At 31.5% G+C, this 72089-nt stretch overlaps 4 protein-coding genes, 1 long non-coding RNA gene and 1 pseudogene across 9 annotated transcripts; all 6 read left to right on the top strand.

Moving 5' to 3' along the window:
* The first annotated feature begins 3426 nt into the window (after positions 1-3426).
* Positions 3427-6767, top strand: LOC114416491 (protein EDS1L-like). Its single transcript, XM_028381373.1, has 3 exons — positions 3427-3896; positions 4213-4995; positions 5675-6767. The coding sequence occupies exons 1-3, from the start codon at positions 3561-3563 to the stop codon at positions 6401-6403; spliced, it is 1848 nt and encodes a 615-aa protein (XP_028237174.1). The 5' UTR covers positions 3427-3560; the 3' UTR covers positions 6404-6767.
* A 3284-nt stretch (positions 6768-10051) lies between these two features.
* LOC114416492 (protein EDS1L-like) lies at positions 10052-13322 on the top strand. The gene is made up of 4 exons (XM_028381374.1): positions 10052-10140; positions 10451-10799; positions 11013-11795; positions 12351-13322. The coding sequence occupies exons 1-4, from the start codon at positions 10127-10129 to the stop codon at positions 13056-13058; spliced, it is 1854 nt and encodes a 617-aa protein (XP_028237175.1). The 5' UTR covers positions 10052-10126; the 3' UTR covers positions 13059-13322.
* Positions 13323-22707: 9385 nt separating this feature from the next.
* On the top strand, positions 22708-27538 carry LOC114416493. Of its 3 annotated transcripts, XR_003667477.1 has the most exons (5): positions 22708-23058; positions 23288-23549; positions 24272-24579; positions 24662-24889; positions 27297-27538. It is a non-coding gene; the product is annotated as an uncharacterized LOC114416493 (long non-coding RNA). The 3 variants fall into 3 exon arrangements; XR_003667478.1 differs by lacking the exon at positions 27297-27538 and having other exon boundaries at positions 24650-25124; XR_003667476.1 differs by lacking the exon at positions 27297-27538 and having other exon boundaries at positions 22709-23058; positions 24662-25124.
* Positions 27539-29418: 1880 nt separating this feature from the next.
* On the top strand, positions 29419-34247 carry LOC114416494 (TORTIFOLIA1-like protein 3). 3 transcript variants are annotated; one of them, XR_003667479.1, is made up of 6 exons: positions 29419-30489; positions 30802-30910; positions 31146-31696; positions 31921-32338; positions 32706-32978; positions 33584-34247. XR_003667479.1 is itself a non-coding variant. In XM_028381377.1 (5 exons), exons 1-4 carry the CDS (start codon positions 29689-29691, stop codon positions 32329-32331), a joined length of 1872 nt encoding a protein of 623 aa, XP_028237178.1. In that variant the 5' UTR covers positions 29419-29688; the 3' UTR covers positions 32332-32338; positions 33581-34247. The 3 variants fall into 3 exon arrangements, 2 of the variants coding, with proteins under 2 accessions (XP_028237178.1, XP_028237177.1); XM_028381377.1 differs by lacking the exon at positions 32706-32978 and having other exon boundaries at positions 33581-34247; XM_028381376.1 differs by lacking the exon at positions 32706-32978 and having other exon boundaries at positions 29420-30489.
* An 18461-nt stretch (positions 34248-52708) lies between these two features.
* Positions 52709-55558, top strand: LOC114416495 (transcription factor MYB1R1-like). Its single transcript, XM_028381378.1, has 3 exons — positions 52709-53090; positions 53756-53964; positions 54777-55558. Exons 1-3 carry the CDS (start codon positions 52856-52858, stop codon positions 55215-55217), a joined length of 885 nt encoding a protein of 294 aa, XP_028237179.1. The 5' UTR covers positions 52709-52855; the 3' UTR covers positions 55218-55558.
* A 15419-nt stretch (positions 55559-70977) lies between these two features.
* The window catches only part of LOC114414160, a 1804-nt pseudogene continuing 692 nt past the window's right edge, over positions 70978-72089 (top strand).

Raw genomic sequence — 72089 nt, forward strand, 5'->3', positions numbered from 1 at the left:
TTTGTTAGATAACATCATAAGGTTCATGCATAGAAGAGTATGTTGGAGATTGGATCAACTTTTGGTCGTCCTCTTGGTCTTGATTGTATGTAGTTCTAGGTATACTAGAGGTTGTATCTAATCCTTGGTGGTTTATACTAGTAAACTGGTTTTGTGACGCAGATCTAGTTAATCCTACTGGGATTGATCAGGTTCTTACCGAAAAAGACCTTCTTGTCGATTCGTATTCGGACCTTGAGGCTTCTATTCTGGATGAAAAAGAATTCCTCCTATTGAAGGTTATTTCTACCTTATCAGAGTTATCTTGCTTAATTTGTTCTATGGTTGGAGCAGGTCTGGGGACTGACAATGTGGCCTTGTCCATGATCCATTTTTCAGGAAGAGTTACCTCATCCCATTTTATGGTTCTTGGGAGAGAAACATTGGCCTTTGTCATATCGGTGACAAACAAAGTTGTCTGTCCTCTTTGTGGCTTTAAAAGGACTCTTGACGCACAAGTATTCATGACCTTGTACTGAATCTTGTATATTAATGCTACTGGGATTGATCCTTCTTTCATGTCAAGACCATGAAAGTGGATGTTTAAGAACAGAGAATCAAGAATGTTTCTATCCATCAGACTCACCGTTTTGTTTGGGTAACGGTTGAAATAGACTGGTCCTTATCCTATACTTGTTTCCACTGTCCCCATTAAGGAATCTTCAAATTTGTTGTGCCTAATATCTCTAAGACACATTAATACAACGACATCTATACCCATGTCTATGAAAGGTTTGATGGTTACCTGGACACATCCTATGTGTAGGTATTTGTATTTTCCACTGTGTTCATTAATTGAATTTTTTGAAAGTAAATGGAATTCTTTCCCTATATCTTGTCCTAGAGGAATATTATTTTCTACAGTTTTAATTATGTAATAAAAATTGTGTTTGTCTTTGATTGTCTTAGAAACATAAAGTGTGTCTTGAGGGATTTCTGGAATATTCTAGTCATCCATATTTTGATTTATTTCTTCGAATTGGACCTCCTCATTGAAGAGATTATGTTTTAGGACGACCTCGTGGGTCTGGTTTTCTTGCTAATTGAGTATATTTAAGTTTCTTGAAGAACTGTTTGAGGATGATGAAGATGAGTTGGAACGAAAAGAGATGTGGGAAAAAGAACGTAATAAACACGCCATAATAAATTCATCCTCTAGTATCTTCGCCTTTATGTGGTTCCATAGAAATGCTTCCATAAAGTTATATGTTACTAGGTTTCTTGGATTTGAAAAAATAAAATTTTTAACTCTTTTTTTTTAATAACAATATAGTTTGAACATTACTCTTATAACCACCAGTATATTATGTCTTGATATTTTATTTGAACAATATACTTTAATCTTATTATCATTTCTCATCCATGAGATTTACTGCTACAATACTATTTAACTAAAATATCAGAGACTGCTGTACTTTTAGAAGTACTGTTCAAACATATATTGTATAAATTAAAAGTACTATACATCCCATGAAAACATTTACGGCCTTATACTTGAGTTTGATTCTTATTAATAAAAAATAATAATTCATCATATTAATTTGATTAACATGGTAACATGTAACCAAAAATGGTCCGTTCAAGTAGTTCGGACTTGAACATCTTAAGCACATGGTCAATCTAAAAAAGTTCAAGAAGGCTGGCAATCAACCAGGATACTCTTTTGTAATCATATGTGCAGAAAAAAAGCTAATAATAATTTAATATAATAACAAAAACACTATAAGGAGACATCTAATAGGGGAAGTTTTGAGTTTTCTAAAAATCTTAGGTGAAAAATGTGAAGGTGATGCTTGGTTTTAGTGTTTTCTATTTTTTATTTTCAAAGAAGTCAGAAATTAAGGATAAAAATATGTTTGTTTAAAATTTAGAAAACATTTTCTCCAAAAGTATTTTAAAAAATTAGTCCAAAACTAAAAACAACAAATAAATGTTTTTATCATTTTCTAAAATAGTGAAAATTTGATGCCATTTTAAAATATTTTATTTTCAATATATGTTTTCCAAATCTTAAAATTTTGAAAATAAAAATTACTAAAAAATAAATATTCAAACCATGTATCACCTTAATTTCCTATATTTGGTATCCGTTCTAAAAAATAAGATTCTCGAGGAAAAAAAACAATATTTCACATGAATATTTTTTAACAAGTTTCTCACAAAATTTTTTTATGGAATGAGGATATTATTTTGCTGAGTTCATTTTTTTATTATAATAAAAATACCATATTATTTTTATTAATGTAATAAATAATTAAAATAACTATTAAAAAATATAACATAATTATTCGATTCTTAAAAAAAATTATTTAAATATTTCCGACGAACATCCAAATAAACTCAGATTCCCCAAAATATGATTTCATGATTCATGATTTCCTGACATTTTTCCTACCAAATACCCCGTAAAACTTTAGGATACCAAAATTCTTTTTGTCCTTAACATCCAACGGGACCAACCAAAAAGTGCTTACTTTTGGCAGTAAAACACAAGTTATGGTTGGTAAGTCTGGGAAAGAAGACCAATTCTAGGTGGGAAACACTGAGAAAGTGTTTTTTGCACAGTTAGATTTCACTACTTCTATATCTACTGTTCAAATTATTTTTTTTCTCTCAGTTTTCCTATTTTTCCCTTCTACAATCCCTTTCTCTTTGTCATGAACCTTTATCCTCTTCCTCTCCACCTCCTTTCCCGACAACGAATTGTAATGAAAGGATCTTATTCATGAATATGTATTTACTTAATTTAACATATCAGATTGAGTTGTCTTGAAACATATGATTGGTAATACTTCATAAAAATGAGGGTTTGGCATGTGAATCAAGGAGCAAGGGAGAGTTGCAGCGAAGTTGTGGGTGAGAGAAAGAGGCAGGGACAGATCGGGAAAGACACAAAAAGAAAAAGAAAAAATCTGAACCCTTAACTTAAAATCTATCAGATCTAACGGTGCAAGAAACCTTTCACAAGGTGGGAACTTATTAGCTTTCCCACCCTAGAATTCCTCGGCAAATAGAGTGCATAGTCATCCCGTTACTTCGTGAGACTTGCTTCACATTGATTGGATTGGTGCTAGTGCTACGGATGAAGTAAAGTAAACTTCTGGGCCCCACTTTAGCGTGTAATCTATAGTCAATTAGTAATTTAGGTTGTATTTAATTTATATTTTCATAAAATTTAAATTTACTTAAAATTACTTTCATCATATATTTTTAATAAAAATAAAAATAAAAATTCAATCAAATACATTTTTATCATTATTTTTTATTTTTAATAAAAATAAAAACAAAAAACAACCTAACCAAATCCTGTCAGTATTCTCATTTCCATAAACCAATAATAAAAGAAGAGCAAAACTTCGTGGAACTGAACTCAGAGTCTTCGTCAATATAGTAATGGTAATTTAAAACCATGTCCATGTTCACAAGCTTTACATAAAGGGATGCTTCAGCAGTTTTGAAACACAAAGCAACCAAGCAAACATAAAACTTTCCGAAACTGCAGGGTATTGTAAGAAACAAACATGGCTGTTGGGTCGCTTGGAGACAACATAGGATTGAAAGAAGAGTTCATCACCAATGTGTGTGGTTTGGCCTTCCAAGCTAACATGTCACCGGAGAATCTCTACCATTTCCATGAGATTGAGATTTTTTCCGAAATTTATCATGTTTTCAGCTTTTCAGGGTCTTGGAACCCCCATGAATGGCTTGTTAATAACAAACCTTTTGGGGAAACAAAGATAGATCATGCCCTGTTTCCTTCACTTAGAAGTATTGGCAATGATGAAGCTGCTTTGGTGAATGAAGGCTTCGCAAAGAGATTCGACCTCATATTGAAAACTAGCTCCATTAAATCTGAGGTATGCAACAGTCTTAACAAACAAAAAACTATTAGTTGGTCTTAGACTATCAACTAGTAGATTAGTCGAGACCACAGATAAATGGTGTCTAAGATCATTTAATAATTTTTCCTAATGGGCAACCTTTAATTGATGTTAACTAATGTTGTTTGTTGTATTTTTTATCCCACATGTTGCAATTTTAAGTTTTTAACACCCTGTAACTAATATAAGACAATTGTTCAGTTTTTTTGGTAGTTACTTCAGTTACCGTGATACTTTCTATTTTTGATTAATTATATTGACTTAAGCAAATAAACCGTCAAAATATGTATAGGTGAATAAGGCTATGGTTGATGGAAAGCAAGTAGTGTTTACAGGGCACTCTTCTGGTGCTGCAATAGCAATTCTTGCTACCTTTTGGGCCTTGGAAGAGTACCTTAACCCAACCAAACCCCAAAACCTCAAGCATCCCTTTTGTGTTACTTTTGGGTCTCCCTTAATTGGCAATCATATATTCTCTCACTCTTCAAGGAGAGAAAATTGGTCTCACTATTTCATACACTTTGTTTTGAGGTATGACATAGTGCCAAGGATTTTGCTTGCTCCCTTCTCTTCTGTTGGCCAAACTTTTAGCTCTATTCTTCAAATCTTGGACCCCAACTTCGAAACTTCCACCCAAGACCCAACAAGGAATTGTGTAATCTCTCAATTTTACTCAACTGTGATGACAAACGCAGCAACTGTTACAAGCCATGCTGCTGGCATTCTCATGGGCAGCACAAACATGTTATTGGAGACAGTGACGAATTTTGTTGACTTAAGCCCTTATAGGCCCTTTGGAACATATGTTTTCTGCAATGGAAATGGACAGCTGATTGTGGTGAAAAACTCAGATGCTGTTTTGCAACTCTTGTTCCACACTGCTCAGTTAAGCAATTTTGCAGAACTAGAAGAAGTTGCCAATAATAGCATATTGCAACACCTGAACTATGTGGCTGAGTTGCAGGAAAGCTTGGGAATGCAGAATGTAGTGTACTTGGAGCAACTTGAGCAACTTCCCTTGTCAGCTGATGGTTCAAATAGCGATGTTGCAACAGCCTTGGATGGCCTTGGACTGGTAAATCATTCATTGTTTCTTTTGCTATATATGTGCGACATAGAATCAGATGATTCAGCTGTTTACCAATTTGGAAAAAAATAACGTCTTTATTAAGGTTTTTACAAAAGTTAAATTTTATCAATCTAATCATTAAATCATGTTATGTTATTTTCATGGTTATGTATATTGAGTTTTAAATAGTTCAAAAAAATTAGACGTATAATCTTAATATTTTAAATATCGAATGTCATAGTTTTCTAATTGCATAGAATTTTGTATATAATAGTATTTGCGATGAAATGTCATTTAGGTTTTTAATTGTATAAAATTTTGTAGACTTAGATCTATTTTATAAGATTTTTCAATGCAATAGCTAAATTGGTAAAATTTAGTTTATGGAGAATAATATTATTAAAGGTGTCATTCGATCAAATTTGACATTAAAAAAATATTATATATTGATTGTGTAAAATAATTTTACATCATCATTAATCATAAATTACTATACATATATATAATAAATTTGTTGACTTTTATCATAATTATCTTAAAAGTGATATAAAACTATTTTATATTATTATTAAACTATTTTGACTGTTAACATCTTTTGATTTTATTGCTATTATATTTCAAGCATAAATTATACAACAAGATTTAACTAATAAGTGATGATTTCTTGGCTTGGCTTAAACTTCAGAGCCCAAGAGCAAGACTTTGCCTTCGAGCAGCAGCAAATTTGGCGACAAGAAAACTTGACAACGAAGATAAAATCAAACAAAAGAAAGTTTTTATTGAGCAAAAAATGAAAGACCTTAAAAAATACAGAGAAATGTGGGAGCATCAAAACGTTGGTTTCTACGATGGCTTCAGGGAGCACAAGAAAAAAGAGGACTTCAAGGCAAATGTGACAAGGCTAGAGTTGGCAAGTGTGTGGGACGAGATCATGGAAAAGCTAAGAAGTTACCAACTCCCAGATGAGTTTGAAGGCAACAAAGAATGGGTAGATCTTGGATCAAGGTTTCGACAACTAATGGAGCCTCTAGATATTGCCAATTATTACCGTCATGCAAGGCATTACGAGGATGGTTCTTCTTCTTACATGCTTAGGGGAAGGCCTAAACGATATAGGTACACCCAAAAATGGTTGGAACATGCTGAGAGAAGGCCACAGGAACCTAGCTCCACATCTTGTTTCTGGGCTGAGGTGGAGGATCTTCGCTACAAAACCAGTTATAGTAATAGCTCATCATTTGAAGATGTTAAGGAAAGGGTTGAGCAATTGGAGGCTCAATTACAAGCATGGAGCGAAAAGGGGGAGTTGGCTAATGATGTCTTCTTGGAGGGTTCTACCTTGGTCAAGTGGTGGAAAACTCTACCTCTACAACACAAGCAACAATCATGCATTAGAAATCTAATAAATGAGTGACAGATCAAGACAAACATGCATTAGGCTGTGTTTTTTTTTTTTTTTTTCACATTCAATCATGTCGAACATCAAAGCTCTCTCACAAAAACTACGTTCAACATACTTCGGAATGTGTGATATGTGTAAAACAAACACACACTTAAATGTCTTCTTGGAGGGTTCTACCTTGGTGAAGTGTGTTGGCTGAGTGAACTTTTCTTATTTCTCTTATTTATTGTATTTTATTTTCATGCTTCTTTCTATTGTGTGTTATGTAATAAACATGTAGTTTCTTCTACGTTCTCTATCTATCTGAAAACAAATGGGTATTGAATATGTACTATCGATGACAGGTGAACGAAATGGCTTTGTAATTATTATTGTATAGTTCTGTTTTGGTTTCAAGAATCTACATGTGTTTTTAATTTAATTTTGGAGCATAATTGAACAAAAACTGAAAAAGATTTTCAATACATAATTTTACCTTGAAAGCATGCATGTATATAATCTATATCTATCTATAATCTAATATGAGAATAAAAAAAAGTTAGAAGAAAAAAGTTTAATATTCCTAGCACAATGTAATTTCGATTGTGACCTTAAGTGTTATGGGCTCTTGTGTTTATGAGTCAATGTGTTCACATTTCTTAATTGCCCATTAAATACCCATGAATTTGGAATATAATCGTATAGTTGATGATTTTATGATAGTTTAAGTTACCATCATCATGTCTCATAATTTTAATAGAAGGTTAAGATAAAAAAAATCTTAATGGAATCATTATTTTATATAATACATTTTCTTTAAAGTGGATTATGAATAGATGTTTTTCTAAAAATGCTTGAAATGATCAACATAACAATCAAATATAAGTCAGAAGACAAAAGTTTACTATTCCTAGCCAATAGCAATTTCAATTTTGACTTTAAGTATTTTTTAATTTTTTAAAAATTGACCTTGAGTATTATGGGCTATATTTTTTTTGGTGAATTGTCATGGGCTCTCATGTTCATGAGTCCATGTATTCACATTTCTTACTCGACCTATTAAATATCCCTGAATTTGGGATGTGACTATTAGTTGATAATTGGTAAAATTATATTTTTGATTTTCCAGTTTATCTCTAATTTTGGATTTGGTCTCCCTATAATTTAATTCACAAATTTGGTCCCCCAGTTTTATAAATTCCTGCAAAATTGGACGTTGACCGTTAACCTCAGACGTTGTTTGTCACGTGTCAATGCCACGTGTGACTGTCACGTGTCAATGTCACATATCAATGCCACGTGTCAACGTCTGAGTGATTTCTTATAAAGACTTCATTTTTTGTAGGTAAAATTGCACTTTTGGTCCCCCAGTTTTACTCCAATTTTGATTTTTGTCCCCTTATAATTTAATTCACACATTTGGTCTTCAATTTTATAAATCCCTTTATAAATTCAACCAAATTTCATTACTGGAGAAGTTGTATTTCAAATTTCAAACAAAAATACCATTGTCATACATAGGTCACTTAAGCAATCGTATACACATAGTATCGCATGGGAGAGCAAAAAAAGAAAAAAAAGAGGGAGTTATTACAGAACCTGTTAAAGTAAGAGATATGAAAATTTCAGACCCAGATTGGGATTCATGCGTCACTTTCCCAAGTTGAACAATCCCGGAAGTGGGAGAGAGACAAAGAGTGATGTTTCTCTGGGTTCCAAGTGAGTGAAGAACTTGCAATAAAAAAAAATACGAGATTTATCAAGACTTACCATATCTCTAGCACCAGTGACTAAACCATTCAAAAAACCAATTTTCCAGGAACAATTTATAAAGAGATTTATAAAATTGGGAGACCAAATGTGTGAATTAAACTATAGGGGGACCAAAATCGAAATTGGAGTAAAACTGAGGGACCAAAAGTGCAATTTTACCTACAAAAAATGAAGCATTTACGGGGAATCACTCAGACGTTGACACGTGGCATTGACATGTGGCAGTCACACGTGGCATTGACACGTGATAGTAACGTCTGGGGTTAACGATCAATGTCCAAATCGGACTTCTAGGATCAATTTTACAGAAATTTATAAAACTGAGGGACCAAATTTATGAATTAAATTATAGAATGATCAAATCCGTAATTGGAGATAAAGTGGGGGACCAATTTTATAATTTTGCCTTGATAATTTTAGGATAGTTTAAGTTACCATCGTCATGTCTCATACCCTTAATGAAGTCATTATTTTATATAATGCTACATTTAAAAAAATGTGAATTATGAATAGAAGATTTTCTAAAATGATTAAAAAAAACCGTGTAGTCAATTTTGTACAGTAAATTCCAGAATATAAGTTTTTTTGGTGAAAGTACTTTGAATATTTTCTAAAAATATTATAATATCATCAATACTTTCATTTAAAATTTTATTTGCATTCCTTAGATAGAATATTATTAAGATATTCGTTTGTAAAATATACAAAAGATGTTCATCTTCGAAAACAAAATGTTGAAAGATTGAGTTAATATTGATTAGGTTTAAGTAAATTTATACGTTTTCTTTCTATTAATTGATGTTTTTAATAAGTTTAACCCATTATAATTTTTTTAATAAGTTTGATACTTTCATTTTTTTTATTACCCTTCTAAGGATCTCTTAATTTAAGTATTTACTCTGGTTTTAATTTAAAAATGGTTATAAAAAAAAAGAAGTAATTATATTAACATTTTTATAATGGTCCTATCCATGAACAAGATTGTCTCCAATAATAAACACTTGTGGTCTAAAACCAAAATATTATCATTTTTGAATGAAAATATTTAAGTATTATCAAATTATTGTTACTATATTTTTTAAATATATGAATTTGTGGTAATTGCAACTTATGGGAGTGACTCTTAATTGTCTTTTATATACATGTATCTTTTATGAATAAAATAGTCAATTATTTGATAATTTATTTATATTTAGTATATGGAAAGAAATTTTTTACTCAAGAATTTATAAATTAATTATAATGAAAAATAAAAAAAATAAATAATATTTTTATATTTAAATATAAATTATCTTTTAAAATAATAGAAAATATGTGTCCCGTTCAAAATTTAACGTTGCATCACATTAGATAAATTTTAACTTAAATGAATGTGATATTTAATATAAATTAACATAAAAAATATAGAATAGAAAAAGTTGTCCAATATATTGTATTTTAGCTTGAATATAAATCAAATTACATGAGAGATAACTAAACAAAGTTGCCAAATGTCTTAGACATTACTCATTAATATTTGTAAATAATTCTATTGGACTCTGTTTTTTATTTTCATCTGATAATTTTTATAGATTTTTTTTAATTTATACATATAATTTTAAATATTTTCATTTCATTAATAATAGTTTTTGTCTCTTTTTGTTTTATTTTTTCTCGTCCTGTCCTTCTCTCCGTACATTCTAATGTTCAACTTTTTTTTTTTTTTTTTTGTAGTCTGACCAAAACGCGCTTAATTTTGAGAGTAAAATATAGGCTTTGCTTAGCAAGTTCCACGAAAGAGAGGAAAGTCATCCGTAGCTTCGTGACGCTTGCTTCACTCTGATTGATGGTACAAATGAAAGAAGTAAAATTCATTTTTGGACCCACTTTAAACAAATTTAGCATAGACTTTTATGGTCAATCAGATAATATAGTTTCATTCCCATTCATAAAAGAGGAACCAACAATGCTACGTGAAACTACAAGGTCTTCGTCAATTCACTAATGAAGAATTATAGGTATATTTTGATTTTCTTAAAAAGATTTCATTTCTTTCACTATTCTTTTTATATCTTTATTCTGATTATAAACTAAAAAAAAATACTTTTCTATTAAGAATCATATTAATAATTGTTAACTCCTTTTATAATAATTACTTGAATTTAATACTTAATACTTAATTATTAATTTATTAGTCCTGCATAATTCCAACGTGTCACACATTAATTCTAACAAGTAATAGAATGAATGTCCTAGCTCCCCTACAGAAGTTCTGAAAATTAACACGGCAAGGAAACCAAACTCAAAAAATTTCCAAAACTGTTGTAGAATTAGGGACAACATGGCTGGAGGATCACTTGGAGACAACATTGGATTGAAGGAAGATGCTATCAAGAGGGTGTGTGGTTTGGCCTGCAAAGCTAACAATCACAAGTCAACGGATAAGCTCTACTTTTACGACAAGGTTCAGATTTCTTCGGAAACTTACCATGTTTTCAGCTTCCCGGGATCTTGGGATCCCGCTGAATGGTTTGTTAACAAACCCTTTGGGGTATCGAAGATAAATTCTACCCAGTTCCCTTCTCTCAGAAGTATTGGTAACGATGAACTTGCTTGGGTGAACGAAGGCTTCGCAAAGAGATTCGATCGCCTATTGGAAACTAACTTTGAAGATGTGGTATGTAACTAAACTAACCGACAACCTTAAATTGATGTTAGATGTTCTGTTTGTTACTTTCTTTGGATTAATTCCACGTGTTGCAATTTGATGTTTTGAACTCACCGTGACCAATAAGACAGTTGCTTAGTTTTTTTTCTGGCAGTTTCTTCAGTTACCGTGATTGTTTCTATTTTTGGTTAATTAACCAAATAAACCGTAAAAAATGTGTAGGTGAAGAAGGCTATACTAGATGGGAAGCAAGTAGTGTTTACAGGGCACTCCTCTGGTGCTGCAATGGCAACTCAAACTACCTTTTGGGTCTTGGAAAAGTACTTTAACCCAACAAAAATCCAAAAACCCAAGCTACCCTTTTGTGTCACTTTTGGGTCTCCCTTAATTGGCAATCATATATTCTCTCACGCTTCAAAGAGAGAAAATTGGTCACGCTATTTCGTACACTTTGTTTTGAGATATGACATAGTGCCAAGGATTTTGCTTGCTCCCTTGGCTTCTATTGAGGAAAATTTTGGTTCTGTTCTCCAATTCTTGAATCCCAAGTCCAAAACTTCCACCCAAGATCCAACAAGGGCTATTTTGATTTCTGAAGTTTATAAAACTGTGATGAGAAACGCCGCGAGTGTTACAAGCCATGCTGCTTGTATTCTCATGGGCAGCACAAATTTGTTACTTGAGACAGTGGCAAATTTTGTTGAGTTGAGCCCTTATAGGCCCTTTGGAACATATGTTTTCTGCAACGGAAATGGACAGCTGATTGTGGTGGAAAACTCAGATGCTGTTTTGCAACTCTTGTTCCACACTGCCCTGTTAAGCGATTTGGCAGAACTTGAAGAAGTTGCCGACAAAAGCATATCGCAACACCTGAACTATGTGGCTGAGTTGCAGGAAAGCTTGGGAATGCAGAATGTAGTGTACTTGGAGCAACTTGAGCAACTTCCCTTGTCTGCTGACGGTTCAAATAGTGATGTTGCAACAGCCTTGGATGGCCTTGGACTGGTAATCATTCTTTGTTTTTCTTTTATATATGCATGTGACAGGATGAAATATAGCAGGTGAAAACTTGGTAATATAATGTCTTTAATATTTTTTAATGGAAATTAAATTATATCAATCTAAACATTAAAATCATGTTATATTATGTTAATGATCATGTATACCAAAGGCAAGTAGTGTCACTTTAAATAAAGTAGTATGATGAAATATTAATTCTTTTTTGGAAATATTTTTGACGCTTAGTTGGATTGATAAAAGTGTCACACTTAGTGAGGTTTTCTGATTCATTATGGTATTTGGTGCGGAGTATCCAAAAGTTTTGATAATGATTAGTTTCAGTCAGGTAATCTATCTAGTCATGGTTAGTGAGATCTTTTTTTTCAATCATACTTTTTTATCCACAAGACTTAAATGATCTCAAGATCTTGCTTAAGAGATATGAACCTAGTTGCACTTGAACTAATGACATGTTAATACACTTGGTGTGGTTTGATCCTATACATAAATTAGATTGTAAGACTTAGCTAATAAATGATGATTTCTTGGCCTACATTTCAGAACACAAGAGCAAGGCTGTGTCTACGAGCAGCTGGTGAGTTGGAGAAGCAGAAACGCAAAAACGAGGACAAAATCATGAAGGAGATTCAGGATAAAGCCTTGACAAGCATGAAAGAGCTTCAAAATTACAAAACAACATGTGAGATGCACAAGGGGAAGGGCTATTACGATGCCTTCAAGGTGCAAAAGGAGTCGAACGACTTCCAAGCAAACGTGAAGAGGCTTGTGCTAGCAGGGGTATGGGATGAAGTCATTGAGATGCTAAAGAGGTATGAACTCCCTGATGAGTTCGAAGGGGACAAAGAATGGATAAAGCGTGGAACCGAATATCGCCGCCTTGTGGAGCCTCTAGACATTGCAAACTATTACCGCCACTTGAAGAATGAGGACACAGGACCTTACATGATCAGGGCCAGGCCAAAACGGTATAGGTACACTCAAAGATGGTTGGAACATGCTAAAAGGATGCCACCTGCTCCTATCACTGAATCAACCTTTTGGGCTGAAGTGGAGGAACTTTATAGCTGGATTAACAGCAAGAAGCCTCTTGATGATCATGTCGAGCAAAGGGTTAAGCAGCTTCAAAAAGACCTTAAAAATTGGACTGATGATGAGAAAGTACTAGCCAAGGATACGTTCTTGAAGGATCCTAACTTTATTAGGTGGAAGGATATTCTACCTCAGGAACTCAAGGACACTTCTTCCTAGCTAGTCTAGTTACTGCTGTGAAAGGATATTCTGTATTAGTCTTTTTTCCACTCAATGAGGAAGCTATAAGCTTCTGATGTTTTTGATGTGTATTTGTCATGCAGGTGTAGTGTTGGTTACTTCAGTGTTGTAACTTTGTATTTGTATTCCTAATGTTTTTGATTCCCAAGTTATGTATTACTTGTGAGAACCAAAAATCATTCAGACTGCTGGACTAAATAAATTTGTTTAATAGTAGGGTCTGAACTAGAGCGGTACTCAGTATGTGTGTTTTAAGCCAACTCAATACAGTACATGGTTAACATCTTAGTTTTTAAATAAAAAATAATAGTAATAAAATGTCAAAAAGTAAAAAAAAAAATAATTATAATTTTAAATTAAAATTTGATTATACATTTAAATTTATTTTAGTGGTATTTAAAATATGCTCTATTTAGATATTTGGTTGGGGTATTACTTAAACTGATAGCATGTTTAGAGCTTCTTCAGGGAGAGTTGTTCATGAGGTTCTTAAAAAGTTAAGCAATTTGAAATTGTTATTGAGCAAATCGGTTTTTATAGGATTCTTGTAGAATTAAGCAACTACAAGCAAGGTTGTTTAACCATTAAATAAGAATTTGACTATGAGTGGAAAGATAAATACGACCCACTAAAAAAAAATTAAGAATCCAAATTGGATTTCATCTTTAGAGTAAAAATTATTTAGTGTTTTTAAATCTTACGTAGCAACAAAGGACTAACTAAAAAATAGTTAAGAACTCAAGTTGCATTGAAGATGTTGTTAGAGAGTTGAAATTAATAATAAAGTCAATCTAAGATGAGACAATTTTTTACCTTCAACAATATTAGAAAGTATGTATTTCAAATTGTGTTGTATATAAACCAAACACACAGTTTTTTTTTCATGATTTATTTCAATATAATGTCCTTATAAAAATTATTTGGTTCAAGCCATTTTTGAATTACTCATCTAATGTTTCCTAATATTTAGAACAATAACTGATCAAGGCCTCATAATAAGTTAAGTTACAATATTTAGAAAGTGAAAATTTCTCAAAGGATATCTAAATATATTAAGAATATAACTATTGAATTAGTTTTTTTTATCATTCTTTTATTATGGTAACTATCATGATTATAATTAGTCTTTTTTTGTCACATAACATTCATGTGAATAATGACTTTATCAATGACTAATCTTAATTGAAAACCTAATTATCTAACTTTAGTTTTCTTTTAAAACATGTAATACACATTAGTAAAAGAGAACAAAATACTTTTGTAAGTCATAAATATAATTTTAAAAGTGCATTAATATCAATATAGTCGTTTTCATTTATTTTACTTTTTTCAAAAGAAATGGAAGAGGATTAGGGAGCTAAAGAGGTTGACATTCTAATTATGTTGACACCCCAATCCCTATAACACCAGAGAAATCCACTGCTAGAACTATAAATACAAGAACAGAGAGAAACAAAATAATTGGAAAGGCCACATCATATCCAATAAGAGGCTAAGAAAATCTACAAAAAGGGAGTCATTGTCTGTAGGGTGACAATGAACCAAACCAATTCAAAAATAGTTTGAAGTTCAATTTGATAATTAGTTCGTTGAATTTAATTCATGAGCCAAATGTTTCATATGATGCAAAATGTTTTGGGTGTGTTTAGTGGAATTCTCCATCAACTTTTTGTTTATCAATAACTCCTTAGATACAAATAAGTAGGATCAGAAATTACTCAAGTTTGGTTCAGTTCGACTTAACTCATTAATATTTAACTCAGCTTGAAACTTGATTTGAGTTTTATATGAACATTTTTCTTCAGCTTGAACTTGACTCAGTTCAAGCTTGCAAACAGTTCAATTCAACTTTTTAGCTCGAATCATATGAATCGAAAGTCAAATTTTTTAAAATGGATTTTTTAATTATTTTATATATGCATGATGGGATAGTTTTTATTTATGCAAACTTTAGTTGTAATTATGTTTTTCTTTGTCATACCTTATGATCCCATAAAACTAATAGAATAAATTCAGTTTTGCCTTTAAAAAAATAAACAATCATTTTATCTAAAATCTACAAATAAATTGAAATATATAGGATTTAAAAATTTTGACTTTTGGTTCATATGATTCAACCTAAAGAGTTGAATTGAACTGTTGATGAGTTTGAACTGAGTCAAGTTCGAGCTGAAAAAAAGTTCATACAAAATTCAAATTGAGCTTCAAATTGAATTAAATATTAACGAGTCAAATTGAAACAAATTAAATTTATTTTGGATCCTACTTATTTGTATCTAAGGAGTTATTGATCAACAAAAAGTTGATGGAGAATTCCACCAAAAACACCTAAAATATTTTGCATTATATGAAACATTTTCATGATGAAAGAATAATAATCGATTATTAAAAACTAAAATTTAAGCATTTAACCCTTTATTGAATCAATGAAAGTCATTGATTTTAAAATAAATCTATAGAAATTTCGTCCTTTATTGTGATTGAGTGTTTTTAAGAGATTATTTTTTATGACTATCATTACAATATATGTTTGAATGAATTTAATTATTTTATTTACTTTTGTAAATCAGTTCTCTCTCTTTCTCATATTTTCAACTAAAAGGATGCGAAAAGTATCTCGTTTAAGCTCCCTTATTTAAACTAATATGGTGCATGCATGTATTATTTAAAGTAAAGATTTATTTCTGCATGAAAAGAAAAGAAGTAAAGATTTCTTTTTTGATAGCTATTTAAAGTAAAGCTTATAATTCTTAAATTGCATATATGTTAGTTACTCAAAAGGTATTACAGACGAGAGTAATGTTCTATTTTCCTATGAAACACATTTCAATGATTTAATAACTATTATATAAAGGAAGTAGAAGAAAGTAGTAGGATGGTTTAAAATTATTAGGAAAAAAAATGGTCTATATGAAGACAAAATTAAAACTTAAAATTTGCCTATCAATGTATCACCAAATTGCACATATGTTTCTGTGATCCAAAAGGATGCCTAAGATATCGTGCAATGAGAATCCGGTAATATTCCAGAGCATATTTTAATACTTGTATTGTCAAATTTATTATCACATGTTTTTAAATAAGCAAAATATAATTTATTAAAAGAGACATTATATTTGTATAATAAATTGTATATCGAAATATACAATTAAGAGAGAAAAAAAGAAAAAATAAAGATAAATTTAAATTTAAAATGTAATTGTTGTACTCAAAAATACAAATTGCATAAATTGTTGTACAAAATGGTAAGATAAAAGAGAGTTAGATACAAAATATAAATTATTGTATAAATTGTTGTTCATGTATTATGATTGTGATCAAAATCATGGTGATGGTGAAGTAACTCATGAGAGTGTTGTTTCTTTTTACAACATATTTGTTTTCGAGTTGAAAATGCAGTCACACGAATTCTAATGAACAAAACGCAGAAGTAACAAACTTTGAGTTTTGACTTTTTATGTCTCGGAGTGGAGTGACTTTGTTAAGAAACAGCTACACAAACATACAATTAGTCATTCACCACGATTTTGGATGCCCAACACAATTCCACAGCTTATCCAAACATGCCATAAAACAATTCTGATCCCCATTTGGTGGCCTATTGTCCTTAGTGGATGAATTCCCCTGCTACGCTCCTGCACTGTAAAACTTATCTACAATAACTCATTGATCAAGACAAAACTAACATCGAGGCTTGGTGCGTGTGATCCACAATAACTCATTCATATTGTTTTTAATATGTCATTTCTGCAGAAACAGATTGCAACCTCAGAAAAAAGCCATTTAACATTTTACCAAAGCTTCAGTTTACTGTCGATACCGAAAGCAAGTTGTACCACGATGAGCTGCTAATTAATAATGCCCTAGTAGGCAGCAGGATTGGATAATCAACATGGATTAAATCTTATTATAACGTGAAGATAAAAATTGACAAAACCACATTCACCAACATCTATATTTTTGAATGCATCCATATGGATATAATAAACTACATTAATAAATTTTTCCAAACTTTTTTACACTAAATTAAACTTGTTGTTACAAACCATTTCAATATTCTATTTCAACTAACTCATCAAAAAAAATATTCAATTTCAACTTCCCACCAAAGTTAAAAAAACCAACTCCAATTACATATGCAATAAATCCAAATTCAAAGAATAGAAAATAGGGAAATACAAGTATGACAGTGCCTAACTTTCAAGTTTCTACTAGTATAATATACTATAGGAAAAAAATATACTTTTTTCTTTTATCTTTCTAAAATAGTCAAAATTTGATTTTTATCCCTCTGATTTTTTTTATCTTGTTTTGGTTCCTCAAAATATAAAATGTGTTGATTTCCATCCACTTAACTCCATTAACTTGGTGCTGTTGTGAGTAACAAAGTTTCACATTAAACTTTGGATTTTATAGGTATTAAATTCAAATTTTATGTTTTATAAAGATTAAAATCATATTATAAAAGTTTTCTGGAAAAGAAAAAAAATCTTGTGACGTATAGCCATGTAAATGTCACATCATTCAAAAATGTTCACATGTATAGTATTTTCTATTAGTGATGTCAAAACCAAATTTACAAATGAAATTAGATATTTGGTATAAAAAAAACACATTTTTATATTTTATGAATTGGGTTAAAATCCAACAAAAAAAAAAATAGAGAAAAAACTCAAATCCTAACTATTTTTAAACGTATCAAAAATATATTTTTAACATAAGCTAGCAATCCGGACCGTATTGAAAAGGTTAATCTATTATATATGCATACCTTCAAGGTCCACTACTAGAAATAAAGTTTTTTACGACGCTAGAATAATGACGGTTGTAGCAAAATCGTCATTAAAAAATGGCCGGTGGCAATTTTATAAATTATTGAACGTGTTAATAACATTTTTGGGTAAAACCGTCACAAATACATTGAATACAACGATGGTTTTGGTGAAAACCGTCATAGATAAGTGGACTTTAAAGACAAATTTGGAGAACTATCTTCGTATTCAATCTAAATATTAAAAATGGTAAGGGTCGACTCCACATGTGATCTCGTGCCCTAGTCTCTAACACTATTGTGTCTTGCACTTACCTCTCTTGCTCTCGTCGTCCTAGAGAAGGAAAAGGTTGTTGTTGACTAACATGGTGTGCTGGTGACAATTGACGTAAGCGGTGGAGGAGATGCTTGGAACGATGGTCTTTAGGGTTTTTTGTTGTCACTGTTTCTCTACTCTCGCGGTGTTTTTGGGTTAACGTTTTAAGAACCGCATCAAAGCGTTATCATGGTTTCCAGATTGTAACCACAACACCAATAACCTATTAATGGTTTTTGTTCTTATTTCGTTTCTTTTTGTTGTTTTCTTGTTGTCGATGTCTATAATAAATGTTTAAATATTTCTTTGGGTTTTGGGGTTTTAAGATTTGTTTGGATAATAAATTTTGGGTTTTTATGTTTTCATTTCTGAAAATCCCATTTTTGTGGTTTAGTTGGTGAGGTTAAGCAGAAGAACATAGGTGGTGAAGGAAGAAACAGAAAAGTGCTTCAGGATATTGGGAATCTCGTGCATAAACAAGGTCATGGAAATGGAATTAACCTGTTAATTTAACTCCATGTAGAGCTTGTAGGCCTTGGATCTTCTTCATCAATAGAGTCTTTTGCTTCTTGAAGATCAATGACGGTAAAATGGAGAAGGAGGAAAGGTGATTGGAGATGATACTTCAAGGAGAAGATGAGTCAAAAACAAGCTCACCATCATAGGAAGTCATGGATAAGAGCTTTAAGGTAGGAGAAGATGAGTGGAGGGAGAGGGAGAAAGGGGAACGAAATTTTGAGGGAGAGAAGAGGGAGAATGATGTCTGAACTTTGAAGTCTAATTTCTCAAATCATCAAAGTTGAAAAAATGAACACACAATGCCTCTATTTATAGCCTAAGTGTCACAAAATTGAAGGAAAATTTGAATTTTTATTCAAATTTCACTTGAATTTGAATTTGAATTTGTGGAGTCAAATTTGGAGCCTAAATTTCACTAATTATGATTAGTGAATTTCAGCTATGGCTTAGCCCACTAATCCAAGATCAAATCCAAGATTCTCCACTAAGTGTGCTTAGATGTCATGAGGCATATAAAACATGAAGAACATGCACAAAGTGTGACTATATAATGTGTCAATAGGGTGTAGCTAGCAAATGCTCTCCTCCCCCTTAGGCTGATCCAAAATTTAATTGGATTGGACTTCTCCCAATTTAATTAAATTTCTCTTCCAACACACACATCAAATAGTGCACTTAATGCATGTGAAATTACAAAATTACTCTTAATACAAAAACTAGTCTAGGTATCTTAAAATACAAGAGCTGAAAAATCCTACATTACTAGGGTATCCTCCCTACACTATAGAGCCCTAAATACAAGGCTAAAAAATAATGAAACTCTAATATAATATGTACAAAGATAAGTGAGCTCATATTTAGCCTATAAGTCCAAAATCTATCCTATGGCTCATGAGAATCCTAGAGTCTTCTCCCGCATCTCTTGTCCAATCTTCTTAGAGTATTCTACACTATGCCCTTGAGGGATAGGATTGCATTACCTATCTAAGCCTATCATAAGGTTTTTTATTTTTTTCTTTTGAATTTTTTTATCTTTTTAGATAATTTTCTTTTGCCTAATTCTGCTCTTTTCTTTTTTAATAGGAACCTTCGTGCTAGTGTTGGGAATTTTGTTCTTGCTAGAAAGGTGGAAGCAGCTAAGAAGCCAAAGAAAAACTTGAAGTAATTGTGATTAGCTTTGATGATGAATCAGAAGAAAAGCCAACTGTGAAGGGAAAAAAGGAAAGGGAAAAATCTACTAGGAAGAATGCCAAAGCCTTCAGTTCAATCCTCTCTGCTAGAAGCAAGGTTGTTCCTTTTTTTTCTTCATTTTTTGGAATATGGTTTGGGACTTGGGGTTGGGGTGCCTTTTTCTGGTGTAACAACTTGTTAACCTCAGGTTGATTGTGGACTTCCAAGTTAGTATAAAATTTGTGTATTTGTTAATCATGTGCGCAGTTCAAGCAATAAGATGTAAAGCTTAGTTAATTTTTCCCCATTGAAGTGAAGTGCAATTAGGTGTAACAAATATCCATGCAAGAAATTGTAGTGAGGGGTGAAAACCAATGTATATTTCTCATATGATTATTAATGTGTACTCTCCTAAACTAATACAACTAGGATAAGTACCAACTGGGTTATTGTAAATATATTATTTGGTTATTTTATGGAGCACTTAATATTATATTATATCTATTGGAAGGAAAGTTCAAGAAGCTAAACCCTTTCTCGTTGTTTTTATGAGTATTAATGGTATCTTGTATCTCAGAATTTGTAAAGATTGGCTCCCACTTCCTTCTCACTTAATATTATTATGTTAGAGGTATATATATTGACATATGATTAGATGATGGTGGGTAGAAATAATCTGCAATAATAATGAATCAAAATCAAGCTCATTATTTTGTGGTGTTTTTATATGTAAATGCATATTATTGAAAAAAATATTACTTATGTTCCTGTATTGACAAATTTATTAGCATGAGCTTGTATTCTAATGAGACATAACATGGATTTGAGCACACTTTAAGTTGGTTGAACTAGTAGGCTTGCTCGCGATCATTTGGTCTTAGGACGAGCAATTCCTGGTTGAGTCTTTATCGAATTCCATCATTTACATGGTTATTACATTATTGCGCACCATTTGCAGAATGGTGGCATGTATGGATCAAGTGAGGTTGTCGCCACCTAACCTCAACAACTAATTGATGATGTTTGGGATTATGTTTTTTGTGGTGGGCCATATCCCAATTCAACTGACATTTCATCGTCCATTTTAGAAAAAAAAAATGAAGTAGGAGTTTGAATATTGGTATCTGAGTTTTTGGTAAGGATCTCATCCAAAATCATCTTACCTTCTCTATTTACAACTATACTGCAATTATGGCCAAGCATCACTGGCCTCGTGGGTTTAGATGCAATGGCCACATTATGCATAATTTATTTGGAAAGAGCTTTCGAAGAATGACAGTTTTGTGGTGAATGCAGGCTGGCTGACAGTTGATGCTGCTTGATAACTTCTATGTATAGGTATAATTTGGGATTAAATCATATAGAAATTGTTCATTTTCCTTTCTTATTTTTTCCTTTTTATGTGAATAATTGAATTTTAATATTATTTAAAGTAAATTGAAGATTTGAAGATGCTCGCTCAGCGTGTCTTAGGCGCTCAGTGCGACGTAGTCGCTCAGTAGGCAGAACATGCTTAGTGCCAGGAAGTATGGAGAAGTATGATACGTGAGAGCGCGCTTAGCGTAAGTCATGCATTAAGCACGAGATTATCGCCATACTTGCTAAGCGCGGCAATCGCGCTTAGCGCGAAGGTTATGTGAAATCCAAGTTGAACTCCACCTATAAAAAGAGGAAGAAGAGAAGGAGTAAAAACACATAGCTGCACACAGAATATTCAAGAGAATACAATTCCTTATAGAAGGCAAAGGCTAGAAGCAAGAGAATCAATCATTAGGAACCATTCAATCCCTCCATTCCTTTTCTTACTTACCCTCTTCACTACTCATTACCCTCTTGCAATTGTAAAGTCTTTCATAACAATTAGAGGCTAAAACCCCTTTATTGGGAGCTTAACAACCATCTGTTTTTAATGTAATTAATCTTCCTATCTATTTAATGTTATTTTAATTTCATTGTCTCTTTTGTGTGCTTAATTGTATTGATTGTGGCTTGATCACCCATATACATGGTAAGTTTTAGGGATATCGTTGAAAAATGTTTATCTCTAAAAGAACAGAAAAAGGCATCTAAATAATTCATCTCTAGGGATATAATGATTTTATTTAGCTTGTTATGCATCTCTATTCTTAATGCAATTTAACTGTTTTATCTCTTAAAGGGATTTGGGAGAAAAAATAAGTAAATTAAGCTTTTTCACTTGAGAGATCATGGTTAAAGTATATGAGTAGATGCAAGTGATAATTGGAATAACCTTAAATAGATAAAAAATCCTTAACATTTCATCAAAAGTAACTCTGGTAGGCTAAGCCCCCAACATTCTCATATTCTGAATCAACCTTTGCTTCTAATATTGGCTTCTCTCATCTTGTCTGCTTGAATTAATTAATTTAATTTAATGTTTGTTTTTCTCTCCTTTTTATTTTATTTTATTTTAATTTTATGCCAATTTATGTTATTGTTCTTTTCACAACCTTCTAAATCAATTTATCTATTGTTTAAGAATTATATATTCACCTACTTATGTACAAATAAAATTCCTGTAGACTTGACACTTGGACTTCCATTTTATTTACTACTTATACAAATTGATGCACTTGTCAATCGATTAACAAGTTTTTAGTATTGTTGTCAAGAACTTTGTTCTTTGTACTTGGTAATTTGGATATTCCAATTTTAAACCAATTAATTTTTATTCTTTAACTTTTTATTTTTATTTTTATTTAATTTTTCAAAAAAAATATTTCTTTAATCATTCTTTATTTTATTTTTTATTTTAATTTCTATTTTATAATTAATTCTTTAATCTTGATAACATGCATTGTAGTTGTTTGCTTTCCAGTATGTGAGGTATAATTTCAGGAAAAAATCTTAGTCCATCGGATCTAGAGATTGAAGCAACTTGCAAAAGAAACAATAACAAGAAGGAGAGAACAACAAAAGGTATAGACTAATCAAAGAGAGAAAACCATCATCTTCTGTATCATCTTCTCCTTTAATCAACTCACATCCCAATTTTAAACAACACATTATGGCACAAGACAGCCCCAGAGAGTAACTCTGGAGGACTATTCTAGTTTCTCTACATCTCAGTACTTCACCAGCATAGTTCGGACAACACTGCTCCAGACCTCAAACTGAAGGCTCTAACTTTGCTCCAGACTTAGATATTGGAGGCTCCAACTTTGCTCCAAATATTGTTCTCGGTAAAGTTTGTCATGCTCTTGCACCTAATTAATAAAAGAGTGTGAGCTAGATATATATAGGTAGAAGGAAGAGAGGTGTAAAAGGAAAAGGTATTGAAAAAAAATTCAATTATTTCCTTAGCTAATTAATGATGAGAAGAATGTAATTTGACTGCCTTATGAATTTTTCACACTATTTCAAAAAAATTGGTTAGGATGTTTAGTTTTATGCATAATAATTTGGATACAGGGTAGATGTGGATCGTGCTGGGCTTTAACCACAGGATCTATAGAAGGAGCCAATTTTCTTGCCACCGGAAAGGTCGTAAGTCTCAGTGAACAACAACTCCTTGACTGACAACAACGCGTATTAGATATCACTATCCTTATTCCAATCCAATAGCAAGGAGTCACCAAAATAGTGTGATTCATGACTTCAACAAATGCGTCAATCTTTGCATCTTCCACGCAACCATGCTTGCCTGTGTCTCCTACCATTTCAAACAAGCTTGGTCAGTCTCTCTTATTATCTAATACGCGTTTATTTAACAATTATTGCATCTTTGTCTACAATAATATGCTATGTTATATGAAACTTTAGGATTTGCTGCAAAGAACCATGTCATATAAATATGGATAGTTTTTTTATTATTATTATGGGTCCTTTTATATAATTATATCTTTCTTGGTTGCGGCTATTGTTCTATTAAGAGTCCTAGAAGAAAGTTCCTCCACCAAAGTGGGAATCAGAATAAATTATCATTATATTGACATTGCATCAGAACTTTAATAAAGCTAAAACATGTTATGTTCTCACTTATAAGTTCTAACAAATACTCGCCAACACCTTATTATCTGATCTGACTTTTTAACATTCTTTCCTTAAATTATTTCTCAATTATTGGATAACAAGTAGCTACTGGATTGCTATAATCATTCATTTAAATTTGATAATACAGAATCCTTTAATAATTTATAGTCTCTGAGAAAATATTTATATTTTTCTTCGATTAGGTTTCTGCATAAGCATTTCCCTAGATCTTAATCTGAATGTGAATGTCGATTTTCCATATTAACAATATCAGTTTGGTATAGTATCATCCAATTAAATCTTATAAGTAACTACAAAGGACCAATAATGATTAGAGAAAATGAGTGCGAACTATCTTGCATATCAAAAGAGTTAGATTAGTATATGCTCTTTCAAAAGTAACACTTATCATTTCTCATGCAGCTAGTCCTTGTCTCAATGTTTCGTCACCAAGAAGTTACCTTGTGAAGAAAAAGCATGTGAAATGGGAAAAAAGAGCATGGAAATTAAATAATGAATAGGTAGGTGGTGGGGATGATATTCAAGTTGGAGTGTTTGTGCTTTAAAAAAATTTTGTTTCTCCAGAATAAAAGTTAATTTTGGATAACATTATTACAATACCATTATCTACAATCATTGTTTACAAGTTCAAGCTTCCATCATGGGCTAAGTTTGAAATAGGGAGGGTTGCTGTCTATTGGTAAACCATGAATGGCCTCCCTCCTACCTCAGTAAGTATAAAAGTATTGAGCTAACTCATTGCTAGTTACTTTATCAATTACCTTTTAGTAAAAAAAATAGAAATTTTGGCAGGAAGAAAAGCCCTGGATTTGAGATTTTCATTTGGTGAAATTGAGGTTCTTAACGAAAACTTGGACTTGATCAAGAGACAGATAAGTCTAGAAGGTGTGGAAATTTTATCTGCAGCAGATGTCGATTCCTTGGCCAGAGCTGGACCATTACCTTCTTTACTAAATCAAAATCCTCCTTCACCTGGAAAGCTAACTGTCAACTTTTTAACTCGGTAGCTACTGGGTCTAGGTGAGTATCTGGCATTTTCCCCTTTCTTAAAACTAGTTCATAGTTCGTACTTTTTTTGGGGTCATCTAAACACAAGTATAATTTATTTTTACTCGATATATCTGTAGACAAAGATGAGTTACCAAACCTTTAGTGTTATAAATTTTTTTATTGGCTTGATTTGAGGTATAAATCCAGATATTGGGGCTCAAACAAATATTACCCACATTAATGGATATGATTTTTCTGCTTCCAACTCTGCTTGTATATATTTTTTGTATCGCCATCTATCTCATTGATTCCTAAGTGAAGAATTTGTGCTTAGAAGCCAAAATCTTCTGAACTAGCCACATCACTTTCACACAAAGCCAACCCTTGTTGGTAACCGAGGCAACCTAAGTTAACAAATACAAGGGATTATTTATTTTTATAAAATGTTTTGTGGTTTCACTTGTTTTCACATCTAAGCACAAAAATACTACATTTTTAATTTATTTTTTATTATAAAAAATTTGTATAAAAAACAATGAATTTTAAAAGTGAAACAAAAAAACTGAAAACATTTTTTCAAACCAATCTTAAGTACGTATCTAAAAGTTATGGACATACAAAAGGTATCAAAGGGTATTCTTATAAATGTTAAAAGAACAAAATGAAAGTTGAAGCATTTTATTCTAGATTTATATCTTTTTGTTTACTTCATTTAGTTATTTTGGTTGCAGCCACTCCAACTTTTGGTATAAATGCTTTTTCACTTTGTCAATGAAGTTAAGACTACAGAAATTTAGGGCCTTTAAACCTTAAACTCAAGGAATGATCATTCTCGTTTAGTTGAGAGTAGTTTTATGAGATAATATGTCAATCACTTTGTTCCTTTTAATCTACCAATTTTTACCTGATTATAGCAAAGAATGTACCTTTCTATACAACATTAAACATTTCTACGTTATTTATAATAGTATTGTACAGTGAAATTAAAAGTGATTCTATCTATTCATCCATTTATACATTTTGAAAAATAATACTTTTTAAGATGATTTTAAAAAAAATCATTTTAGAAAATCTACTTTCTAAAATAGTTTTTTAAAAAATTATTTTTGAAATAATCATTTTAAAAATATCAATTTTTGAACATTTTTAAAACAAAAAAAAACATATTTTAAAATAGTTACGAAGAGAATTGATATGGAAATTGAAATTGTAAGACAGTTTAAAAATTATCATGAAAAATGTTGATTCGTGAAAAGTCACATAGAATTATTTTGAAACTGATTTTTGCAGTAATAGTCAATCCAAAAACAAGTGAAATATAAAATAAATTTTGATAAAAAAAATTAAATCAAAGAGTTATATATTAGATATTCTTATCTATATATATATATATATATGAAATTTTCGATTTATAAAAATTAATAACAAGTAAATTTTTATTAGTATCTAAAACTTAAGTTTTAGAAGCTTACCCTTCAATCTGCCTATACATATATTAATATGCAACTACTCCACAGTCACCGATTCAAAATTGGGGATCAGTGTGTTCCTTTGACTTCAATCTTTTGTTGATGATTGTAATTGCAAATTCGCAATCATCAAGTTTATCACCTGACCAAAGATTGGTGCCATGCACCTAGATCTTAGTTCAGGACGGATGTAATCAGTTCAAGACTTCAAATACGTTCTAGTATTTGAAAGTTAGATTAGACGTGCATGTCCATCACATGTTAGAACATAGTTTTCAGGTAAGGAAACAAATTAAAACAAATCTTGTGCGAATCTTAATGATTATGAAGCCGGGTTTTTACGTCATTAGTTGTACATTCCGTAGTCGGCACCTTATTTACTTTTGAATTTTGGGTTCATTTTATTAATTAATTAATAATAAGCCATAACGTGATTGAGTTGAATAATTCGTGTTAGATGCATTTAATTTGCTACTTGTTTGATCATTTCATAACCAAATTCAAACTACCAAACATATTAGTTTAATAAATTCACCAAAAACCAAAAATTCAAACTAGCAAGGAAGTAAATTTAATTTCTTCACCAACTTGTTTCCATAATTAAATTTTTTTGTCTACACTTGATCATTTGCTAAGCAAAAGCATATTAATGATTCAAACCGTGGTTGTCCCTTTCGGTCCAACCGACAGTTGTAAATCCCAATTGGGACCAAATTAATTTGCCGAATCGCTCTTCAATTTGTCACACTTTACCAACTCAAGCAATTTCCAATCCAATGCATAATGGGAAAAAAATGAAAATGAACTTCAACAGTGTTGGCCTTTCTCTATTGTTTATCCACTTTTTTTTCTACCCTAGTTAAAAAGGTGATGAATTGCATATGCATGCCACACTGTTCATTATTCATATTTATTTGATATGAATGATAGCCCCCAACTTACAAAAATACTTGGATTGTCTTTTTCAGAGTTAGGCCTGCTTTTTCCGTCGATGGATGCTCTTTACAACTATTTGTATGTTTAAAGAAGAAAGGTTGGTGTGGAGGTTGAGACCCACTATGAGTAGAGTAGGTTCAACATTGAATCATAATTAGCACCTTGATTACTCTATGTGGCTTAAGTACAATATATAGTATGATATATCCACTTCATTATGATAAGACACAGCTAATTAATTTCACTACTAATGACAATGGTTGCCCAAACGAATGCCAAATCTCACTTACCTAAGACAACAATAATATACCGAATTACCATGCTCATCTTAATTATACTCCTGAATGATTAATGATACTAGAACTATTGATAACACTACAGAATGATTTTACTAGCAAGTGTTATTAATGAACAATAATAATAGTATACTATTAATTCACCATTAATATACTTGAAAGGGTTTACAACTGTTATTAATGAAATGATTAATGATACTGTTTTCATGCATGAACTAAGATCTTCATTGATAAACCCTATCTGAGTTTTAATTTATTCTTTGCCATGGAGTTACATCATGTCAAGTATGAACTATATTGATGAATATATTAGTTTTAAATATTGATAACACTTGCTATTGTTCATTTCTGTAACTTAAAGTAGCGTATACTTTCTAGAAAAAAAGAACTACGACATAGGATTCTGATAAATGACTTTTCCTTTAATTATGAATGGAATATAAATTAAATTTCGAAAGTTGTTCTTATCCATTTGTTTAAATTGGTTAATAGGCATTTTAATATGTTTTCACGTGAAGATCCATTCTTTTATTGTTGGTCATTTTTACTCCGTAATTATTATAAATTTAGACGAAATCTAAGTATTATTCTTTAAATATTTATAGTTTTATTTTATTTTAATTATATATATATATATATATATATATATGAATTATTGAAATACAAACACCACAAACTGCACCTAGCTATAAACTTTCTGTTAGCATGATGCGGAAAATCCTTTTGACCACTTGAAGCCATTAATACTTCCCTCTTGGTGCCGACAAAGACACAGCTCAGCCATAAGAAAAAGCAATCATACAAGCCTGTGTAGTAAAACTCTCAGCACTTTGAGTGTGAAAATAGTAACTTTTGCATGGCAACGCCCTTGGCATCACCACGTGACACTTTAATTAATAACAATGTTAGACCTAAATGTCATCCATTACCCATGATTAAGGATTCCATCCCTCAAGAACTTTTTTTTATTTTAACGAAAACATTCCTGCCATTTAAGTATATTATTTTCATTTTTATCTGTTATTTTAAAAACTGTTTTTATTTATTCATCATTTTAAAATTTAAAGATAATGTTATTTTTTAAGTTAAATTGGAATTTTATCCCTACAGCTTAATAATCTCTTTACGATCTGGGTCTTTTGATATTTTTTTTGGAATTGATTAAGTATTATTTAGTTTTTAGTTTGAAAATTAAGTGAGTTTTAATTTGATTTTCTTGTTGATTTTTTTATTTGAAATCTTTAAACTATTAATTTTAATTTATGAAAAAACTTCAATATATTTTATTTTCTTATTTAATAGTATAAATATTAAAGATAAATTCATTCCAATAGAACCAAAATTCATTTCAGATCCATAATCACTTATCTCAACCCACTTTTGCATTAATGATCTACTTTAGGCTCATAATAATTTTCTTCTACGCGGCTATGCAATACGAAATTCTGAGGACATTACTCCCATGCTGTAGTACTAAATGTGCTGCCATTGTTCCCGAGGACATATTTACTCCTTTATGGTGTTGGGTCGCTACCACTTTTAGCATATGCACTTAAGAAGCCATATCTATACACGTGACATCATTTAGAAACTTCACCACCACTCAGTAAAACCCAACTTCCTTCAACCCCACTTTAGCCACAACAAGCCACATATCTTAATGGGCACTAGCAAGAAACCTTTTAGGAAACAAATCACGATAATAGTATGGAGTACTAAAGTTTAACATTTTAATTTTAATTTATAATAAAAATCTATTCTTCAATATATGCTGTATTGTATCTCTTCTCACGTAAAAATAACTTTTCATGGTTCATACATCTTCTTACCTCTAGCAGCGTTTAACATAAAAAACAAAAAAGCAAGAAAGAAAGAAAGAAACCGCAAATCTTCTGTCGTTTTAGCTACACAAACGGCAAACCTAAAAAAAATCAAGAAAACGACACGTCGTTCTCCTTCCCCGCATAATCATCCCCATTTCCCAGTGTGGCAGTTAAAAAGCCAAGAGCGCGTTGTGGCATTGAATGTATGCGTCCATACCATACCGCGAAACCCAACCGCTGACCGTCGCTCCGGCAATGTGGCCGGAACTCCAATAATCTCCGTCGTCCCACTTCTACCCCCGACAATGCCTCACGCCAAAACCTCCCAATCGCAGCAGAACATAAAGCAGAGGGTACTCACGTGCCTAACGAAGCTCTCAGACCGCGACACACAAGCCGCTGGAGCCACCGAGCTCGAGTCCATCGCGCGTACCATAGACCCACACTCGGTTCCAGTGTTCCTCTCTTGCATCCACTCCACCGACTCCTCCGACAAAACCCCCGTCCGCAAGCAATGCGTGCACCTCGTCGCCACCCTCTCCCACGCGCACGGCGACGCGCTCTCGCCGTTTCTGTCCAAAATCATCGCCTGCCTCGTCCGCCGCCTCCGCGACCCGGACTCCTCGGTCCGGGCCGCGTGCGCCGACTCCGTCGGCGCACTCTCGGCGTGCGTCACGAGGCAGCCTTTCGCCGCCGCGTTCCTCAAGCCGCTCGCGGAGGCGCTTTTCACGGAGCAGGACCCGAGCTCGCAGGCTGGAGCCGCGCTATGTCTGGCCTCCGCGGTTGAAGCGGCTCCGGATCCGGACCCTGCCAGGCTTGCGAGGCTGCTTCCGAGGCTTGAGAGGCTGATCAAGAGCAAGGTGTTTAGGGCTAAGCCTGCACTGCTGGTGCTTGTTGGAAGCGTCGTCGAGGCGCGCGGCGCCTCTAGTGGCGTCGCGTTGAAGAATTTGGTTCCTTGCCTTGTGGAGGCTCTGGGGAGTGAGGACTGGGCCACCAGGAAGGGCGCGGCGGAGGCGTTGAAGAAGCTCGCGAGCGTGGAGAAGGACCTCTTGCCGGAGTTCAAGGGTGGATGCTTGAAGGTTTTCGAGAATCGGCGATTTGATAAGGTGTTTAGAAGATTTTATTGTTTTTTTTTTTTTAGTTTTTCATCTTTTGTTATTTCTTTCTATTTATGGTAATTTGGAAAGGAGGTTTTAAATTGAAGTTGTGTTTTAGCACTGAGCGCGTGGATCAACTGCCGTGGAGTTATTTCAATTTAATTGCCCAGCTTGATCAGGATTGTCTCCGGTGAATGATACCTGATAAAAAGTTGAAGTTGTGAGCAAATGTTGTTGCAATTGTGGTGATGATATCGCAATATTGTGAGGCCTGGAGCATTGTTTAGAAGTGGATTGAGTTTGTGTCTTGTTTATTTGTAGGTAAAGTTGGTTCGGGAGGTTATGAATGAGATGTTGGAGGCATGGAAGCAGATTCCTGATGTTTCGGATGAATTCTCTCCACCTCCTCAATCGCAGTTGTCTTCAAAGGGTATTGATCTATATCTATATCTATTGTTTGTTTGTATTTGTCGCCACTGTGAGTCTGTGATCAACAAGTGTTGGATCACTTTGTGTGAATTGAATTAGGAAACTCTGATCTGTTGTGTTTTCTTATTAGTTTTGTAAAGGAAATCTTGGTAAATAAAGGTTGTGTTGATGTAGGGTTATTTGATCTAAAAGATATTTTTTTGTGATCTGGTTTTGGGTTGTCTATTTTGATTCAGAGAATGCAAGTGATGGGCGCTATCCTCCTGTCTCTCAAAATTCATGTAGTCCGGGTTCTGTAATGAGTAAATTGAGGAAGAAGTCGAGCCAAGTTAGCAAATCAACTCCACCAGATACATCTGCTGTTAGGAATGCTAAAAGGAGTGCATTAAGTGGCGATCGGATGAGTTCAGGTGTTCTGCAGAAACTGAACCATAACCATTGGGATGTTCGAATTGCTGTGTCAAATGTTTCTGATTGTGGTGAACGTCAGCAGAAGGATGAAGATGTTTTGGAAAGAAGAAAAAAGGATAGAAGCAGATTTTTTAAGCCGGAAACAAAACGGGCTCTATTCGATAAAAATTCTGATGACAAGATGCATAAATTTGGTGGGTCCAAAGCTGGATCTCGTGTGGTTCCTTGTTCTGAAGAGAGTCAAGACTCAGATCCTGTCTGTAATGTAACTAAGGATCTACATAGGAATGACAAAGAGAGTGAGGAATTATCTTTGATTCGTGCTCAATTAGTTCAAATTGAGAAGCAGCAGTCTAGTCTGCTTGATCTTGTACAGGTTTGTTCCATATGCTGAAAAACACTTTATCCCGGTCAAAGTTTGTAAATCTGTTTAGCTCAACTTAAGTTTGCAATATTTTTGGAAAGAATGCTTACTGGTTATTGGTTAATATCCATTCTGTGTTTAAAATTCTTCCTTTTTCGTATGCATACATATATGTAGCCTGTGCCAACCCTTGAATGATGAACATGTCTGACAATATCCACCATATTTTTTTACAGAAATTCATGGGGAGCTCTGAAAATGGAATGCGTACTTTAGAGACTCGTGTGCATGGCCTTGAGTTGGCATTGGATGAGATCTCTTATGATTTGGCTGTATCAAGTGGAAGGATAACTAAGTTTGATGCTCCTAAGCATACTTGTTGCATGCTGCCTGGTGCTGAATTTTTAAGCTCCAAATTCTGGAAGAAAACACAGGGCCGATATTCATCGTACCGGTTCTCTAGAACTGGTAGCACTCCATTACTACCTTCCAGTCATTACAGAGCTAACAGGAATGCCGAATCTAATAGGTCGACAAGCCACAGACTTGGGGTCCACGGTGATGGAGGCTTCACCACTAATCCTCTGGCAGAGATTAAAATTAATTCAAGGGAGATTTCAGGCTCTGCCAGATCAGAGCTAGCTTGAAAAGCAGGTTCGCTTTCTCAAATCAGTAGTTTATAACCCCCATTTAGTAGTCAATGTGACCTTATGGTTGTTGGGGAATGCTACATCCCTTGCTCACATGCTTGCATAAATTCTAATATGGAAAGGCATCACACTAACACCCGTAAAGTTTAGCATGATTTGGCCCAACACACTTGGGTTCACGGATGAGAAGTCAAATTTACTAAAACACGATTACAAGATAATGTTTGCAGGGAACTTTCAATTTCCTCAATGTACAATCATCCCCTCGCTATCCTTACATCTCAAAACCTTGTGAAGAAGGTCCACCCCTTGAATTTTTTATTAGGCAATCTCACATTCTCATTCTCATTCCTCATAATTTCCTTATACAGGTATAGCACAAGAATTTTCTAGACTCGTTACTTCCTTTAGAACTTGCATGCCAAATTTTGAGGAAAACATGGCCAACATTCATCTTCCTAACTCTCTGTCTGGTGGCACACCATAACTACATGTCATTCGCTATAGATGTCAGGAATGCTGAAACTAAGCTCACAAGTATAGATTAAGGGTACATGATGATGGAGAGCTTCATCACTAAAATTCAGATTAATACTAATTCAAGACAGATATCATTCCTTTCGAGGACAGAACCTATTTAAAAAGTAGGTTTGCTTACTTCGTTTAGCAATCAATACTCCCATTTACTAGGCAGTCATTATGGCTTGGTATTGGGAAATATCATAATTCATATCTCTATATTCACATGCTTACTGGTAATTAAGGAAAAGCATCATATCTTAGACACTAAATTTCCTCCATCACACAACTCTCTTCTCGTTATTATTCTCAAAACCTAGTGAAGGCATAGCTGTTGATCTCTTATAAGAGATTCCTACTAACCTTCTTGTGAATGATAACTCAAATAATTCAATGCAATGATAGTGCATCATAATTTGCTTGAATAGTTATCATCTTTACACCCTTGATATTAATTTTAGACTATTCTATTTTCTTATTAGAAGAAAATCTCCCATTCCTCCATATCATCAGATATTTTCATAATTATAACGTTTGAGTCTACTTATTAATTGGAAACTGTCAATAACAATATTTAAATGTGATTTTTTTTAATTTACCAAAAAATATTGCAATGTTTGAGATCAGTGAAACAGACGAATACAACCCGTTTGTTTTTTTTCCCTCGTGTTCTAATTACTCTGTTCCACCGTCTAATGCTTACTGGCTCTTTCTCTTTTCTTTATAGCAGATCAAAGTTTGATCTTCTGATTATCAACTTGCATGGTGGGAAATCCCTCTTCCTGAGAAGTGTGGCAATGATGTAATCAGAATATATACTTTTTATGCCAGGAAATATCGTATATTTGGAAAATACCCAGTAGTACTCTACTCTCTTGGAAGAAGGAGAAGCTGGCTATAATACATTCTAGGTTGTGCTCAGAACATTATTTGGGTTGCTACGCTGACTGTGAGGCAGGAACATATTGCAGTGAGTATAGGGCTAAATATTACTATTTTCAGTAGAGGGTGAATCTGTACATAGGAGAAACAATGTAACACAGGCTGCTTACTTTGTGTTTGGAAATACGTTTGAAAGACGAAAAATCACGACAGATGGGATAAAGATGCACAAGCTACAACTAGAAAACTTCAATCCGGATGTGTAAAATTGCATCATGTATGGCTGCAAACGCGTGATATGTTGATGATTAAGTGCATGTTTGTTTCTCCATTGCGTCAGGTCCAATCTGCATCATATAGAAGCTAATACGAGTAGCTTTTGCATGTTAGATGTGGTTTTTGCATAATAATGCGAGTAAAACATGTTTCCAATCTTTGCATATTACGTGCAAGTGTGTCAGAAATGTTGATCGTATTGGTCTAATGTAAGCTGAGGTTTTTTTGCCCATCAAGGACACTTTTAAATAGTTATTACTAAAATCGTATAGATTTGTGAAACCCAAGAAAGAGGCGAAAATGAACCCAAAAAAATGGTACAGATGAAATATTCTCTAAAATAGAGTAAATCAAGACTTCTATAGTGAAGTAGTAACACGACTTAATACTTATTACTATTAAAATTGTAAGGATGATCAGACCACAACTTTATTTTTTATTTTTATAAATTATAAGGTCATCCACGACTCCCTTTTGTTTTTCCACCGCCACTTCATGTATGAATATTGGATGCATATGAGCACTTCTACGAGTGAATAAATATGATTTTGGGGCCTTTAGGCCTCCTTGTAACAAAAAAAAAAAATACTCAATGATTTTTTCGTCCCTTCTCTTTTCACTAACAGATGACTGACCTGTTAGGCTGTTATTGAATTTTCTACTCTATCAGTTTGATTATATCCTGTGGGATGCACTATTATTGAATTTTTTAAAGTTTGTCCCCAGCTTCCAAAAAATCAGTATGTCTGCTCCATGCCTGAATTTGTTCTGTAGAATGAATGATTATGTGTGCGCATTGTGCACGCGCATGTGTGTGTATTATTTGAAATTGTTAACTATTAGAAATGTTGCCTCTCACTCCTTTTAATTAGAGTTCTGAAAAAATGTAGATTATCAGGACATCATTAGCAGAGGTGAGACTCACAGATGCAGCCAAAGTGAGAGCTGGAAGTTACAATGAGGGAATGAAACGCCGTCTCAGTGTTGCAATTGCTCTTATTGATGAGTGGTGACCCTAAGTCAGCCATTTCTTTTTATATAATTTTAAAGTTAGCCATATTGGATGAACCGGTATGCAAAGCAGGATAGGATACTCCTTTCATGCATAAACGACAATTGTTTCTCCGCGAAAGATTCGAAGATTTTGCCTAGGAATCAAAATTTATAGATAGATTAAAGAGATTGTTTAGCCAAAATTAGAATATGTAGAAAAAATATTCAAGTGTTTGAATATAAAGAATCCAAAATGCGATTCTTCCCTATGATACATGGTGTGAGCCTATGAAAGTCCAATAATATTTCTAAAAATATGTAAAAATATGTCAAGTGCATCCTTTACAATGAAGGCATCTTGCTCCAACTAGGTATGAATGATATAGTTTTTTTTTTAATATTTAACTTAATTGCATGTGATATTCAAACTCTCGGCTTTTGACCATTTTAGTAATAAAAAAATATTTGCCTAATTAAAATAGGGGGGAAAAAAAACTATGTACCTCAGTTGGGTTGTTTTTGGCACGTAAATGAGTCTCTGAATGAACAGAGGGAAAAGACACTTTTGTTGATGCTTCACACTTCACAACATCTCAGTTTTTTTTTTCAATTTTTTTAGCATCCATGTGACTTATTTTTAAGCGTGTGTTTGATTGCGTCAGGACTTGTAGCGTCAACATGTCAGGTGGGTTGTGAAGGAGGCGTCAACTCTCTTGATGCTTTCCATTTGCTTTTTTTACTCCCTTGTTCATGTAGGAAAGAAAGAGGTATTGAATAACAGTTCAAGTCATTGAAGGAAGACCATTGTTTCTCTCCATTGCATTGTGTGAATTTCTACTTAAAAATAGTTACTTAGCAACTCTTTCTCTTCATTGCTTGACCATCTATCTACTTTTCATTGTTTTTGGAAGTTTGTCTTTGACATTGTTCTTCATTTGGATTGCTAATCAAGTTTATCAACTTTACATTTAAAATAGTGTAATCTCAATTTACACACAAGAAGTCACTGCACTTAATTCTTTTCAAAACATTACACATAGAGTCATCTCGTGCAACAGTGTGAGCCCATGAAACTATTTAGAAGTCACTGCACTTGGCTCTTTTCGTAACACGACAAAAAAAAATGGACACTCACACTAAACTCCAAGCACGGGCCTGAACTCAACAGAAACTGGCAATACAATCTACACACAAGGCAGACACGTTAACAATGGTGACTCCACACACACACAAAACGTAAGGAGTCAATTAAGTTGATGCCACCCATTCAAACAACATAAAGTGTCAACATAGTTGACACCTTATACACACTATTAAAAAAAAATATGAAAACATGAAAAATGGTCAAAAACGAATATGGCTTTTTGCATAGCATCATTCCAGTTGAAGCTTTAGTATGCCTTTATTTCAAAAACAATTCGCATAGTAAATAAAAAGTTATTTTACTTTGGTAATTAATATTTTTAATTACCAAATTAGTTTAAAATCTTAAACTTAAGATCATTGATGATTAAGTTAAAATAATCATTTGTCAGTTGATTCAAGTGATCGATAAGTGTTTAGTTGCCTTTAAACATTACTAGTTGTTTAGTTTTAGCCATAAGCTCCCCTTTAAAAAAAATTGCGTGCTTGAATAGAAGATTCCAGAAATTAGGTTGGGACGGGTGAATGGAATTCCCATAGTCCCCAACTCTTATTTTTCCTAAGGTAAAGAGCAATGTACCACAAAAGTTGAGCATATTTACTATCTCTCGGGTTTTTTTAGATAAACGTTTTATGGACATTCATTATGCTATAAGAAAGTCTAGAGAAAAAAAAAATAGATATTATAAGATTTAGGATATGATGAAAAGAGAGATAGAAAGAAATAAAAGATGTTGGTGCCTTGGTGGAATGCTTAAAATAAGTGAATGTTTTGTATTATTGTTCTTTTTTTATGTGGAGTGATCTATAGGCATTACAGGCTCGTGAAAGAGATTATGCTAATATTAAAAAGTAAAAATGTAGAGGTTACCTTAATACCTAATGTTGGTATTTGATTGCAATCTTCTAATCTAGACATCTTAATAACAAAATGCATTTAGATAAAAAGGTTGTTGCTTCTTGCATTCTTTTTTGGAATTTTTTTTATGATTGGTCATTCCAAAAGCCAAAATTTGTAATCATTTTGGAATGTAACTTGGAGAAATTGGTTATTCCATAAGCCAAAAATGAGTTGCAGAAAGCAACTTGGAGAAATAAAAAAAAAAAGCCTTTTGTGCTAAGTGGACCAAAAAGGCTAAAAGAAGCATTTGGGCCTTTGATTACTAGGATATGATATCTCAACAAAAAATATGATATCCAGAGACAAATCTTACCTGATTATTAGATCTCTGTATCCGATATTTGTTTACAAGCTAAGTAAGAATATCTACATATTACTTAGCTCTACGGAGTAGAAGCACATGTGAGATTTTAGAGAATAAGGGAAAAAGAGAGTAAATTTTTTATTTTTATTAAATTTTTAATTTTATATTTTTAAAATATAAAGAATATATATATATATATATATATATATATATATATATATATATATATATATATATATATATAATTTAAACTAATCATATATGCAATCTGATTCAGTGTGAATGCGCCATCAAAGTCGAATAATTTAATTTAGCAACATTTCTATGTTTCTGCTGTCGATAGACGGCATGTAATTGCACATACATTCATGTTATACATGCTTATTTTCTGTCATCAATAAAAGGTTGATATAATGGTATGTCCTTTTCTTTGCGACTAAGGAACGGCTTTTAGATTTGCATATCCTTTACCATGCAGATTTATTACCCATTTTAAAATATAAAAGAGATATCTTCCTATCACATGATTAATTATGCAAACCTCCCTGAAAAGTGAGAGAAACTAAAGAAAAAAAAAAAACTATCATATACTAATAATTAACGGTTAAAGTTTTTTTTTTATATGCAGCAGACATATACTATGAAATTTATAATATAACTAACACATCTTACTTAATTATTACTAATTAAAAGATGAGTAGGCCTCTATTAATATTTTTACCTCTATTAATGATGCAACATTTCTTTTGTCTAATTAATAATTTTTTTAGAAGGTTTGTCTGATTAATTATTAATATAAACATTGTAGATTGATACTTATAGTTTGTTAAATTAATATTTATCTTTTTTTTTTCTTCTTCTACCCAATACATGCATCCCAAAATACGGTGTAAGTTTACACTTCTTTTCTTTGGTAAAAGCAAAAATTAAAGTTGGCGAGCCACCACTCGTGAAGGGCATTAGCCATGCAAAGAAAGAGGCATAAGTCAAAGAGTGTAGACGAAATGTATTATTTATTCACTGTGGCTTATCAAGCTTGAGATGAGATACCGCAAATCGTTGGCTGTAATTCATTCTGTATTTATGCATCAATTCAATGTGAGTCATGCATTAACATCAACATGATTTTAGATTCTCACGAATCACGGCCATGACATATGACAAGGGAGATCATGAAAAAGAAACAAATAGTACGCGTTTGTTTTTCCATTCAGTTTGCTGCAACATGTGTTACGAAACAAATTCAATGATCATTGACAACAGAAATAAGAGAGATATGTTGGCGAATGTCTCTTCAGAGTCTTCCCAACGGATTTTCAAACATACTCTCGATTCAAAGGATTACAATTCCCGATAGAAAAGGGAAAAAAATTGAAAATTGGAGACAAAATGTGATTAAAAGGTAATCAAGGACAGAGAATTAAAAAAAAAAGGTTATCAAGTACAAGGATAATATGTTAGCCCAAAGATAGGACTACTGAAATTTAAATTTTAAGTCTACGAATAAAAAATAATTATTAATATTTATAAAATAAAAAAGTCACATATTATAGTAAAAATGCTCAAAATTAATATATTATATGTCTCTCTTCTTTAAAATAATAAATAAAAAGTCTCTCTCAAAATTTATCTTAGGTCTAACTCTCTGTTAGATCCATCCTAATGAATTTATGAATGATGTACAAAGAAATTTTTCTTTCTCTACTATTAATCAGGTGTAATTTTCTTAACAAATATGATAACATTCAAGTAATATATATATATATATATACTTGAAGTCAGTAATTGTGACGGATACAATAATAAAGGGCATAACTAGCCAAAAGAAAAATGCAATGGTGGAACCCACAAAGCCTTATCTAAGAATCATCTTCCATTTCCAATAGTTCCTTACCACTAAGGCAACTATCGATCAATCACTCGTCATTTCCCCTTTTGGTGTGTGAGAAAGGGAAAGTGTGAGCAAAGGGGATGGCACACCAGTGACATGAGTCAGGAGATATAACTAAAAAAAGTTAAAAAAAAACATATTCTCCTTCCCTTATAACCAATAGATTATAATGAATAGTGTTCACAATGCCAACGGTTCATAAACACACACATATTATCAACTCATTTCTAGGGGGATATACAGTAACAGCTATTTTTATGGGTGATCGTGCTTATTTAGAGACCGACTATATAATTGTTGAAGTTATTCTGTTAAATAGTTTAATCAACATATTAAATTTTATTAATCTAACTTTTATGCTAATAAAATTTTCATTAAGTTAAATATACAAAATTTCTCATAATAAAAAAACAATTTCGTCTTAATATATAATATAGCTAGTAGTATCTTCTAAAATATAAGTAAATGACAGTTATAATATGTACTTATGAATATTTAAATTATCTAAATTTTAATATACATAATTATTGTGATAATATCACATAATTTAAAGATTATGTATTTGTCAAAATTGCCCACTATTAAGAACATAGTAGTGGAATTTTCTCTATTAGGTGTGAATTTTTTCTTGCAAATTTAGATTCAGGTGTAATACTTTCATCACAAATTTTAAGGCGGTCCTACCATGCACCATGATTAATATTCATTAGCTTAATCTATATTGTACAATCTATCATCTTCCTTAACCGCTACCACAACCATCTTGGTCGTGTTGGTTACCATAGCCGCAATCAGGAATCTACTCAAGATTAGAATGATTAGAGGTCAAATATAAAATTTAAATTTATCCGATAAATATATATGTTAACTAGCATCAAAATTCATACTCCTGTGTATTCATAATTATGTATTTTTCAAATTCATTTAACAACATATAATAGAGAAAGTGTTTATATAAAACATAAATTAAATATTTTTTAGAACACCAAAATTACAAATGATAATCATCAATCTTACATGTCACCAAGAACCCTAATAAATTTATAGTATAAATTGGTATATATGTTAAACATTATTTTATTTTTACGAAAAATCTTATTATGCTAAAAAATCCTACTAAAATAGAATAAATTATTTTCTTACTAAATTATCCTTACAACAACAATAACCAACAACATTAAAGAATAATTTGCTTTCAAATAGTTGAAAAATAGAAGAAAATATTGTGATGCCTTTATGATAGACCTTCAAGTCTTCGCCTCAACTTGATATATAATATGTTTTCCTAGTTTTTTTTTCTTGGTTTCATTTTGATTAGGGCCTTAATTAGGCTCCCTAATGGTATCCCAAGACATTCTTACAAGCTTTGGTCTTTTGAATCGGCTATGAAATTAATCCTCAGGCGACCGAGGATTAATTACACTTACAGTTTATCATGTCTCCCCTAGAGTGTATTCTATCAAAATCGAACTTAAATCATCCCCCACAAACTCAATGTGTGTTGCTAATTGAACTATACTCATTACGTTATTTTCCTAGGTTTACATAGCACATGTATATAAACTCTTGTACTTGAAAATGAAAAGCACGTTGAAACCTCCTGAATATTAATTAGAAGTACAAAAACAAGACGATAAAAATAGACAAAATATAGAAAAAGTGAATCATTGAAAGTTTATTTCATGGACAAACATTAATAAATAACTTTTAATTCTCAAATCAATATAAAGTGAATGCTAATAAAATTATTTATACATTTTATAATAAGAATAACATATTAATTATTAGGAAAAAAAATATGATACTCAAATATATTATCTAAAACAACAAAAGTTATACAATTATCTCCAACATAAATACTAAAAAAAGAGAACATTTTGTTAAAAAGTAGAAAAAATAAATAAAGCCACTACAAGAAAAAATGTTATTATCAACGGAATATTTTGCATGGAAAATAATCCGTTGGAAATAATGAAATTACCAATCGAATATTTCCGACAGAATATATTCCATAAGAAAAATATTGAATTTCCAACGAATATATATTCCATCGAAAATATCCATTGGAAAGTTGAAATTACTAACTGATACTTTATCGACAGATTTGATTCTGTTGGAAATTTAAATAATTCTGACGGATTTTTGCAGCATAATATACATCTATTGGAAATTAAAATTCCCCAAAACAAATCGACCCCAGCCTTAGCCAATCCCTCATTCGCATTGCTTTCTCCTTGTGTCTTCGTCGTTGTGCTCTGTCCACCACCGTCTCCATCACGCTCTGTCCACAACCCTCGTCGCTGCGCTTTGTCCACCATCATCATCATTGTAGTGGTTTGTGGTCACGGGTTCATGAGGGACTTGTTTTGCCCGTTGTGCCCTATCGTGCTCACTAGTTTGCCTTGTTTTGCATAGGTTCACCTTCGTCCAATTGTTGGTCACCTGCGTCCTGCTTCCATTTTCCATTTCATTTCAAATCGTGAGTTTTAATTTTCTTTTTTGTGGTTTTCCTGCTTCCATTTCTCAACTCTAGGTGGGTACTAATTCATGTGCTCTTTTTTGTGGTTACGTATGTCGTATCCATGTTAAGTTGCCCACTGTAACTCCCTATAATTTTGCTAACTATAAATTGATGTTTAAATGTATTTATCATGTTATTTTATTATATGATTGACTTGAATGACTTGAGGAATGGTGTGAATTGGTCATGTGTGATTTACTTGATATGAATGTTGAGTTGTGTGGAGTTTTATTGACCTAAGTTAAAATTATGAGATTTCAAATTTTGCCTAAACCTATTCCAGTAAAATTGCAATCCTAGATTTGTTAACCGTTGGATCGTCTTCAAATTTTGACTGTAGGTTCCTAACAAATATTCCCACATTATAACCGTTGGGATTTTCAAAATAACAATTTTGGACCTCTCTCTTAGCATGAGCAGCGCGCCAAGCACAGTCCAACCCGAGAGGGAATTGCGCTAAGCATGAAAAGTTGCACTTAGCGCCAAAAGTAAACTCCCGCTTAGCGAAACGAGCTTGCTAAGCGAGATTTGCAGATTATAAATATGTTGTTCAGTGTGAAAAACATGATTTTTTATTCTTTTTCTCTCCAAATGCTCACCCAAGCCCTAACACCTCCTCCTCCACCACCCACAACCAGCGGTGGTCACCACGAGTCGTTGTTGCTTGCCACTGAACCACCACTAAAAGGAACATTTTAATCGGAGCGGAATCCCCAGAATCTACCTCAAGGATTTAGTGAAGAAAAATCCCTCAATCCTTTATTTCGTAGCTTCTCTGAGATAATCTTAACTTATAAGCCTTTCTCCTAGTTATTTTGAGCTTCTCTTAGTGTCTCTTGTGTCTTGTGAATGATGTGTATCGACTTACTATATATATATATATATATTCATTTAAGTAATTGTGCGTTGTTTGGTGAATGTGTATCATGAAAAATCTAATTTCATTTTTCATAAGTAAATTAACAGAGTTTTCATTTAAAAATTGAAATTTTTGTTGTTTAGAGTGATGATACCGTAGCAACGAGACGGGTCGTTACACCTACCACACTGAAACTCAAATTCAGCCTAACACCAAAGACCTCTAAGCAATCTAAGATTGGTTCCAATCTGGTTCTGCTTGGTTGTTGCAAAAGAGAAGTGAGATTGCATTTCACGGCTTATTTAACTTTGACAGTGTTATGTCAATTGTTGAGGATCTAACCTTTGAATTTTTGTATAAAGGAAAGCAAGTGCACAAGTGCCACAGCTATATTCTAGCTACCGAAGGGTCAAGTGAGTTTTATATTCCTATTTTTTTTTGTTATGTGTTTTGTTAGTTGATCACTTTCAATGCTTAAACGATTGAATGAGCATGCAATGGCTGAAGTAATTGTTTATGAGGCTGATGTTTCTTTGGTAAAAAGTTGTTTTTGGCATCCCTTGGTCTACATTAGTACTTCTTTTGTCATTCTATGTATATTGTGTATGATATCATTCTTATTTCTTATCATAGTACATCAACATCAACAACCTCACCAGCAGCATCAGGACCAGCAACAGCAAGAAGACAATGACCAAGTAGATAAACCAGCAAGTAGATGACCAATAACAAGATGATAACTAGTAGAGATACTCTTCCAATGAATATTTTGATTATTGACTTAACAATATGTAATTACTATTGACATATTACATTGTACTTTTCTTTATATTTATTTTTAATTTAACTTAATGATATATTTTACTATTTGTTTTGGATTTATGAATTTGAATATTTTGTTAATTACATGCATGTGTTAATTAAAATTTTGACGTTAAATAATATAAATACAAAAATTCGTAGGTTAAAATTTTCTATAATCATTTTTTTGATGAATTTTGTCTTGTCGAAAATTTTGAATTACCGAAAGATTTTTGAGGTTTTCGATGGATTTCGGTTGTCAAAAATATGTTTTTTTTAGTGGGCTTAAATAACTTTTTTACATTGGGCTTAAATAATATTATTTACATAATTAAATCTCTAAATAAAAACAATTGAAAAATTCAGGGGACCAAGGTCCCTAGACCTCAATGTGTGTCCGCCCTGGACCGCAAAGGGCAGCATAAGGAGAGACGAATTCATAGGGGCAGGCAGGGACCTTCCTTTAGACCAATTTCTTTACCCCTTGTGTCTTATTAGATCTATCTTTTTTTTTTTTTTTTATGTAAAGTAATCATCCTCGGTCGTCATTGATCATCTCCGCCTGTTATGTACACGTGACTTGATTTGTGTGGATTAAGTATATCTAATCAATTAAGCCTATGTACAGAGGCATATAACTTTTAACATTATTATAGTTTTATATTCAACACAGTTGGCTAATCAATTCTGTCGTCCTTATATCACGTTTGTGATTTTTACAATTGTGCATTTGATTAGTACTGCTTCGGTTAAAATCATGTGATTTGATGCTATATACAGAGGTTTAATCTTAAGAGTAATTCTGTTAACATGGATAATGATTTATATAACAAGAAATTTGATTAAATGGTTAAAAAAACATTTGTAGTCCCTCTTCATTAGATTTTTGGATCCATCCTTGAGCACAGGTACCCCAACCACGAGGACCATCCTTGGCCATCCATCATCGACACTCTTTATTTAAGATAAAATTAATCTAAAAGTTAGAAACTACGGTGCACCGTAGATTACATGACGCAGTGGTTCACCGTAACATTGTCTACTTTGGTGGATGAAAAGTTTCTTATGAATTTTGAAATCCACACAATATTTTTGGTGAATTTTTTTCCATAAAAAAATTATTATACGTAGAAAATTTTCGTAGGGGAGGGAGTATTTTTAGGAAGTTTTCAACGAATGAAACTGAAAAAATCTATAGAAAATTTTGTAGGAAACTTTCCTGTGTGAATCTAATAGTATTAATAATAATGATTTTAAAATGTGCCAAAATCCAGAAATACCAATAGATCTCTTCTTGCTGAGTATTGCAACAAGTATGCTGAAGCCATTGTTGCCTGGTTCATGAAGAAAATGGTAATTTCCCTTCAAACGAGAAGGTTCTATCAGTTCTTTTGTTTGAAGCGTGGAAGTACTATGGAATTAATTGCCATTGAATAAGGTGATCAATGAGTCTAATTGAAAAAAGAAAAAATGACGCTATCTAAGTTGAAGGTTCGCATAAAAAAATTTCCATAGGAGATGACACCCACCTTCAAACTTGGAATGGAGGAGCGATCACATATTTTATGTATTTCCATAATTCAATCAATATTACTGAGAGAAAAACAAATCAGAAGGAAGGTAATTAGGTCAAAATTAATCAATAACAATAAGGCACGGGCATGAAAAATCACAAGAACAATAACTACTTTGAAAGCAAATGTCGCAATCTCTTTAAAAGAATGTTTGTAAAGTTCAATTCAACCACGCAACGGTGTAGAGAGTTCGGTCAATTCAAGGATTCTAATTCTTTATTTTCTTAGAAAAAAAATAACTATCCTTGAGAAATCGATGTCTAGATAATATGTCATTGGCATTATTAATGAAAATTAATATAAATTTTATTAAGTAAATTAGATATACTAACTATTTATAAAGCTTACATAGATTTTATTCAATAACAAAAAAAATTTTTAAAATTTTTTAAATATCATGTTATTAATATTTCTCTTCCTTTTTATTTGGCTATTTCCTTTCACGTGGAATTTTTATAAATATTTTTCTTTGCATATTCTATAATAAAATATGTTTTATAAATAACAATTTTGAAAATGAAATTACTTGTTTTAGTGTTATAAATACATGTGGTATGAATTCAATTTTTAAAAATTAAGTTGAAAGCAATTACTTCCTTTTTCATGAAAAGTGACGATAAGCACTTAATTATATTTGTTATGAAGCATGAACAGTGAGAGTACGTACTATTAACTAAATTTTTTGATAAAAAAACTTAAATTTTATGTTATTTCTATAAAATAAGAAATGAAATTAGTGTTACTTTTTTATATTTGAGAAACGTAACTCAATGTTAATTTTTCAATTACCATATTAATATTACTTAAAGATATATATAGAATTGATATGATTTTTCTTTAGAAAAACCAATTTACGCCATGTGCTTTTAAAAGATTAAAAAGAGTATTTAATCGAAATAAGATAACATAATTTATTTATCACTTTATATATGTGTAATTGTGAGTGATAGTACTCCCCCAAAAAATATAGGGTGCTGAATGCTTGATCAGATGGATTAAATTTAATATCCAGTTAGCGTGTGGAGCTAGTGTAAAATATATTAGTTTAAGGCCTAGTTGCATTGATCTTATAGAAAAATATTTGATCTTTTGTTTCCACCAATGCATGTGGGATGTGGCCCCCTGAAACTGATCTTATTTCTTTTGGTCCATAAACTGATCTTATTTTTTTAAGAAAAAGGTTAGAATTCGGGAGCACCTGTTTTCGGTATATCAGAATATATTGATATTATATTGAGTGGATGTATTAATAAAATAAGGGAAGAGATAGAGATTTATTTACTATAAGTTCTTACAATTTATCACAAGTTAATGGCTATTAGTGAGTAGGAAATTATTTTTTTAAAAAAGTTTAGTAAATAATTTAATCATGTATATGTTAATCATTTGACCTTAAAATGAAATTAAGATCCAATGACATCATTTAAATTTACTTTTTGTTCTATATGTTGACAACCAATCCAAATTGTAGAAGTACACCGCCAGGAGGAACATGGAAAACAAAGGGACAACAACTTGTGTTCACTCAAAACATGCAGATCTCCACAATTGACCATTGAAGCTACTTCCTTTTCTAGTTTCTATTTCCCTTATTTGTGTACTCAGTCGAGGCCCACCACCAGAGAATTTATTTTGTTGCAAGTGTAATGTGTTATGTGCTTTGGTCAAAATTTGAAAATGGTGAAACACACATGGTTTATTGGTTTTGTACAATTACAACCACAAATTTCTGCCCTCTTTGAGGTGCTACTGTTGGATCTACATTACCATAATATCTATAAAAATTTCAGGCATCGTCTGTCTAGTATACAGTTGAGGTTTTTGTCAAAGTTGTCAATGGGACCTCACGGGTCATTTAGGTTAAAATTAGCATAAACTTATTGAAAATAATCCAAGAAAATGTTCATCTTGCATTATGCCATCGATAAATTGTAAGGACAGGATGGCCCACCTTATCGGGAGACAACTTGGGAAGATATAATAATATTGCAAACCATTTATATATTAATCCAAGAGTTAGGAAAATCATAATCCAATCCAACACATTATGAGTTGTGGACCAAATGGGCGTATGTCTTGAAAACGATTATTTATAGAAAATAGTTGTAGTTTTTCATAAAAATAAATAGTAAAAAATATGTAATGAAAATATAAAATGATTTTGTAGTATTTTTTTCATCACAGTTCATTATATATGATATAATAAATTTATTACTTTTTATGATAATTACTTTAAAAATTATATCAATAATAATTTATAATTTAATCACAGGACATCATCATTATTCTCTAGAAAATTATTTCTTTAAAATAAACTAAATCAAACATACATTAAAAAGATATACATTAATTAATTAACTAGTGTTATTAAGTCACTAATAAGAAAATTGATTAAGAAATCAAAGGTAAATACTTTTTTTTTATTAAATTCACTCTCCTATCATATATACTTTCTATTGCCAATGTGATTTTCAATATAAAAAAGATTATTTATTAATTTCCTAATAGGAAATTTGTTAGCAAAACATATATCATAATTTTTAGAACCGAATGGACCAACTTGCATGTGAGATAAAATTAACCATATTTACATATCCAGTTAATCACATATAATCGTTAATTATTTTATGATAAAATAATCATAAATATACTTAATTTAACGCAAAGATTGAATGATAAGATATGTTCTAACTCAGTAATTTGTATTATTTTTTGAGAAAAAAAAAATAAAAACAAAACACAATTTGTTACATCTCCATATATATATAGAATAAACTAAAAAATATCCATATTTTGGTAAGCGAATTTTTATTAAAATATAGTCTATTTATCTTTCTCTCTCTCTATAGTATATTTATTTACCTCTCTATGTATAATTATTAATAAAGGTAATTACTCCATTTGGTATATATATATTATTTTTAAATTATTCTTCAATATTGGTAAAATTTTAAAATATAACTGCGGTCAACTCCCCTAAAAAAAACTATTATCATTATTTTTTTTAATTATTTTTTAAAATAAAGATAGAGGCACAAAATGCCTCTCTTTCAACTTATATATATATATATATATATATATATATATATATATATATATATTTGTATATATATTATTTTTCCATTTTAATATTTCAAACTTTTTCGTACCAAACTTTTACCTCTCAACTAATAAAATATTCATTTTTTATTATATTTCTTTCCTATTGTAGTATTGTTCACCTCTTGTCAAAATATTTAGGATGGGTAGAGAATGCATAAGCTTATGATTGATTAAAACGTACCATACAAGAGATTCGTAAAATTATTTTTTTAATAGGTGATATGAAGAATTGCTTAAAAATCATCAATAATCAATTATATTTATTAAACATAAGTTTATCGGTATAGATTAAACACTTAAATGTTTTTAATGCATTCATTAAAGTTAAATTAATTTTAAATAACAATCATGGGAATCTAATGTAGATCTATAATATATATATATATATATATATATATATATATATATATATATAAGTCAATTCCAATTATATTCTTATACTAGTACTAGTTACATTTTTTAATAACAATTACCTCCATAAATGTTAATGTCCTTTAATTGTTAATATTAGTAATAATATATAATTTAAAAACGCTTCTATTTGTCCCGAAAACAGTTATGTACTACTACTAAATAAAGAACATTTATAGGTTGTTTACAACCGCGTGCTAGTTAATATTCCGCATTATTGCTTTTACATTAAAGGTTAATTTTATGCACTTCTATGCTCTTTGAATGTGTTTCCTTTTTTTTTTTTTTTGCTGAATAAAATTAAAATTATGTTAGCAGCTTTGGATGTGTTTCCAACGACGTATTTATTTACTTATAAAAGATGAACGTCCAAGAAAATAAAGTAATTTAAAAAGTTATCTCTTTATATATATATATATATATATATATATATATATATATATAAAGTTATCTCACACACTCAACTTCGTGAAATTTTTACGGAAGTAATTTCATCAAATTAGTATGTGTCATAAATTAAGTTATTTTATTAAGATAAATTAACGAACTTAGTTCAAAAGATACTGAATTGCCACCTATAAAAAAGATAAAATAAGAAAAAAGATTCATCATAATGCATTATGTTTTATAAATTATTTATATAAAAGTGACATTAGGCCAAAAAAATTTAGAGTGCATTTGGATAGAAAATTTTAACTGAGAAAAGTAATTTATCATAATTTAAATTTCTATAATTTAAAATTTATTGTTTAGATGTTTTTTTATAAAATATTTAAATTTTTGGAATTTTAAAACAGAATTTTAAATAACTAAAAATGTGAAATTTCAATTTCATATTCTACAAGGTAAGAAATTGAAATTCTCTTTTTGATAGAATAATCTTCCAAAATATTCGAGTATTTTCTTTATAACCTTCCTTCTTTCTTCCCACCTGAAAGTTTTCTGAAATCTCGTTCCAGAACCCGTGACCCTTCCCTCACGCCGATGATCATCTTTTTCAAGAAACATCATCTGAACTCGTGGAACATCAATCGGGTATGGGCGTATGGGAACACATAGAACTATGCTAGTTAGGTGTGGTGGTGTACGCTCCCGTGTCCCGGTTCCCATGTGACTTTCATGCCGCATCATTATTCTTCCTTCTAGTTGAAGCATACCAATCATATCTTATCTTTTCTCTACATTCATTTTCTTTTCCCCTCACAATTTTTTTTTTATCTAAACACAAAATTTTGAAAATAAAAGAATTTCAATTATTTAAAATTATTTAAATTTAAAATTTTTTAAAATTTTAAATTCTCTCATCCAAACACACCGTTAATATTTTTTCACGAAAAAAAACAAATATATCCATGAAATATTGAGCAGCAAGGATGCCATAAAGAGAGAAGATAAAACACAGGATAGCAGCAATAAAACGGACCACCATTTGCCACGTATTAAACAGCACACAGAAACCTTTTTTTTTGTCAGAACAAACTTAAAAAAAAAAATGTTAGCTGGTCTAAGATTGGAAAAAAGGAATCCCACTCTCAAGTCTCAATTTTATACTATTAAATACCTTAAAAAATTGTATATTATTAGATTAAATTAAATACGCATCTTATCAATTACTTTATATATATATATATATATATCATCTTATCATATTCACCAAAAAATTATCATCTCATCAATTACTGCAAAAAAAGGCATATACTTAAAATAAGTATTAATTCCATAAAAAAGTATTACTTTTGTTTTTACAACTAAAAAAAATTACTAAGGTGCACATTGTTAATATTGTATACTTTAAATTCTCATTTATTTTGAATATTTTGTATAGTGTAATTGAAGAGTTTACAACACATTATCTAACCTTCCGTATTAAAACATGTACTTTAATATCAAGTGAATGTATGACATGCATAATGTACTTAAAAGTAATTATTCTTTTAAAAAAACAATAGAAATTTTAAAATGAAATTATTTCTTAAAAAGTGTTTCTAAATAATAAATGATTTTATATATGATTCAATTGATCACAAATCATCTTAATAATTATTATAAAAGTCAATAAATTTATTATATATATATATGATTAAATGATTGTGTAAAAATTCTTTACACTATTAGTGTATTTTAATTAAATTAGTATTTTAGCATATCTATTGCATGGGATGATATTTATTTGTATAATTATAATTATATTTCATAACATATAAATATTTTTTTTAAAAATATAATTTAAATTATGATATAAAGTTATTTGAAATTGAAATGAATAGACAGTTGAAAAATTAAATATAGGATAAAGACAACAAAAATATAGCTTAAAATGATTGAGAGATATATCTTTAGGCTAACCGGAGGAAATAGTGTGAAATAAATATCTCAAGAAGAAACACAGTTTGAGAATTCTTAACTGTGAGAGTAAAGAGAGTGATCAACAACTTCACCATCCAAGTTATGAATTTTAATTTATAGTATATGTTTAATTTATTTAAATAAGAGTTTACTTAATAATATAAATAAATATAATAAATAACATATATGGTCTGTATAAAGTTGTTTTACATTATTATTCGGCTGCAAATCAACATGCATAATAAGTTTTTTTTTTCTTTTTCTATTTTTAATCCGAATGTTTTTTAACTTCTTTAAATAGTATAATTAATTTAAAGGATTAATATCTATTAACATATATTTTTCTATACACGTAAACCTATAAATAGATTTTTTGGTCACATGTTTAAATTAAAAATATGATTATCTTTCAACTATATTTTTTTATTGCAAATCTATCAATTATATTATATCATGCATATTAGTAATAGATTTATTAATTTTTATAATAATTAATTTAATATCATACCACCTAAGATTATGTTTAATAAGCTGAAATTGAAAGAGTGAAATTTTTATACTAAAAACCATCCATTTTATCTATATGGCTAGGCCACCTAGATTGACTTTAACAAATAGTATATCTCTTTCCCTTCTTTTTTAGAAAAAGAAAAAGAAAAAGAAAAAAACTAATCTATTTTGTTAATCCGATTAACAAATAGGATAAATAATTATTTTTAAATGTGTAAAACGTTGATAAATTCATTTCTGAAAGATAAAAATTCAAACTGTAGTTTCTAAAAGTGTAAAAAGTATAACAAATTTATTCATCTGTTAACTTTCGTCTATTACTATTAATAATAAAAGAGTCTATGTGACACAAATGAATAAAAATGTCACAAAAATGATAGCCAATCTAATAGCTGGATAGATTGGACCAAAATAGCAGTAAGTTTTTATTGTACTAATTTGTTAAATCTAAAATTTCGTTTCATTTAAGGATATGATATAATTTAATTTTCAACTTTTTTTTTTTATCATTGCAAGCATAACATTACAATAAACACTTAAAAAAAAAGAAAGTAAACATAAGTTGAAATAAACATAATAACAAGTATGATATTGATGAATAAGTATAATCTATTTGTTGTTTTGAAATTTCTATTGTGATAACATTAGGTAGCAACAAAATCAAGTTGGATCTCATTTTTTGTAAGGATTAACTTAATGAAAATGTATTTTTGTTTCGGTCTCATATTTTGGATAAAGTATTGTCACATTATAAATTTCAGAGTAACAAACAAATTATACTTATTGATCAATATTATGTTTATCCTAACTTATGCTTGCTTCTATACTTTTATAAATACTTATTGTAATGTTGTGTTTGCAATGATAAAAAAGAAAAAAATATGAAGGTTAAATTATATTTTACCCTTAAATGAAATGAAAGTTGGGATATGACAAATTAGTCTAATGTAAACTTATTGACATTTTGGTCTAATCTATTTAATAGTGATGTTGACAATAATTTTTGTGACATTTTCATTCTTATGTGTCACGTGAACTCTTTCATTAATGATAACATACAAAAGTTATAAGAATAAATTTGTCACACTTCTTTTCTACTTTTGAGATATTAAAATTTGAATTTTTATCTTTCGAAAATAAATTTATATTTTATATATTTAAAATAAAAATAAATATTTATCGTAACAAATAATAACAATAAAAGATCGATAGATGTCTTAAAAAGAATATTTCCCTTAATCTCATTATCCCCGTTCACAATCAATAGGTAGTAGAATTTTCAATTATTTATTTATCAAGTACATCACATGTTACCTCTTATATTTAAAACATATGTGTCCCCTCATCCAAGCTCGTGTCTCCCTTCTCTCTCTTATATTAATCACTCACTCACACATTCGCCACTTCCACACAGCATAGTTCACCTTTCCTTTTTTCCCACAGAAAAAAACACCACCTTTCTTTTTCCGACTAAAGGTTCGCCGGAAAATGCCTCTATCCTCCTCTTCCTCCTCCGCCGTAGACTCCGCCGTCTCCGGCGAGATCATGCTCTTTGGCGTTAGAGTCGTGGTTGACTCCATGCGGAAGAGTGTGAGTATGAACAACCTCTCGCAGTACGAGCTTCCTCGCGACGCTGCCAACGCCAAAGACGACGCCGCAGGATACGCCTCCGCCGATGATGCAGCTCCGATCAACTCCGACAAGAACCGCGACCGCAAGCGAGGTCCGACCAACACCTTCTCTCTCTCTCTCTCTCTCTGCCACGCTTTGTTATTTTAACAAATAATTACTTTTTTTTTGGTTTTTTTACATATAATTGATTGGTCACTCCGTCAAAAATTAGATGCTTTTATTTTTATAATAATTTTTTTTGATAAATCATTTAGATGTTTTTATTAGGCTATACTTAAATACATTATTTATGTCTGTAATTAGTGCCGATTTTAATTACTAAAAACTAAGTAGCTATTATTGATATGGATTTTAATTTTGATCAGAGAGAGGATCATATCATATTGGCTATTCTTTTTTTTTTTTTTTGAAAGATCATATTGGCTATGTTAGTTAATCTAAGTTTTGTATTTTTTTATATTTTTTTTAATGTAAGGTTTGTGGGTTTTGATATGGAATATGAATGTTTATTATCCGTAACTAGTGTCGATTTTAATTATTCAGACCTAAGTAGCTATTATTGATACGAAATATTAATTTTGATCAGAGAGTTGATCATATCATGTTAGCTTATATATGTTAATGTATCTAAGTTTTGTATTTATTTTATTATATTTTTAATGTGAGGTTTGTGGGTTTGTTACAGGATATGAATATGAATGTGATTATTTATTTGTTATGTTAAGAGGGTGTTGTTGATGTTTGATGTATAATCAGGGATTCCATGGACTGAGGAAGAGCACAAGCTATTCTTGGTGGGGTTGCAGAAAGTGGGGAAAGGTGATTGGAGAGGGATCTCAAGGAACTATGTCAAAACGAGGACGCCAACACAGGTTGCTAGCCATGCTCAGAAGTACTTTCTCCGCCGCACCAACCTCAATCGCCGTCGCCGGAGATCCAGCCTCTTTGACATCACCACCGACTCGGTAACCTCTCCATCTTGTTTTCATGTTGTCATGTTATGCTAAACTTTGCTGTTACTTTTGTGGCATGAATTATGTATTTCTGAGTCAAAGGATTATTAATAGTTGTTATTGATGGGATATTGAAATTTGAGGCATGGTTTCATTTGCCGTGTTAGGAAAACCAAGTATAGAATAGAAACCAAAGGAAAAAGGTGAAAGAAAAAAAAATTACCACACTGTTCAGTTTAAGTTGGGTTTTATTTTTTTTTAAATTTGTATAGCATATTTGTAAGTGTTTCTTAAAGTAAACAGTCCCGTGTTTTCTGTTTTAATTTTACCAGCAATTGCAAATTTGAACGTATTCTCACTTTGTTTTGGTTCAAAACTTTGAAATCCGGTGAAAAGAGGGTGGTAGCTTTTATTGGTAATTGTTTGTAAAAACGGGAAAGGGAATAAAAAGTGTTTCGTGAAACCAAAAGAAACTCGTGCCATTTGGTTATTTATCTTGTCTTGAGTTTTTTTAATTAAAGTCCTTTGGTTTTTGAAGAGAAATTCAACAGACAGAATCACATGATTTCAGGCTTTATAGGTAAACAAGTTAACTATTTTAAACTTGGGAGGATTGGAGAAACATTGGTATTAATTTAGTACCAATTAATCTTTTTGTTTCCATGTTTGGTACCCGGGGGAAGACTTATCCAGTATTATATTGACAGCTACCTATATTTAAAGAATTTTTCAACATTTACTGTGAGATCAATAATCAATTAGCCTTTAGGGTATGATAGCAACCTCAGTCATTTTTAATGATCTTGTTCAATTTTCTGTGTCAGGTCTCTACAACCCCTATGGAGGAAGGAGTACAGATCCAGCATCAAGATAATGTGTCTCTCTTTCATCCAGTGTACCCTGTAACCCCTGAAGGAAGCAACATGAATGGATTTCCAAAGATGTCCATGTATCCAAAGGATGTTGGTTCTGGAGTCATGTCAGTTCAAGCTGGGAATCCAATGGAAACACTCACTTTGGGACAAGGAAATGTGGAACAGAATGGGCCAAGTACTAAGCTAGTTTGTACAACCCCTATTGTTCCAGATCATAGAGGCTCCACAGTGTCTGATATCACTGCAAGTTTGAGTTCCATTGATCCACCAACACTGTCTCTGGGGTTATCTTTGTCATCCAGTCCAAGACAAACATCATCATCAATACATGCAGCTTTACATGCACTGCCATACTTCAACAATCAAGATAGCATCATAAGTGCTGCTTGAAAAAGATAAACATATATCTGTGGCCCATTATCTATAGCTACTTTGGATTCACAGAGATGTTTATCACTAATCTACTTTCTCTTTTTGGCGGGAGAAATATAAAACATGTTAAAGGAAAAGATGATGAATTAGATCCTTCTGAAGGCAAGGTAATAAGTCATGAGACCAATTTGATCCTTCTGTTCCTTGTACAGACCATGGAAAGGTCCTGTCATGTTTTTGTTTATTGTTTATTGGCCACTTTTATGTTTGTAGTTACTATAACTGAAAATAACCAAGTACTTCCTGTTAATTTTTAATGAATATAAATCTGGACTATATCAAAGCATGATTTCTAGCCCTTTTATGCACTGTATGTCATCTTAGTAGATTGACACAATTTTTTGTTTTTCTTGGTGATTACATAACCTAATTTACTCATGCAATTACTGTTGTAGACTTGTAGTAGTATCAGAATTTTCTGGTTTACGCGTCTTGCAATTGCATTATCCTTGTTTGTCCACGACAATCCCCATACAGTTTCCATCGTTCCTGTGGGGCGAGTTAAAGATTGATTAGGAAAACATGAAATTCTTGTTGCCCCACGCTACTTGTCCTACAGTTCCTATGTTTATTTCTAGTGATAGTGGGATCTGATGATCTATTTTTGTGGCTATAGTCACAGTTGCGAGCACCTTGCGGGGCCAGGGTTGTCAATTCAGTTATTGGACAAAAGAAGTGTCCTACAACATGCTAAGCTCCTATAATAATAAATAATTAAATTTTTTAGTTAAGATCAAGTGGACGTTTTTGTATCATAATGCTTTGAGATTTTTCTTTCTTTTTGGTTTTAAAAAAGTGGCCGGTGAAAACAAATGTTGTGTTTCGATGTTAGATCCAATGTTAATTTTTTTGTTTGTCTTAAGGTACGGCTATCTTTAGAAGGAAGACACCCATAGACACGTTGACTGATAAATGTTGTGTTCATACCATGCTATGTGCCTAGTAGATGAACTTAATCAACCTATTTATTACAAACGCAGCTAGTTAATGTTAAAACTGCATGACAAAGTCAACTTGTCCTTAAATATGAGTTATTACATGATTAATTTATTTCTTAAGAAAGCAGTTCACTAAATTCTACTATTGGATCATGAACTTCAGTCTCAGTTTTCAGGACATTAATTCAAACTTTATCCTAATTTTATTTTTATCTAAATCATATGTATCATTTGCTAGAAGCAATTCTATTAAAGTAGGATATGATCATTATGAATGATGAAATGCTTCTTTCAAGTATTTAATGTAGTTGTACTTAGAACTCAAATCTAAGATTTTTGTTAAACTGAAACAACTTTAGGCCAGTTGAACCACACGGTTGGTGCTAATCTTAACTTAGTTTCAGAACTAAGGAAAGGAGTGTACATACATCCCATAGTCTCGTGTGAGAAGTTTCTACATAAACGGTTAACGAAGGAACAATAATTGCTAAGCAAAATCTTTCCATCTCTTTTTGTACGTACCTAGAAAAAGATTGCGTGGCATATCTCGTTTCTGCCACAGAATCTTGTCCGCTTGGACTATATTCTACAGTTTTTATTTGATCATATTTGCTTATGGTTGAAAATAAATTATAGTTCGTTACTGTGATTTGTGGTCCAGTGCTTGTTGGCATGTTGCTATTTGAATAATGTTCACATATAGGTGAATGTTGAATCGGACCTTACATATAGGTTTATCAAATTATCATTGATAGGTAGGTTTTAGTCCATTATGTTGTATATACTAGGGATAGATTCCTATTACTTTTCAATAGCTGTCTTCCCATTCAATTGAACGTCGAGCAACTATTGCTAAATGTGTGTAATTTCTCTTCCTCATCAACCTTTGCGTATTCTAGTCACCAATCACCATCGACTCAGAACAACAAAAGCTGCATCAACTTTTTCCTTTACAAATAATCTGTTAGTGTAACCTCTACCCACATTACCAAGAGGCCCACTTGGAATATCATCAGGCCCACCAGGCTGAGAGGCTTTGTCCAATGATCCATCAACAATGCCTAATCACTTTAGCTCCTTTTAAATATTTTCCTTTTGGAAGTTGTATCGCTTAGGCATGACAAATAACATGTATCCGTACTGCTTGAATTTGTCCCAATTTTGATAAGAAATATTTATTTTTTAACTGGATATTAATACAGGTACGAGTATTACTTAAACTTTTTAAATGAGAATGAGAATGATAATAAGTATCAAATTATACGTTTACTCGTATACACCATCATTATATTTTTTTTTCACAATATATATATATATATATATATATATATATATACATAATATATGTTAAATATTTTATTGTTATAATTTTTGAAAATATAAGTCAATTAGTTTAATAGTTAAATAAAAAACTTAAAAATATATATTTAACTAAAAATATAATTGAATGAATAATATTTTATCTTTAATTTCTTTATTATTCATTATATTTATACACTATTTGAATTAAAATATAATTAAAAAATTAATATGTAATTTATTTACAAACATATAAGTCAATCAAAATTATAAAAAAAGAGTGTAGCAAACCCGATAAAACCTGATGGGAATGATGATTGATATTAAAATTTAAAATCATCTCTTTTATAGGCAAACTCGTATCGGTCCTACTTTTGCGGAAAGTTTACTTTCTTAATCTTAACAGTGTATATATATATACATATATATATATATATATAATTTTAAATATTTTACAAAATTATTTTATTCTAAAATTGAATAGAAAAAAGAACGAGTATAAGTATTTTAGTTTTTTTAGAGAACGAATTCCAAGATATTACGGAATTATTTCAAATAGAAATAAGAAAGAGTATAAGTATGTAAATTAATGTTTTTTGAGGGACGGGGAGAGCCTGACTTGTTCCCAACCCGCCATGCTATCATCCCTTGTATTGCTCTGATGTAGTTAGGTATTTGGACTAGATTTTAGGATAGGGCCATTGTGGCTTTTGCATACCAAAGGTTATGGCCTTGAAAAACTTATTCACCTAGGCTTTCCACACACCAGAGCTACAACAACGGGCTTCTAAGCTTCTTGGGCTTAGCTTTGATATCATCTACAGGCCTAAAAAATACAGCTAGGTTGTTGACACCCTTTCACGACCACCTCCAATTTCAGAATAGCTCATCGGCATCTCCTTATGTATCACTACGTTAGTCAGCAAACTCCAACATTACTACACCATTGAACTACAAGGAAAAAGCCTCATTCACACAAAAACATCCAAACCCAATCAGACTAAGTTCTCAGTCAAACAAAACTTGCTTTATTTATGGTACTTGCCTCTTTATCCTTGATTTTGACAATTTCCACCAGAATTTGCTGCACCAATACCATTCTACTCCTTCGATTGGCCATTTCGGCCTCAAGACCACCTTGGCTCGATTGGCATCATCTTTCTATTGGCCTGGTATTTACAATGATACCAAATTGTTTCTCAAACAGTGTCTTAGATGCCAACAAAATAAGTTTTCAATCTCAAGAAATTTGATTTACTCCAACCCCTTCCCACCCCCAGAAAGTTTGGGACAAACCAACTACAGATTTCACAACCCACTTACCATCCTTTTTCAACCACATCGTCATATGTGTGGTTTATGACCGCCTCACCAAATATGCCCATTTCATCGCACTATGTAATAAGTAAAAAATAAAGGGTCAATTAGTTAGTAATTAGATAAGATTAGTAGTTAGTTATGATTAATATTTTATTTTAAGAAGACAATCAGATAAGATTAGGAAGTTATGATTAGAATTTTATCTTAAACAATTAGATAAGATTAGGAAGTGAGAGTATAAATATCAATATGTACTCATAGAAGGCATTCAGAAAATAAAATTTATTTAGTTTGTTTCTTCTTTCACTGTGTGAGTAAAGAGTGAGTGAAGTTACATTAGAAATTTATTTCTATTTGTAACAATTGGTATCAGTTTGCTAGGTGACGATGGTGACAACAAAAGAGCTTGAGACACACATGGATTCTTATGAGAAGATCGTCTCTGATCTTCAAGAATCAATGCAAAATTCATTCAAGATGATGCAGAAATCTATCGAGGGACTGATGGTTTCGATTGCAACCCAACATAAGAGACCTAAAATTACAACTGAGGATGAAAATCATAGTGGAACTCATGAACCCATTGTCTCGGTGGTGGATAGGGCGCAAATCCCTTTTCCCTCTTTTGATGGTTCTAATTATCGAGAATGAAAGGTAAAATTCGAACAATTTTTTGAATTGGAAGGAACACTGGAAGAGCAACGAAGTCGTTTGTTGCTATTGTCCATGGATGGTAAGGCTTTTGCTTGGCAAAGGCATTACATGCAGAATGTGAATAGCAAACACAAGACGTGGCAACAGATTTTGCAAGATGCAGGCAGTCGATTTGACATTGGTGCATTCGATGACCCGGTGGCAGAACTTGTGAGACTGAAGCAAGAAGATTCCTTGATTGAGTATCTTGAGAGGTTTGACACACTTTTGGCTCGTATTGCTATATCAGAAGAGTTGGCATTGAGCTTCTTTCTCTCTGGTTTGACTGTTGAATTGGAGAAACCTGTCAGGGTTCATAGACCTTCTTTAATTCAGGAAGCTGTCAGAATAGCCAGATTTCAAGATAAGGTTCTTCACGAGATGACCAAGAAATTTTCTCCAATAAAACTGATTCAAGCAGATTCACAAGCCAAGTATTCAAGAAACTGGTCTGTTCCATCACAACATCATAGAACGATTCCAATTACAACTTTGCATCAGCAAAAGACTCAAAACCCAACACAGCCAACACATCCAACCGATTCTAAGGTATCTACTGCCAACAATAATTCTAGGAAGTAGGTTAGTGACAAGATTGCTAGAGGGTTGTGTTGATTCTGTGGTGAAAAATGGGATCCAGATCATAAGCAAAAATGTAAGGTGTGGGGTAAGTTAAATGTTATTTTTTCCTCGCAAGATCAAGAGACTATTGACATACAATCCAAATATGATGAGGATCACGACAATGATCTCATAAAGCGCAATTTAGATATAGTCAAGGATGCAGATGTTTGTATTTCCCTTAATGCCCTACAAGGTGTGGCTGGTGGTAGTACACTGCAAATGCAAGGCGTGATTAAGAAACAAGCTGTGCCATTCTTGATGGACACCGAAAGCACACACAATTTTATCAGTGCAAATTGGGTAAAAACATTAGGTCTCAAATCTCAAAATATTCAAGGTTTTTCGGTCACGGTTGCATCAGATAAGCAACTTGTGATAACTAAGAAGTGTAGGCAAGTGCAAGGGAAATTTAATGATCTTGTATTTGTCGCTAACTTCCTGGTTTTGCCGAGCAGTACTGTTGGTGTGATCCTAGGAATGCAATGGTTTAGGACACTAGGGGAAATAAGTTGGAATTGTGCTTAGCTAACCATGAAATTTGAACATCAAGGGAAGATGGTTTGCTTACAGGGTGAGCAAGCATCAACATATATGAGTGAACTTACTGGCAAGCTGAAGACAACACAATGTCAAGCTATGTTGCTTGCTATAAGAGGACCATATTGCTACAGTGATTCTTCAGCTACTGATTTTCAATGCCTAACTCAATGTCAACAATCTGAGTTGGATGCTTTATTATCAACTTATCAATAATTGTTCAAAGAACCTACCACTCTACCTCCCAAAAGAAGATATGATCATAAGATTTCATTGCTCAATGATAAACCATTTTGCTTGAAACCTTATCGGTACCCGCATGCACAAAAAGAAGAAATTGAGAGGCAGGTGAAATCATTACTTAGCACTGGATTTATTAGAGAAAGTGCTAGTTGCTATACATCTCCACTAGTACTGGTTAAGAAGAAAGATGGTTCTTGGAGGTGTTGCACAGATTTTCGAAAATTGAATGCTCTAATAGTCAAACATAAGTTTCCCATGCCATTAATTGAAGACTTATTAAATGAACTTCATGATGCATGTTACTTTTCCAAGTTGGACCTCCGGAGTGGTTATAACCAAGTTTGAATGGTAGATGAGGACATTTACAAGACAGCCTTCCGAATGCATATCAGTCACTATGAGTAGGTGGTTTTGCCTTTTGGGCTGACCAATGCGCCAACTACATTCCACAACTTGATGAATGACATTTTTAAAGAATATCTCAGGAAGTTTATCCTTGTATTTTTTGATGATATTCTGGTATATACAAAAACCTAGTCAAAGCACATTCAATGCTTGAGTACAACAATACAACTCCTCCAAGACAACAGCCTAGTTCTCAATCACAAAATATGCAGTTTTGGGAAGACAAAAATAGATTATTTGGGCCATTTGATCTTGGTTAATGGGGCGCAGCCAGATGAAGATAAAATAGTGGCAATAAAACACTGGCCTAGGCCAACAACAGTTAAAGAACTTAGGGGCTTCCTTGGGTTATTAGGATATTACAGGAGATTTATCAGAAATTAGGGGAAGATAGCTCAACCTTTGGCACAATTGCTTCAGAAAGATACTGACTTCAAGTGGAATGGGGACACAAAAAAGGCATTTTCTACATTAAAGGAGGCCTTGATCTCAGATCCTATACTGGCCTTACCTGATTTTGGTCAACCCTTTACTGTGGAGACAGATGCTTCTAGAATTGGCATTGGGGCTGTCTTAATTCAGCGAGGTCATCCAATAGCTTATATTAACAAAGCAATGGGGCTAAAATACCAACTTTTGTCTGCATATGAAAAGGAGTTCTATGCCATTTTGTTTGCAGTCAAGAAATGGCAACATTACTTTCTTGGGCAACACTTTATCATCAAAACTGATCAAAAGGCACTCAAACACTTGCTAGAAAAACCTCCAACAAATTTAATGCAAAATTGGGGACTTGAAAAGCTAATGGGATTGGACTTTAGCATCAAGTACAAGCAAGGAAAAAAGAATGTGGTAGCTGATACATTGTCGCGACAACAACCAGTAGGAAGCTTAACAACAATCTTCCATGTAACATCCTAATTGATGATGGAGGCTAAAGACTCATGGAAGCAAGATCATATGTTACAGAAGATAGTGGATAAAATAAGATTGTGTCAACAACCCTATAAGCAGTACACATTTGATGGCCAATTCTTGAGATGCAAAGGTAAGGTAGTCATTGGAGCAAACTCAGCAATCAGAACCAAAATACTACATCATTTTCATAATTTTGTGATTGGAGGGCATTCTGGAGATTATCTAACTTTAAAGACCAATTCTATTGGAAAGGGTTGCAGAAAGCAGTAAAAAAATGGGTGCAGGAGTGTATCACTTGTCAACAAAACAAGCCTTTATTAAGGATGCCAGCTGAATTACTTCAACCATTATCCATTCCTGATAGGGCTTGGAAGTCTATTTCAATGGACTTTATAGTCGGTCTTCCTAAGTCGAATGGCATGACTGTTATCTTCGTTGTTTGTGATAGACTTACAAAGTATGCACATTTCCTATCATTAGCTCACCCTTTTGGAGCTGCTAAGGTGGCACAGTTGTTCATGGATAACATCGTGAGGTTACATGGATGGTCAAGTGAAATAATATCAAATAGAGATAGTATATTTATGAGTGCATTTTGGACGAAATTAATGAAGAAGCACGCAGTCAAACTTCTGCGGTCAACTGCATTTCATCCCCAGACAGATGGGCAAACGGAGGCCCTTAACAAAGCACTCGAAGTTTATTTAAGATGTGTCACTGGTGACCTGCCCAAGAAATGGTCAGAGTATATTTCTTCTACAGAACTTTGGTACAATACAAAGTTTCATAGTGCAACTCAGTTGACCTCCTTTGAAGCTTTATACGACTATCCTCCACCAATGCCAAATAGTACTCTGACAGGAGATTCTTTGGTGGAAACAGTGGATTATACCATCAAGACAAGAGAGCAGATAACAAAGTTACTTCACCACAACTTGCTTCGCGCCCAGGAAAGAATGAAACATTATGCTGACCTCAAACGAGTGGACAAGGAGTTCAAATGTGGAGACCTAGTCTATTTAAAAATTCAGCCGTACGTACAAGCAACTTACTTTGGCAAACCATGCTTACCACAAATTGGCAGCTAGGTACTATGGGCCTTTCAAGGTGTTGGAGCGAATAGGGAAAGGTTGCTTACAAACTTGAAATACATGACATGTTTCATGTATCTTTGTTAAAGAAACATCATGGTGCCCATACAGTTTCAATTGATTTTCCTGTGTATAATGAGGAAGGGGAAGTTCAATTGCAACCATTAGCGATCTTGGATAGGAGAATGAAGAAGAAGGGAAATCGAGCTATCACTGAAGTACTTATCCAATGGCAACATTCCAATCCTGAAGATGCTATTTGGAAGGAACTTTACGCAATACAACAACAATTTCCAAATTTTGATTGGAATTCTAATCGACCTTGAGGACAAGTCCATTTCAGTGGGAGGGATAATTGTAATAAGTAAAAAATAAAGGATCAATTAGTTAGTAATTAGATAAGATTAATAGTTAGTTATGATTAGTATTTTATTTTAAAAAGACAATTAGATAAGATTAGGAAGTTATAATTAGGATTTTATCTTAAACAATTAGATAAGATTAGGAGGTGAGAATAAAAATATCAGTATGTAATCATAAAAGACATTCAGAAAATAAAATAAAATTTATTTTGTTTCCTTTTTCGCTGTGTGAATAAAGAGTGAGTGAAGTTACATTAAAAATTTATTTCTAATTGTAACACACTACACACACTTCGTTCTTCTATTTAGCTCACCGATTTTCAATTGAAATTTGCAGGTTGCACGAAGTACCCAGGTCCATCATCCCATATTGTGACTCAATTTTCCTCAATAAATCCTGGTAGGAGCCGTTTCACCTACAAGGCACAAAAGTTAAATATAGCATGACCTATCATCCACAGTTCATTACTTCGTCCCTACCACGGTCTCACTTCAAGGCCATTGGCAACTGAGTAACATCAATTATTGTGTATTCGGTTGCTACTTTTTTGAATTTCATGTTCAAGTCTTTTTTAATATATTTGGTTGCACAATATACACATCCAGATCAATTTGACGATCAGATTTTATGTCCATAAAAACAAATAATCATTTGCGACCAGTTATTGTTTGTTACTAAATAATCAATCACTTTAGCCACCATCTTAAAAGATTACACGATTAGTAAAGGAATTGACAATAAATTTAAGTACTTACAAGGCTTGGAGAATTGACAATGCAATATACTACTCTCCTTCCAAAATTGGTTTGCGACAATATTGAGAAGGCTTGACAATGCAATTTACAAGGATTTTTTTCTTTTAATAGAAATTTTTTGGTATGTACAAATTAAAATTGAATTCCTGATCACATATTTAAAAGATAAAATTATCTATCAATTATATCACACGTGTTGACGTGAATTCTCTTTCTTCTTATCATTTTCTGTATATTTGAATACAATCCCATTCTTTCAACCAAATTGACTAAATAATCACCATCCAAATCATAATCCAGCACTTCTTGTATCCCTTTCTACTAGCCAAGCGTCGGTGTAGCTAGATTGGGGTCTCTTATTAGAATTTGAGAGAATGGATTCGAAACAACTTACACTTTCAACTCCGACACAGACCACCGTCAGAACACTTCAGCCTTTTTATTAACATCATCTTCTAATCTCTCTATCTGAATCACCTTAGATGTTGTTGATGATCCACGATTGTTGCTCTCAACAACATGCTTGACCACGGATTTTGGTTGCCTCGGTGGCTCTTGTGACCTTCTTTCATGGACTTGGAGGAGTAGTGGCCCCTTCTTATAGGCTTCACTACACCTTGAAAGATTCTTCATAGCTTTTCCAGTAGTAGAAGTTCGTAGTGTCTTGTGTGCAAAAGACAAAGTGGGTAGGGTTAAGATATTTGCTACTACATGCATCGATTTCTCACAAACAGACATCATGTCATGGCTCTTGGGCTTCACTCTTCTATCCATGATGCATATATGGTTACAAGAAAACACCAATTATGTGCCTATTTATAATTAAGCATAAGATGATTAAGATCTAGGAGACTAGGAGAGATTATGTGGCTAGATAGAGGGAAGAATCTTCGAATTTTAGGGTTTCTTTTGATTTCCAAACTCTACTTAAATAATCCAAAGACATGTACCTATTTCTTTTAGTGGGTATTGAAGGTTTTTTTTGGAACTGTCCTTGTGTCTATCACACTCACATCACTACTACTTGAAAATTTTCAACTAGAGTTGTATTATTTAGAATGATTTTTGGACATGCACCTAAAGATTATAAACATATTCAACGGACAATCTTTATATATTTATGTTTATTTCTATGTTCTTCTTATATCAAATTACTAATTATATCAATTATTTATTTCCTTTGTTTTCCTATTTTAGGAAAGTGTCTATATATAAAAAGAAATGGTAAACATAGTTTTTTAGAAGTTAAAAACAAGTGATTTAAAAAGGTTTAGATGATATAGAAGGAATTTATATATTGTATAAATGTTTATTGTAAATATTATAATCAATTAATAATTTATTGACAATTATTTGAGCATAAATATATATTTGTTTATTATAATTTGTCTAGGTCTGATTTTTTGAAATTATAAGTTAGATTTGTTGTAAAACAAAATAAACATTAAAAAATTAAATAACATTAGTTTCTAAAAAAAATTATCTTAAAAATGGTACATTTAGACGGTTTTTTCATAAAACATTCCTAGAAATAATACATTTTAAAATGATTTTTTGAAAAATTGTCTTTAAATCCTCATTGTAGAAAGTATTAAATAACTGTCTTTGAAACATTTTTTTTATAATAGTGATATTTTAAGAGTATCCAAGAATTATTTAAATATTGTTTTTTTTTATCTTCTTTCATCATATAACCATGTCATTGCATAATTTTTTATCTTTTCTTTTTATATTTTTTGTTATTAAATAGAACTTTACAATAGTTATTTGGGACTACGTAGTAATTTTTCATTTATGAGAAAATATATACTACTATGAGACAAACAATTATTCCGACATGTAATTCAATTAACAAGAAATTACCCAGTTTAAATATTAATTGGGTTATTGAATTAAATATTCAGAAGTTTTATAGTAATTTTATTATCATATATCCATAGAGAATAAATACTAAAATATATTGGTATAACTTTAACAATTATTATTTTAAATATTATTTTATTAAAATTTATTGTTAGATTAAAATTTTATTTCACATATATTATTATATATGCAAAATTTTATATTAATCCAAAATTATTTATTATTTCATTCATATAAATTAAAATTAACATAATATAAAATTTTTAAAATATATTAAATTATGAATCATTTAATTATATTTTTATTTTATTTAATTTTAATAAAATATGACACAAACGATTTCATTAGAATTATATATATATATTACCTCAATCCTCTCATGTTAAATCAAACTCCCCTCATGAATTAATACGTAATAGTTAATGATAAATCCTTTAAGCCACATGTTGGTGAGAGGTTCGATATTTCATCAGGCATGTTTCAAAAAGTCTAAAGTGGAGGAAGAACAAGATTCGATAATAATGCTCAGTATCTATTTTTGTGTTTTCAGAATGCTTCTCTCGGTATCGCTTTCTTAATGGCTATATGTACCTTCAACTAATGACTATAAACCATTTGTTTATATTCAGTGTGTATCACGTTTACGTGGAATCTTCTATCTTACTTTATATATTTTAAAGACAAATATCTTTTAAACACAAAAATTAGACAAAAAAAAATTGCCTCTTTATCTGTCTAAATTGAATAGAATAATACTACAAGTTTATAACAAACGCATATTTTATTCTATTCAACTAATTAAATTAGATTTTTTAATATACTTTTTAGATGGTATATATAAAATAGATAAATATATATATATATATATATATATATATATATATATATATATATATATAATACTATAAATTGAAATCTACTTTTATGACATTTTATCACAGTTTGTTATTTCGATAAATTTATTCATTTTTATAATAATTATTTTAGAAACTACATTTAAAATAATTTCTAATTAATTAATAGTTAAAAATTATAATGATAATTAAATAAAATAATTTTTTAAATAAATATAGAATTTTATTTTAAGAGTGTTTGAGTATAGTAATCTCGTACAAATATTTGGAATGTATATCCTGAAATACTCTTTTTAAGTGTGCATGCCGTGTGAGGAAAACTCTACATTAATCCCCATTGACAGTGTGCTGCTTTTGGGTCTTGTCCCCCTGACTTTTTATCAAATTTTTTTAATATATATTTTAAATAAGATTTAATTATTCATTTAATTTTTATAATTTTTAAATTTATTTTTTTAATAAGTGAATTTTTAACCCTAAAGTTTACATTTTAATTTTTAAAAGATTCTTACAATTAAAATTCTTTAACTAAGTTAAAAAAATATAAGTAAAATTGTTTAGAAATTAAAATATAATTTTGAAGGACTAAAAAATTCACTTATTAATTATTAATTATAGAAAGTAAAATTGATAAGTTTGAAAACTATAAAGATTAGATAAATAATTAAAAATAATTATTTTTACCTAAGGGTTTATTTATGTAAATAATAGGGGTTTAATTATGTAAATAATATAATTTAAGTGTAACATAAAAAATCCATTTAAGCGTTATTTATTTTTCTAATTTTTAACAAAATATTATATTTCATTGTAGTATATATTGTCGAGATAAATTTTTTTCTTTCTTTTTTATAGAAAAAATATTTGACTATCATTTTCTTTAATAGTTAATATGTTATTGATAAGATAAATTTCAAAACATATCTACAAATATTTTATTTTTCAATTATCATTCTTTCTATATATATATTTTTTGTTTTTTTTACCTTTGTTCTTATTATTATTTGGAAGGTTTTAACATATTTTCACGAATGCAAGAATGTCAGTAACATAATTTATTCTAAGTTAGTAATTTTCGTTTAACATAAGATTTTTCACAAACAAAATATTCAACGTAAATACTAATTTTTATTAGAAATTCATAGGATTCTTGATGACATGTAAAATTGGTGATTATCATTTATAATTTTGGGACTTTCAAAAACTATTGAATTTATCTATTTTGTAAATATATTATCTATTATAGTTTTTAGATTATTTTGAAAAATACTTTTATGAATTTCGTTATTTCATGCTAGTTAATATATTTATTAGATGAATTTTAATTTTTGTATTTGACACCCTAATCATTAAATTATGGGTCCGCCCCTATCCATAGAAGGAAATCATACTCCAAAGTGAATAATATAATTAAATTAGTTGTTAATTTATATGGTAATTACGATCAATCATATAAGCAGTATTTATATAATTAAATTAACAATATTTTAAAGATCAATGCTTTTTTTTGGTGGAATAGTGGGAAAAAACACCACAAGCACTAACAATCCTGTGAGAAAGCGTTGAATACCGATGTTATTCATATTTCGTAGTTTTTATGAGTGAGAAATTAAACCTAAAACATATTTATTTTCTTTATAGACATTAAATTAATCTTATAACCCGTTAAAAGTGTATTATGTTGAATTTGATTTATTGGTATACTAGCATTTTAATTTATGTATTGCATAATTAGATTTTTATTTTTATATATTTAAAAATTAAAGCAAATAATTATTTTTAATAAATAAATTGTATTGTTTATAATTAAATTTAATATAAAAAATCTATGAATATATAAATTATATTTTAGATTTATAATTCCTTTAAAAATTATTGAAATTAAATTTTGAGATAATGATAAAAAAAGGATAATTGAGGGAGAAAGACAATTAAATGATAAAAAATATATATAGATAAAGATAAAATAAATTAGTTAAAAGTGAAATTTGTTGACTAATTAAAATAAACGATGTTGGAATTGAAGTCTGGTCGTATAAGACCGATGTTGGAATTGAATTTCAGAAGAAAAAAACCAAAAGGGTTTCAAAAATCAAAACCCGTTTTGAATTGACGCCTTAGTGGCGTTCCTTGCCAGGAAGAACCGTCGCTTTAGTCTTCTTTTTTCATCAATTCTTTGAAAATTGAAACTTTGCATTTATGTATTTAGCATGCCATAACAGTAAAGTCTCGTGTAAGTAACAAGTGGGATTTTGAAACAACTTATAGTATGCCTTAAACATCATTTGAATTTCTCTATCTACGAATACTTGTATACAATGAACTCTTTTGAGTATAAGAAATTACTAGTATAGCACCTTCTCCCAACAGTAGTGCTCCACTTTGATGAGAACAAAATATATATTGCATTTGCAACATGCTTCATTAACAAGGAAACTGCTCTAAATATTATGAATTAGACATAGCTTCAGGCAAAGATACTAGATAACATAGGTTATGGCTATGATTAGTAATTAACTACCATGTATCAATAGTAAGTAGGTTCTGATTAAACAAGCTAGTTATCAGTGTAATTTGCTGGTATGAAAGGTGGACTCCAGCTCCTCTATAGTGAGGGTTAAAGTAAAAGTAATCTTGATTTTTTATGAGAAAATCAACTATCCATATTACGGCTCACAGGCATAACAAAATTGTGAATGTGTTTGAAAAATGAACAGTTAATTTTCTCATTAATAATCGAGATTACTTCGCCTTTAGCCACTTTAAAGGAGGCAACTCCAGAAAGGTGTGAGTCCAAGGTGCACTGTTTGTCATAATCAAAAGTCCAAAAATTAACTTAGAAGATCAATCCTTGCTGAGAATTTGCAAAATGAAAGCAGGCTCTGTCAACACAAACTTGAGTCAGGAATAGTTTTCATTTGAGGTATCCTGTTTCTGGTCTAAGGAGGGATTTATTCTGAGACTGAACATTTATATATGATTCTGTAATGCTCCAGCGAAAGAGACAGCTGAGAGCAGCGGTTATGTCAAAAGTAAGCTGCTTCAAACTAGTGGATCTTGTCAAGAAATAATTCTTCCCTTAATTCACACAAGAGTAACTAAATGTGCAAACTACATGCATGCAAATAAACATTAAGATGATACACATATATTAAATAGGTATCCCTTCTGCAAATACATTATATAGTATTTTTCATCCTCTTAATATAGTCCATGTTTGGTTAGTTTTTCTAGTTTTAATTGTTTATATTTAGTCTTTATAATCTTTAAATTGTTAAAATCAAGTTCTTTATTTCACATTTCACTCTAATAATTAATGAAAATATAAAGGAAGTATGACGTGTATATAAAAACTTCAATTATATACTTTTTTTTCAAAACTTCAATGCTGTCATATTTCAAACTAGAAGAGCACAACAAAAAGTAGAGAAAGAAAAGGGCCTCCTGTTACTCTCATGTCTGATTCACTCGGTGAAAATTGATTGAGATTTCCTAGTCCATCGATAAGCTGGGTTCCCAACTACTGAAATAATTGCAATTGCATGAGCAATTTCTTGTATAATTTGAAATGTACCCCAAATAAAAGGAAAAAAAAATCACAAGTTTACTAAGTATCAACCCAATCCAATTCAGTCCAAATGTTTAAGTCTAAATCATTTGACAGACTGAATCAGGTGGATTGGCTTGCTTTCAAATCAGTTGTTGTCTTGTTGATTGCTTGCAATGCACTGCACCATTTGGAAATTTGCATGACTCACTGACAAAAATATGCTTAATCAAGAAAAGTTGTCTTGCACTTTGACAGAGAGAAAGGGATGGATTCTTCTCCTTCACCAGACATAAACATCCCAGAGCAGTGGTTAGAGGCCACAGAGTCCATTGCAAACAGTTCAATGCCTCCTATTACTCTTATATGTGGTGCCAAGAATTGTGCGAAGACAACCTTCTCCCGCTATCTCCTAAATGTCCTCTTGAACAAATACACCAAAGTAGCTTATCTGGATACTGATGTTGGCCAACCCGAGTTTACTCCTCCTGCTTTTCTGTCACTAACCATTGTTCATAAAGTAACTCCAGGTATGTTGGTGAATCTCTGTCTTATTTTTTTTGTCCAGAAAATACTTTATGATTTATTTCAAAGTTAGTAATTTATTTAATATAATTATTTTAGATTTGACAGTTCCATGCCTGAAAACACCGGAGAGGTATGAAGTGCTATCTCATCTTGATAATTTGGGAGCTTGTATTTTTGAAATGTTGCTTTAAAGTTTGAATTTGAAATATTTGACTAGGCTGCTGCCTTTTGATGACAGTGAACATCTATTCTGTAGTCACATATATTGAACTACATAAAGTTTTAGTTGTTTCTTCATTTGTAAGTTAGGTTAAGATGATTACTGTTGAGATGTATTTCATGCTTTCCAGATTCAGTAGAACTGTCTTGACATCTGATCTGATTACCAATTATATCAACAAATTACAAATATTATATATTATAACATTTTTCATATGATTTTCTTCTGTACATGGTTGTTCCTTTTTTCTGAAGATGCTGTAAGAGCCAAGCATCACATGCATTCTTCTCTCTTTCTTTTTTTCATTCAGGGAGGGGGAATGGAGTGGGGGGGGTGTTGGGGGGATTTTATTATTGTGAAATTTTTTTATGTACAGTGACTTGGATGATATATATCATCTGTGTTGGATCTTTGTATTCAATTGTGCAAGTGTGAGCCAATTCAGGTATTATTTGATTGAACATGTAATGGACTTGCTTGTCTTACTATCTGTCATTTATTCTGTGACAGGTGCCTTTTCTTTGGTGATGTTTCTTGTAAGAGAGATCCATCAACATACTTAAGTTATGTATTTGCCATATATAATTATTACCGAAAGGAGTATTGCATCTCAGATAAGGGAGAATATCCTC

This window comes from Glycine soja, chromosome 6 (genome assembly GCF_004193775.1).
Source record: "Glycine soja cultivar W05 chromosome 6, ASM419377v2, whole genome shotgun sequence".
Lineage (NCBI taxonomy): Eukaryota > Viridiplantae > Streptophyta > Magnoliopsida > Fabales > Fabaceae > Glycine > Glycine soja.

Bases quoted from the DNA above. Each gene is read 5' to 3' on its own strand.
- LOC114416491 (XM_028381373.1), top strand. From the start codon at position 3,561: ATGGCTGTTGGGTCGCTTGGAGACAACATAGGATTGAAAGAAGAGTTC. The intron at 3,897-4,212 runs GTATGCAACAGT...AAATATGTATAG, and splicing joins CTAGCTCCATTAAATCTGAG to GTGAATAAGGCTATGGTTGA. The intron at 4,996-5,674 runs GTAAATCATTCA...CTTAAACTTCAG, and splicing joins CCTTGGATGGCCTTGGACTG to AGCCCAAGAGCAAGACTTTG.
- LOC114416494 (XM_028381377.1), top strand. From the start codon at position 29,689: ATGCCTCACGCCAAAACCTCCCAATCGCAGCAGAACATAAAGCAGAGG. The intron at 30,490-30,801 runs GTGTTTAGAAGA...GTTTATTTGTAG, and splicing joins AGAATCGGCGATTTGATAAG to GTAAAGTTGGTTCGGGAGGT. The intron at 31,697-31,920 runs GTTTGTTCCATA...ATTTTTTTACAG, and splicing joins GTCTGCTTGATCTTGTACAG to AAATTCATGGGGAGCTCTGA.
- LOC114416492 (XM_028381374.1), top strand. The intron at 10,800-11,012 runs GTATGTAACTAA...AAAAATGTGTAG, and splicing joins AAACTAACTTTGAAGATGTG to GTGAAGAAGGCTATACTAGA. The intron at 11,796-12,350 runs GTAATCATTCTT...CCTACATTTCAG, and splicing joins CCTTGGATGGCCTTGGACTG to AACACAAGAGCAAGGCTGTG.
- LOC114416495 (XM_028381378.1), top strand. From the start codon at position 52,856: ATGCCTCTATCCTCCTCTTCCTCCTCCGCCGTAGACTCCGCCGTCTCC. The intron at 53,091-53,755 runs GTCCGACCAACA...ATGTATAATCAG, and splicing joins GAACCGCGACCGCAAGCGAG to GGATTCCATGGACTGAGGAA. The intron at 53,965-54,776 runs GTAACCTCTCCA...TTTCTGTGTCAG, and splicing joins TTGACATCACCACCGACTCG to GTCTCTACAACCCCTATGGA.